This window comes from Dipodomys ordii, unplaced genomic scaffold (genome assembly GCF_000151885.1).
Source record: "Dipodomys ordii isolate 6190 unplaced genomic scaffold, Dord_2.0 Scaffold10, whole genome shotgun sequence".
Lineage (NCBI taxonomy): Eukaryota > Metazoa > Chordata > Mammalia > Rodentia > Heteromyidae > Dipodomys > Dipodomys ordii.
The window spans coordinates 2,516,544-2,582,902 of NW_012267226.1; the positions used below are offsets into that span (position 1 = coordinate 2,516,544).

The following is a 66,359-nucleotide window of genomic DNA, read 5'->3' on the forward strand; positions in this document are numbered from 1 at the left end:
AAAAAGCCAGAAGTGGCGCTGTGGCTCAAGTGGTAGAGCACTAGCCTTGAGCTGAAGAGCTGAGGGACAGCGCCCAGGCCCAGAGTTCAGGCCCACGACTGGACCAAAATAAAACAAATAAAAAAAATATAGCAAACTTAAATAACCACCTAAGTAATATTGGGCAATGAGTTCAAAGGTTAGGCACAAATTAACACCATTGAGATTGTTTTATATACTAACGTACGATAAAAGACTGCTTTGCTATGGAATCATAGTGAAATATAACTTAGTGAGAAAGCTCCCTTCCTTGTAATAAGCTAAAATTAGGTATTTAATGTCGCACAAAAGTTAAAAACTATGGTAGAGCACTGAAATAACTTCCACAAGGTTGTTCTATAACTAGTGAGTTGATAGGATGTCCATCAGGAAAACGGATTTAGAGCAATAATGTATACAGTGCTTTTTTGATCACAGAAGTGTCTCAGTTACCAACTGCAAATTCATCTTGACCTCACTTCTGGGCCAGCTGGAAGGTGGACCAGAGAGCCAGTATGCCTGCAAACTGGCGATTTTCTTCTAAATGGTAGGACTACATTTAATTGTTAATGCAAATATGTGATAACTGAATTCCCACCAAATGAAATATGGAGCATTGAAGAGCTGAGGGACAGTGGCCAGGCCCAGAGTTCAGGCCCCACGACCCATTAAAAAAATTAAAAAAAAAAAAAGAAATATGGAACATTAATGCCACCTGCTTTATCTTTGTCCGGATTTAATAGATAAAGAAGGAATGCAGTCTTTTTTAAAGTCTTTTCATGCTATACTGAATTTGGAAAGATGGCCGATCTTCCCTGAGTGCTCCTAATTTAAGCACAGTTCTGTGTAATTGCAGTCAGAGAGAATTAAATCTTTAGGAGCAAGGCATTGCACTTAGTGCTTCTGTGCATTATTTTAATTTAATCCCCACAACAGGCCCGAGAGGAGGAGGTATATTAGTAGCTCTTTTCACATGGGTGTAAATTTAAAACACCAGCATTGAGGTAGGAGCTCCTTCTATGTGACAAGCAGTGTCTGAAACTCTGTCATTTTAATAGAGGAATGAAATCATGCTTTAAAGCCATGTTCTTAGCCACCACCATCTCTTGACATTCATCTGGAACAAAGGATGCAATGAGAAGACTGAAGGGTGGTCAACACAAATCCCTATCCCTTACCCCTGGAAATCAGTTTCTTAGACTCCCTATTTTATAATGGCATTTAGGAAGAAACCTAGGAACCAGGAAAGAACTATTTGTGAGAATTTTAGTAAGCACTTCCTTTATAAAGGATTCAGTTCTCATCTCACACATAGTGAATGATAGATCTCTATTAAAATCATAGTGCTTGGATTATCACCTGTGTCATCCAGATGGATAAGTTATCATGTTCCTATAAAAGTCTCAGACAAGCTAAACCATTTTCAATTTGCGAAATGATATCTCATTTATACTTTAATATTTAATGCTCTAATGAAAGCAGTTGTTTGTATACATTATAGCCTCTGAACATAATGCCTAACAGCTGGTGTACATCAGTGTAAGAATAATGGCCTTTAACACTTGGGAGTTATTCCCTACAACTAATTTACAAGTTTCTAATTAGAGTTAAGTTCAACTATAAAGGACAAGAATTTTCGTTTGGTATAATAAAAACTCATTTTTAAAGAGCAAATATTCTTCATATTGTCACTCAAACTAGAACACCTTTAACAAGAATCCTGCTATGTTTTCAAGTAATAGGTTGAATCATGTGAAGCATGGTGTTTTTTAAAGTGTTCAAAGCTTTGCTTCACTGATGCTGAACAAGGTTCCAAACTGTAGCCTTTGACAGCAACCAAAGTGGAATTTCAGTATGTTAGCTCTGGGATAGAACTGTAATGGCCCTCTCATTGCAGGAAGATAAAATTTAATATGTGTGCACCTAGTATCTTACTACATCCTAATTTATGCCTGTGTATTCAGAATAAATAATACGCTTTTTCAAATATTGAGCCTTTTCTGATTATTCTTTTTTTTAAAAATTGTTATTGTAAGGGTGATATACAGAGAGGTTACAATTGTATAAGTCAGATAAAGAGTACTTTTTTTTTTTTTGGTTGGTTGGTTGTGGGAGCTTGAACTCGGTTGCTTGGACTCTGTCCTTGAGTTTTTTTGTTCAAGGTTAGCGCTGTACCTACCACTTGGAGTCACAGCTTCACTTGCAGTTTTCTTTGAGCCACTGATTCACCTCAGATTTTCTGGTGGTTTAGCCACCAGAAATAAGAATCTTTGGATCCTTGGATCCCAGCCTCCTGAGTAGCTAGGATTTCAAGCATGAACCAACCTTCAGTGCCCAGCAAGAGTACATTTCTTTTTGAATAATGTCATCCCTTCCCTTGCTCTGTTATTTCCCTCCAGTCCCCGCAAAGTTTGTTTGTTTTGTTGGTTGTGGGGCTTGAATTCTGAGCCTGGGTGCTGTCCGTGAGCTCTTCAGCTCAAGGCAAGTGCTCTACCACTTGAGCCACAGCATCACTTCCGGTTCTCTGGTGGATGATTGGAGATAAGAGTCTCACCAACTTTCCTGTCTGGGCTTAGTAGCTAGGATTACTAGCGTGAGCCACGGTGTCCAGTTTTTTTTTTTTTTTTTGCCAGTCTGGGGGCTTGAACTCAGGGCCTGGGCACTGTTCCTGAGCTGCTTTTGCTCAAGGGTAGCACTCTTATCATTTGAGCCACAGTGCCATTTCTGGCATTTTCTGTTTATGTGGTGCTGAGGAATGGAACCCTTTATCACTAAGCCACATTCCCAGCCTTGTGATTATTCTTTTTTTTTGTTGTCGGTTCATGGGGCTTGAACTCTAGGCCTGGGCGCTGTCCCTGAGCTCTTCAGCTCAAGGCAAGCGCTCTACCGCTTGCGCCACAGCTCCACTTCCGGTTTTCTAGTGGTTTATTGGAGATAAGAGTCTCACGGACTTTCCTGCTGGGCTGGCTTTGAACTGCGGTTCTCAGATCTCAGCCTCCTAGTAGCTAGGATTACAGGCGTGAGCCACCAGTGCCAGGTTCCTCTGATTATTCTTAACAAATTGCAACATAAAAATGAACTCTTTCCTCTCACATTCTCTCCCATTCCCTCCCTCCCTCCCTCTTTCTTTCTCTTTCTCTGGCTCTCTCTTTCTCTTCCCTCCTCCCCTCTTCCTTCCTCCCTCACCTCCCTCGCTCCCCCTCCCCCTCTACCTGTGGCCTTAAACTCTTGGGTTCAAGTAAATCTTCTTGCTTCATCCTCAGTAGCTGCTGGGACTACAAGTGTGTACCACCAGGCCCAGCTTGTCATCCTTTTTTTTGAGTCCTTGAGATTGGAACATGGCCTCCAGAGTGAAATTCAGGCTAGTAATGAACACAATTGAAAACAAAGACATTTCCTCTCCCCCCCACTCCTGCTTTGTCCACTTCCTGGTGGTTTTTTTTGTTTTGTTTTGTTTTGTTGTTGTGTTTTAAGAGGTTTTGGGGTGCTTAATTGGGGACAAATGAGTCTCACAGCTTTGAGCCATGAAGCTCAGATCTCAGCTGCTTGAGTAGCTAGGCTTTTACAGGTGTGAGCATGGCCCTGAAAAACACTTCCTTTTTTATGGTGCTGAAGCTTGAACCCAGGGTTTCCTTCACACCAGGCAAGCTGTATACCACTGAGCTACGTCAGCCACCAAAACCAAGTTTATTTTGAATTAATTTTAGGCTTTTAATAAAGTTGCAAAAATATTGAGATCCACTATACCTTCCAGAACTGTTAATCCTTAAAAGCAGTCATCAAAACCTGAAGATTCACATTGGCACTGTTTATACAAATAATTGCTTCAGTTTTTGCTTCCTTGCTCCAGGATCTGGTCTAGCCTCCCCTACTACTTTCTACTACTTTGTTGTCATTCCTATTTAACCATTTCCAATCAGTAACCATCTCTCTTTTTCCTGATCAGTATTAAGTCTTATTTGGCTGGGGTCTTAGATGTCTCTTAAAATAATCCTCTCTCTTTTTTGTTAGATAATAAATACCTTGAGTAGCCTAAGAACAAGATTTATTTCAGTTAAGTAAATCTTTCGTGAAGGTTTGTGAGCACTGATGTAAGCCATTTTATAAGTTAAAAATCATGAAGTGTCATTCAGCATTTGAACAAACAAGAAAATGACATGGAGCTCCTTCAAAAATTTTAATTGTCATTTTACTGGCTTTATCCTTTGGGGTGGGGGGGAGGAGATGTTGAAGTAAATCATGCCTTTTGCTGTAATAGCCACCAGGTGGTAACTAGATGCTGCAGATGCCTGATACAAATTCAGTGTAGCTACATTCTGTGTCTGTTAAAAGTAGAACTGTGTTGACTGTGCCTTCCCACTCTGGGATATGGTTACAACATAGGACCTTTCAGTCTGAGGAAATGTGATTTCCAGAAGTAGGACAAATCCCGGCCTTGGGGAAAATGCTACTTCTAGCAGGCACTGATACAACCCTAGGAGCCAGGCTTGATTGTGCTTTAGCAAGGAAAGAACTAACTGAACTTATGTACTAGCTTTGGGGTAGGAGGGTTGGGTTGGTCCTGAGCAGCTTTGTGAAGATGTATAGGGTATTGGTTGTCCAGGAGCTGTGAATCTTGAACTTAGTGATTAAAGGACTTGATTTAACATATGTTCAGATTTATTATATTTATGAATTTATTGCTTTATGCTATTTCAGAGTTTGAACCATTATTAGAAACACTTTTTTTTTTAACCAAGTTGAATTTCTTTCCTTGGATAGCTAAACTCTTCCTTGAGCCAAATTAATAAAATGGAATTTCTTATTAAGGATGAATTATTAAGTGAAGTGGAAGCTAGAAAAGCAATTGATGCAGTTTGTTTTTAAAGCCTTAAAAGTGCTGCAATGTGCATAGATCACAAGGCCTGGCTTAAGTGCCAGAACATGGGGCATTAATTTTCTTTCATAGAGGATTCCAGGTTCACAGGATATCGGAAGTGCTGACTTGGCAGTGAAATCCCATTTGTAACAAGTTAGATTAGGAAACAGGATTGATTTATATGTTGATGTAATGGATCAAGGCACGGTCCATGTATAAGAAAATGGAGAGCACGTTGAATAAGAACATTTTCAAAGTGAAGTAAGAACATTTTAGAAGACGTGACCCTATCATGCACTAGGTGAGCTTTGGGGCTATGTTTGATTAGTTGATTCCAAGACATGGTCCACAGAGGCTTTTTATATTTCAGATGATACCTTCTTGAGAGTCTCTCATGACCACAAGGATTAATCTTTCTGAACTCAGAAGTGAATCACTATAGCCTATTAGCTGTCTGGATTGATTCCAGTTACTCTCCTTTTTCTTGGTGGTAACTGCTATGAGGATCTGTTGCTGCTTCACTCCTCTTCCTGTTGCTTTAACCTCTGGTGTTTTAGATTCTCTTTAGGGAAGGTAAGGTTGACCATTTCAGCACAGAAATCAAATGCACTTACACTGATGTGGTGACCTCTGTGGTTGACTCATAAACTGAGCGTTTATACAGTTGGAACTCTTGTGGTCTTTTAGCCAACAGTAGTGATAATGAGTAACACACGAAACATTGGTGCTGATGAATGGCTGCTTGCCCTAGAATTGACCTAGAATTGACCACTCCAATGTTGGAGCTGTCCTGGATTACTGGCTTTTCTTTATTTCTATGTAGGCTTTTGAGATAAGAAGCAAAGATTTGGGAAGAATGCTAATTTCTGTACATATACGTACACACACCACTGCCTCTGGGTTTTCTCTACCTATAGAAGTATAACTTGAAAGTGTAGCAGCTGACACTAAGCAAAAGGAAAGAAATGTACATATCACCCGATGTGGAAGAAATAACTGTATTGTCAATTCTCAACTCAAACTTTATAGACCATGATAAAGACTGTTTGCTCCATGAAGGTTAAGAATGTGTTTGTGACTTTTAAGTATCATTATGTCACAATACTGTGATATTTATGTAATCGCTTAATCACAATTTAAAAAATAACTATAAAAAAACAAAAAACCTAATTAATTGTACACAGAAATTATGGATATAATTCTGTATTTTTGTGATTCATACTTGTAAAATTCAGATTTTTAATTTGTTAAAAAAAAAGAAAGTATAACTTAGGCTGGGAATGTGACTTAGTAGTAGGGTGCTTGCCTAGCATGTATGAAGGCCAAGGTTTGATTTCTCAGTACCACATAAACATAAAAGGCCGGAAGTGGTGCTCTGGCTCTAGTGGTAGAGTGCTAGCCTTGAGCAGAAGCTCAGGGACAATGACCAGGCCCTGAGTTCAAGCCCCAGGACTAGCAAAAAAAAAGAAAAAATTAAAAAATAATAAAGTATAATTTGTTTTCCTCTGTATTATAATCCAAATTTCTAGCCACAGTCCTTAGATACCAGTCACAAAAGAGTTTTTTTGGTATGCATTTTGAGCTTTAGTATGAAAATTAAGCACATTTGTCTTGTGCATACAATATGAATTAGTTATCATTAGATTATTACTTATAAGTATGTGATCCTTTCACCAAATATCTTGGAGGAGTTGGGAATTTACGTCGGTCTGTGGCTTCATAGTCCGTTTACCTGAAGGCATGACCTTTCTCTTTTAAAATGATTATTTCTCACAGCAGGACTACATTCAGTTTTAGTTGATAAAAGTGCTGATTGTTTGTTGGATCTAATTGAGGTGTTTTCCAGCAGTGATAGGTATTGACAACATTTTAATTTCAAATTAACTTCCAGCCATATAACAAATGTTTATGTGTCTCTTGTACTAGTAGAAAATTATTTCACTAAGCACGATCCTAATTATTAAGTTATTGGTGTTTATTTCTTATTTTGTCTAATGTATAAATTAAATTTTATCATATGTCTGGGAATGTGGCTTAGTGGTAGAGTGTTTGCCTCACTTGCTTGAAGCCCTGGGTTCAATTCCTTAGTACCACATACATTGAAAAATCCAGAAGTGGCGCTGTGGTTCAAGTGGTAGAGTGCTGGCCTTGAGCAAAAGAAGCTCAAGGACAGTGCCCAGGCCCTGAGTTCAAGCCCCAGTACTGGCAAAAAATAAAAAAAGATAAAAATATATCTCGTCTTATGAATGTGTAGGAAAAATATGTATTGGGTTCACATATATCTGTGGCCTCACAGATGAAGGACAATTAGATGCACACATATTTGTGTGCTTCCAAAACAGTGCTTCATAGAAGTCTTACTACTGTAATTCCTTTTTTTTTGTTGTTACGGGGCTTGAACTCTGGGCTTGGGCGCTGTCCCTCAGCTCTTCAGCTCAAGGTGAGCGCTCTACCACTTGAGCCACAGTGCCACTTCCAGTTTTCAAGTGGTTTATTGGACATAGGAGTCTCACAGTCTTTCCTGCCAAGCTGGCTTTGAACCGCGATCCTCAGATCTCAGCCTCCTGAGTAGCTAGGATTACAGGTGTGAGCCACCGGTGCCCAGCTTACTACTGTAATTCTTGCCTGCTTTATATCACCACCTGAATTTCTTTTTTAAAAATTCTTATTAAAAAGGTGATGTATAGAGTCAGATAATGAGTACATTTCTTTTTGGATGTCATTCCTTCCCTTGCGCTCACCTAAAATTCTCAAACAATAAGATACTGACCAAACAATGACTTCATAGAATAGTTAATATTTTTGTTTTGTTTTTTGGTTGGTCTTGGGCTTGAACTCTGGGCCTGGGTGCTATACCTCAGCTCTTCAGCTCAAGGCCAACACTCTTTTTTTTTTTATTTTATTTGTGAACATACTGTACAGAGGGGTTACAATTACATGGGCAAGATAATGCATACATTTCTTACCAAGCATTGCAGCCTCCTCCTTTGTTTACCCTTCACCTCCCTTCCCAGCCTCCCCCCCCCCCCCCCCCCCCCCAATCCTTCCCAAGGCCAACACTCTTACCACTTGAGCCACAGCACCACTTCTGGTTATCTGGTGGTTAATTGGAGATAAGAGTCTCACAGGCTTTCCTGCCAGGGTTGGCTTTAAACCACAATCCTCAGATCTCAGCCTCCTGAGTAGCTAGGATTACAAGTATGAGCCACTGGTGCCTGGCTATAGTTGATTATTTTTATCCAGCACAAGCCTAAAACATTGTGTCCCCACCATCCTTCCTTCCTCTCTGTTCCAGCGTTAGGGGTTCCATCTTTCTGAGCCATTTTATTTTCCTGGGCACACCCTTGTGTCCTTTCAGTACATTCTTAGAGACCAGAAAAAATATCAGAATTGCATCTTGAAAATGGTATTGTGGCCGGGTGCTGGTGGCTCATGCCTGTAATCCTAGCTACTCAGAAGAGGCTGAGATCAGAGGATCATGGTTCAAAGCCAGCCCGGGCAGGAAAGTCTGTGAGACTCATATCTCCAAAGTAACCACCAGAAAACAGGAAGTGGTACTGTGGCTCAAGTGGTAGAGCACTTACCTTGAGCTGAAGAGCTCAGGGATAGACCCAGGCTCAGACTTCAAGCCCCATGACTGATCCGAAAAACAAAAACAAAAAGGTATTGTGCATAAATATCTGAAAACATCCAGTGGTAAACTAAAATTCTTTCTTTTGGTCTACAATCTGGGTGTCTCTCCATCTTTTCTCTATCTCATTTTCTGCATTCTGTATCCACAGTAAGCCCAAGGCTCAACTCAAGGATCATTCTCTTGAAGAAACTTCCTTATCTTTCTACACAAGCTCTGTTAGATTCCTTTTTATGTATTTTCTCAGTACTGTATTCTTTTTATCCTTAGAACTGTGAATGTGATCAGATACTTGGATTTTGATTTGGCATTGGACTGGAATCCTGGGATTATAGGGCCATGGTATTTTCCTTGTGTTTTAGGCACTTAGCTCATTGCTTGGCAAAACAGCTACTTGATAAAATTTTGTTGTTGGTGGTGTGTGAGTGAATTAAGAATGAGTATCGGTATGTGAAAGAAAGAGTAGAATGAAGATTGTCAAGTTAAAAGTTCTGTCACAAACTATTGAATGACTATTACCCTGCCAGCTTTGTTGGAATAAACCTAGAATGTTTTTCCTTTGGTAGGCTCTTGCAGCCAATGCTGGAACAGGATTTGCTGTTGCTGAGCCTCAGATTGCAATGTTTTGTGGGAAGTTAAATATGCATGTGAACATTCAGACTGGGAAATGGGAACCAGACCCAACAGGCACCAAGAGCTGCTTTGGAACAAAAGAAGAAGTTCTTCAGTACTGTCAAGAGGTAAGATTGTTGCCAGGAAACTAAAACCTTTTTTTTTTTTTTCTGGACCAGAGTTGCATCTGCATACTTTGGAAATAGATATTCTATCATTCTGTTCCCTTGACCCAAGACCAGGGTGCTAATAATGGTGCCTGGGCCTTTTGTTTCTCACTATGTCAGATGATTAAGATCCCTCATTCAGTTCCAGAAGGAATACTCCAGCAATGTGGAAAAAGTGGCTATAGATTCCAAGTCTGATTCTTTTGTTTTCTCACTTGACTTGAAAAAGAGAAAAGCAAAATCTGTCCTGTATATTTATTCTTTTTTTTTTTTTTTTTGCTAGTCCTGGGCCTTGAGTTCGGGGCCTGCGTGATGTCCTTGAGCTGCTTTTGCTCAAGGCTGGCACTCTACATACAACTTGAGTCACAGCTCCACTTCCAACTTTTTAAAAAAATAGTTTATTGGAGATAAAGAGTCTCACAGATTTGCTGCCTAGCCTGCAACTGCGATCCTCAGATCTCAGCCTCCTGAGTAATCAGTATTACAGATGTGAGCCACCAGCACCTGGCTGGCCTTTATATATTCTTGTGTTTTCTAAAAGCCATCAGGATTTTAAGTGATCACCTTCTATCTGATTCAACTTATCTAGTTCAAAACAAAAGAATAGACGATGTTTTAACTTCTTACCAGGATTAACATATAGGGCCAATAGGGAACATTGAAGTATTTTATTCTGTTATTTCACTAACTGAAACTCTCATAGGCTTTTCTCCTAGATATTTCACTTTATGAATTTAGCAGTTTACACAAAACCTTAAGCAAACTGGATACCGAATCAGATTTGCTTGGGTTTGAAAGCCTGCTACTTTAGTTTGCTGTTAGGTACAGATTTCTTTTTAAAATAGAATGCACAGAAGCAAGCCTGGTGTCGGTGGCTCACACCTGTAATCCTAGCTACTCAGAAGGCTGAGATCTGAGGATCATAGTTCAAAGCCAGCCTGGAGAAGGAAAGTCCGTGAAACTCTTATCTCCAGCAAACCTCTAGAAAACCGGAAGTGGCTCTGTGGCTCAAGCGGTAGAGCACTCGCCTTGAGCTGCAGCGCAGGGACAGCGCCTAAGCCCAGCGTTCAAGCCCCACAACTGACCCCCCTCCCCACCTAAAAAAAAAGAATGCACAGAAGCAGTCAGAAGTCTAACCTGTCAAAAGAAAACCCATAGTTTAATGTTTTTCTTATTTGATGAGTACAGTTGGAACCAGGGGTAGCAGAGTAGGAGTTAAGATTTATATGGGATAAGAAGGGAGGTTGAGTAAATGTAGATAATTATTCTTTGGTGAAAGTTCATGTCCATGGGTTGATTTAGTGTGTATGGCTGTTTTCTCTCACAGATGTATCCAGACCTACAGATCACAAATGTGATGGAAGCAAACCAGCGAGTCAATATTGACAGTTGGTGTCGCAGGGATAAAAAACAATGCAAGAGTCACTTCGTTATACCTTTCAAGTGTCTAGGTGAGTGGACTGGGTTGCTTTTCAGGAAGTGCTTCTCCCCCTCCCTGTTAAAGTACATCTGTTAAGCTGAATTAATTGAGGGAATATCTTCTGTGACTATTTAATGCTTTCTTGCGTCAATGGTGAATACTTACTTAGTATTACTAATTCTGTTACGAATGTCCTGTAGGATGAGTGTCCCGAGGACAAGTTTTTTCTGCCCACAGAGCCATCTAGTTTTGTCCTCACATGAGCAGTTTGAAGTTAATGTTGACCGGAATCGTAGAGAAGAAACACTAAAGAAAGCAGCCTAAAGGAAAGGGTTTTCTGTTCCTGTCATTCATTCCACACATATTTGTATTGTTAATCAAGCTGCTCGAAGTGTTCAGAAGTGACTCACAGAAGTGTGTGGACAGGTGCCAGGACCAGATGCCGTGGGACCTGCCATTATGAGTGTCTTGGAGCTTACCCAGGTGTTAGGACTCTATTGTTGGTGTTAACATTTAGAGGCCAACTTGAAGAAAACTGACAGTGTATTACTCAGAAATAGGCCTGTTGCTTAGTGAATAAAATCATCCCAACTATTCTTTAGCTGACACATTTTAATAATACATGTCTGGAGTCTGGGTGATTCAGGAACAGATTTGGTCACAGATGCTTAAAGGGACAAAACAATCAATTTTAGATAACCTAAAGCACCATTAACATAAACATCCTGAGTAGTTCTGTAGCTCTGTGTGATACTTGTTGTCATCTAAACTTATTCCCCTCGCTCTCTTCACTAAAACCTTTTCTTAATCTTACTTGGAGCAGGGAAAGATGGCTAAAGAACAATACGGAAAACATGCAGCAATTAACTTTGCCTTAAAAACATTTGGCAGTTGTGAAGGTTAAAACGTGTTAATGACTTTAAGTATCAATATTCCACAATACTGTGAAATAGGTGAAATTTATGTAATCACCTAATCTCAATTTAAAAAAAAAAATAAGGGATGGGTTAGGAGCGATGGGTGACAATGTTATCAGACACCTTGTACTCATATACTGTTTTGTTGAATGGGAACTTCTTTGTACAACTACTTAAAGATAATAATAATAATAATAAACATTTTTCAGGGGAAAGGAGGGACATTGTATGTACTCAACACTGTTCACTTTTAAAAGTTCTGTCTGTGACATTCGCTATAAAATTCTTAAACTGTGAGTGAAATGGGATCTGTCCCCTTGACATTGCTAAGTATTGAATCCAGGACCTCCCACCTGCCTACTGGGCATGCTCTTTATCACTGAGCTACATTCTCAGCCCAGAAGATTGTTTTTGAACTTTTTTTGACAATAAATCAGAAGTACTTAAAGTTGTTCCCTTTTCATCCATCCACCTAAATGCTTCACAGTCTGATCTTTCTTCTCCTGTTTATTCTGGTCACTTTCAATCTCATCTACGCATATACACATTTCAGTGGCATGTGGGAAGTCCCTGTGGTTCTTCTATTATTTTGTATCTCTCCACATTTAGTTTCATGTCAGCCTAATTTTTACTTTTTAGACAAGGTTTGTATCTATGATTCACACATTGCGCACTTAAGCAACCCAGGGTGTTGCAAACTTGACAGGCATCATGGGATATATATTATTTGCAAAAGGAACATAGTAACAATCTGTCAAATGTTCTACTAACTTGTATCTGGAGGTGGTCTGTAGTGTTAGCATTCTGTACCTTTCAGTGTCCTCCTGTGAAGATCTTTTCAGTGATTCTATGATTAAAAGCAAATACCCCATGAAAGTCCTGTAGAAGAAATAATGAAGGTCATGTTCAGTCTGATTGTGGTGTGGAGATACTTGTGTGTGCACAAAGGTGATAGGGCACATATATCAAGTTGTTGCACTCAGCTTCTTAGGTTATGTTCACCCCCTAGAGGGTGCTAAAAAAAATTGAGTCACTCCAAGTGTTGTGAGTTAAGAAAAATTGCATATATCCTTCTCTATTAGATTCCCACCACTATCAGTCAGCCCCTTATTATCTCGACTGTACAGCAGTATCCATGCATATTTCTCAAGTCTGTTGTCTAATCTATAGCCCTTTGGTAATCTAAAGTAAAAATGAAATTATATATCTTATGCATAAAATTCTTTAGAATCTCTTAATTCTCCTAAAAAAAAAGGAATATATGTGTATGTATTTAGTGCATGTTGAATATGTGTCAGAACTGGGGCTTTAAGTTAGGGCATGGTGCATTCCCTTAGCTTTTTTTGCTCAAGGCTAGCACTTTACCACTTGAGCCATAGTTCTGCTTTCCAGTGTTCTGCTGAATAATTGGAGATAAAGAGTCTCATAGATTTTCCTCCCCAGTCTGGCTTTAAACCATGATCCTCAGATCTCAGCCTCCTGATTACAGGTATGAACCACTGTGTCTGGCTTATAAAGTAAAATCCTTAGCCTGGCTTAAAAATTCCATAATCAGACCCTTAGTTCACCCTGCCCTGTAACCTGCTATCATCCTTGGCTCCATGCTTCAGACTTACCAGTGTTAAACACCTTGAATTTGTTTCTTCTTTTTTTGTTCATGCAATTTTGGGAGTGTTACCTCAGAAATTTACATTGCATTAGGAGTTGTATCAAGTCAGCTTCTGTTAACTTCACCAACTGGCTAAGATGTTATCTACATTCATTTCATTATGTATTTATTGTCTAGAGTTCACCATTGGGAACTTTTTAGTGTTGATTCTGGTGTCCTTTCAACATGTCCCTTTCATTCTTCTAAGGATTTGCTTTTTAGAAGAATAGGTACTTCAGATCCACCCTATATTTTTCCTATACCAGCCCTGAAATCAGTCATTTCTCCAAGTGGCTTTATTTTCTTTTAGAAACCAATATCTGGATGTTATATGTGCTTATTCCTAATGAGGGCATTATTGCTTGTAGATGTACTCAGTAATCAGAGCTAAGAAATCTGTATTATAGGTATACATAGATCTGCATTTCATTATTTATCTGTGTGTAAATTAAGAAGTGCTATCTCCAGTTCTAGTATTTCCAATATATTTATTTACTTGATACTGATTATAAATAATCAGTCTCTGCATAAAAAATTTGAAGAGATATAATTGGCTTACTATACAATTTGCCCCCCCCCCCACTTTTTTTTTTGCCCCTTGAGTCTTCTTTATGTAACATTTGACAAATGTTAGCAAACAAATGCTAAAAATCTAGAGTTGTAGCAAAGCTATCACATGATTTGAAAAAGCCATGAAACATTTTGTTTTCTTTCAGAATACTTGCAATGTGGTTGTGACTCCTAAAACCATAACCCCACTGCACTAATCTCCATGGAGACAAAGCACTAGAATAGACAGATACATACTCTAGATACTATCAAAAAACCCAAGCTCTTCAAAAACCTGCCTGATTCAGAAAGAAAAATAAAGCTAATTTGCTTTACTGTTAATCATTCACTTTTCCATACCTAGATAAAAATCACTAATAAGACTGTCGGTTGTGGGGCCTGAGCTCTGGGCCTGGGCGCTGTCCCTCAGCTCTTCAGCTCAAGGCTAGCACTCGCTCCACCATTTGAGCCACAGCACCACCTCCAGCTTATTTTGCTTATGTGGTGCTGAGGAATTGAACCTAGGGCCTCATGCATGCAAGGCAAGCACTCTATCACTGAGCCACCTTCCCAGCTCCAATTTGCCCATTTTAAAATGTGTAATTAAAAATTTATAATAATTCACTTTGTTAATGGACCCACAGGTAATTCTTTTTAACATATATATGGCACTAAAAAGTAACCACAGAAACCTTTTATCTATATTAAGATGAATAATTACATTATTAGGGTAAAGAGATAGTAGTAGTGTGTATGTAGCTGTGAAACCTCCTTCAAGATATTACTGCAGGGGCTGGGAATGTGGCCTAGTGGTAGAGTGCTTGCCTAGAATGCATGAAGCCCTGGCTTCAATTCCTCAGTACCACATAAACATAAAAAACTAGAAGCAGCACTGTGGCTCAGGTGGTAGAGTGCTAGCCTTGAGCAAATGAAGCTCAGGGACAGTTCCCACCACTGAGTTCAAGCCCCAGGACTAGCAAAAAAAAGGGAAATGGCTCTATGGCTCAAGTGCTAGTAGAGCACTCACCTTGAGCTGAAGAGCTAAGGGACAGTGCCCAGGCCCAAAGTTCAAGCCACACTACCATCCAAAAAAAAAAAGAGTACTGCATACTGAACCCAAATTATAGGCCAGCCAGAGGAAGGGAAAAGAGATGAGAAAAATAGGTTATGTATATGTTGATAGGTGCCTTATAATTTGGTTTGGATGTCCCAGAGTTTTTACCATTATTGTTGTTCTTTTTTTTTTCCCCCAGGGGACTGTGTGTGGGGGGGGAGGGTAAGAGTTTAATGTGCCTTGGAATTCACATCATTCAAGCGGCCAGAGGTGGGACACATGGGCTCCTGGGTCATCATCCAGCTGAATAAGGAGGTGTCACTGGCTGCATGCTCCTGGTGTAACTATGTTTTTTGTTACTGGTGCTGCTAGGTTGAGGACAAGGGTAATATCTTGATCACAAATCGAGTGTTAGTTGTTAGTGGTAGTTCATCAAGTCTAGTATTGCACTGTCCATAGATGTCTGTGTTCATCCTGCCCATCTATGTGTCTCTTTTAAATGGCATTTGTATATTTGTTGAAAAGGTATAGTCCAGTCTACTCCTTCTTCTAAATGAACCCTTGTATCTTAGATTACCACTGCTTCCTGTAAAATGTGTGTGTGTATGTGTGTGTGTGTGTGTATACACAAATAGTAAATGGTGACCAAGTAGGGCAGAAATGGTGATAATGTGAAGACAACACAAAACAGGTATTTAAGGACAAGCATTTAGTAATCTCTGACATTTATAATATAGACTGCCTTCATACTAAAGAAGCAGCATTATGGGTTTTTGACTGATTTTTGTTTTTAGTCATCTTGAGATGGAGATTCTGTTTTGGACAGGAAGTATTATTGTAATGAGAAAACTACCAGAAGGTGGCTCAGTGGTAGAGCACTTGCCTTGCGTGCCTGAGGCCCTGGGTTCGATTCCTCAGCACCACATAAGCAAAAAGAAAAAAACCCGGAAGTGGTGCTGTGGCTCAAGTGGTAGAGTGCTAGCCTTGAGCTGAAGAGCTGAGGGACAGCGCCCAGGAAAAAAAGTCTAAATCACATCTAGTCTCAGGCTTTAAGATACAGTCATCAGCAGTTGTGGATTGGTATATTATTGAAACAGCTTGCTTACATTACAGGCATTCTAGCCTCGGAATTCACAGTCACCCTTCTGACAGTATAGACTCATTCAGCGTGAATGTTCTGCTCACTCGTTTTGCTAAATCGTTGACTTCTCAGGACCTTGTTTACCTCAGTTAGGGATGGCTACTAGATTGCACTGCTTTAGGCTGTTTTATACCCTCAAAAGCCCCATAAATGACTTGGTGTTCTTGTTTGCAGCTGTGGCAGCACTTTTGTCAGTAGTTTTATTTATATGTATGGGTATATGACATTGGGGCCTTCCCAAATTGATAAATGGCTTTTGTTAACTCTGAAAGGAATTTAAACAACTCTAAAAAGACTTTAAAACCTATAAGGCTGGCGATATGAAAGGTATGGAATCTCAGGGAATTTATACAGGTGGGCGATAAACTGAAGCTGATCTGGAATCATGTAGGTTAGGTTTGCCGTATTCTGTAGCAAAACAATGCAGCTTTATGTTTGTTCAATAATGTAGGAAATTATGGCAGTTATACTGTAGTTTGGTTAAAAATTGAGGATTGTCCTTACAAACTTGGACATAAACTTTAAAAGGGAGGTCAAACCATTTTCAGTGTTCTGAAAGCTGAAAGAACTTTGCAGTGGAGCCAGGGAGTAAAATGAGTCCATTTCTAGTTTCTACATTTAGTTAACTCTGGTTAGGTAACATTTTGTATATATGAGAATATTTTTCTTTGATGACATGTGGGAATGTGTATACTTTTTTTCTTTTCTAAATGGGATCATTCTGATTGTGTGTGTGTGTGTGTGTGTGTGTGCGCGCGCACACACACACACACACACGCGCCTGTCTGTCTGTCATGGGGCTTGAACTACAGGCCTGGGCACTGTCCCTCAGCTCTTCAGCACAAGGCTGGTGCTCTACCAACTTGAGCCACAGCCCCACTTCCAGTTTTCTGGGTGATTAATTGGAGATAAGAGTCTCACAGGCTTTCCTGCCCAGGCTGGCTTTAAACCATGATCCTCAGATCTCAAACTCCTGTGTAGCTACAATTACAGGCATGAGCCACCAGCGCCTGGCTGATACTCTTTTATTAAAAACAAGATAAAAGGTTGAGCTAAGTGTCATTGGCTCATGCCTATAATCCAATCCTAGCTACTCAAGAAACTGAGGGTTGTGTTAGAAGTTAGCCCAAGCAGGAAAAAACTGAGACTTTTGTCTCCAGTTGACCACCAAAAAAATCTGGAGGTGGAGCTGTGACTCAAGTGGTAAAGTGCTAGCCTTGAGGGGTAGTGGGGGAATACCTTAGGGACAGTGCTCAGACCGTCCAGGCCTGAGAAACAAACTGAACTTTTTAGCCGAGCTGAGGGCTAGTGTAGTAGTCCTAGCTACTCAGGATTCTGAGATCTGAGTATCTTTGGAGCTACCCTGGGCAGGAAAGTCCATTAGACTCTTATCCATTTAGCCACCAAAAGGAAGTAGAGGTGTGACTCAAGTGGTAGAGCACCAGTCTTGAGTGAAAAAGGTGAAGAACAGTGCCTAGGCTCTGAGGTCAAGCCCAGTACAGGTACAAAAGACAACACAACAAGAAACAGCCCAAAAGAGAAGGACTTAGGAATATAAAGAGTATGTCTATTACTTTTGTTTAATTATTTTTTGAAATTATCAAACTATCATTGAAAATTCATGTTGTAGAAAATTAAACGTGATAGATAATTTAACAATTAAACTCGATGTCCTTGTTGCCCAACTGTTTAACACTCATCAATTCAGGAGTCACTTTACCACAGCACCTGCACCCCATCCCCATCCTCATGCATCCATGATGGCCCGGATACCTCTTCTTTCTTGGAAAATTTTAGGCTTAAAGAAAAACGATATTGCCAGGCGCTGATAGTTCACGCCTGTAATTCTAACTGCTCAGGAGGCTGAAATGTAAGGACTGTGGTTTGAAGCGAGCTTGGGCAGAAAGGTCCATGAAACTTTTTTTAGGGGGTTGGGGAAGAGCTTCTCAAAATATAATTTAAAACTATTGTGTACAATATAATATATTAATTTTACAAATGTAAAATTTTATAAGCTGTTAAAAGCATTTGTACAACAACATATTCTACTTCAGCTTTATTGCACAATATCTATAAAAATATTAAATATTAAATTAGAAAACATAAAAATGATTTCAATGAAGCCGGGTACAAGTTACTCATGCCTGTAATTCTTGCTACTCAGGAGGCTGAGATCTGAGGATCACGGTTCAAAGCCAGCCCAGACAGAAAAGTCCGTGAGACTCCTATCTCCAATTAACCATGATAAAACTGCAAGTGGTACTGTTGCTTAAGTGGTAGAGCACTCACCTTGAGCTGAAGAGCTGAGAGACAGTGCCCAGGCGCAGAGTTCAAGCCCTATGGCTGACCCCTCTCCCCTCCAAAAAAATGCTTTCAATATAGAAGGGATGATCTGATTTTAAAAACAATATAAGAATGTCTACCCAGAAAATAAACTACAGGATACCAAGAGCTGGACAGATGCTCCAGCAAATCTGGTACAAAGCTCTGTTTAAAACCAGTCCAAGGGCTGGGAAGGTGGCTCAGTGGTAGAGCGCTTGCCTTGCATGCCTGAGGCCCTGGGTTCGATTCCTCAGCACCACATAAGCAAAAAGAAAAAAGCCGGAAGTGGCACTGTGGCTCAAGTGGTAGAGTGCTAGCCTTGAGCTGAGGAGCTGAGGGACAGCGCCCAGGCCCAGAGTTCAAGCCCCACGACCGGACCCAAACAAGCAAAAAATCAAAACAAAACAACAAAAAACCAGTCCAAGATACTTATGGGTCATAAATGGTCATTAAAAAACAGGTGCCAGAGATAGCAAGGATGAAGGAAATAACTGTAAGATGGCTATGAAGTTGTGTTGTTTTTTTAGGTAGGAGATACTCAGAATGCCCACACTGAAACATGCTTCAACTTTTTCCAAGTGTGAGAAACTACAGTGAGTGGTGTCTAGATTTCTAATGAAGACTGTTAACCCTAAAAAACTACTCAGAAAAAGCTGCAAGTGATAGAGCACTGGCCTTGAACATAGTGTCTCAGGAGCAGCACCCAGGTCCAGAGTTCAAGCCCCAGGACAGGCAAAAGAAAAGAAAAGAAAAAAACATATAGAGAGAGAACTGGATGCTGGTGGCTCACACCTAGCTACTTAGGAGACTTGAGATCTGAGAACCACAGTTCAAAGCCAGGCTAGGTAGGAAGATCCGTGAAACTAGTATCTTCAGTTAACCACCAGAAAACCACAAGTGGCTCAAAGTGGTAGAGTGCTAGCTTTGAGCACAAAATCTCAAGGACAGTACCCAGGCCCTGAGTTTAAGCATCACAACTGACCCCCCCTCCAAAAAAAAAAATTTGAAAGAAAAGAAAAAAATAAAGTAGTGCATCTATATTCTTTCCTTCTCTCTCCCTGCCCCTTAACCCTACCCCTTATATGGGGGTAAGGAGGAACTTGTTAAACCGTCCATCTAGGAGTAGTAACAATCTCCTATGTAATAATTATGACACTTAAATATCCCTAGAGCCAGACGCCGGTGGCTTATGCCTGTAATCCTAGCTACTTAGGTGGCTGAGATCTGATGATCACGGTTTAAAGCCAGCCTGGGCAGGAAAGCCCATGAGACTCTTATCTCTAATTAATTACCCAGAAAACTGGAAGTGATGCTGTGGCTTAAGTGGTAGAGCACCAGCCTTGAGCTGAAGAGTTGAGGGACAGTGCCCACGCCCAGAGTTCAAGCCCCACAACCAATATGTATGTGTGTATGTATGTATCCCTAAATGTTCAAATAATGATGTTTATAGCTCCCTTCTAAAATGGATTATATATTGGTCTAGAATAGCACCATTTTTTTTAATCTTTAAGTAGTTGTATGAAGGGGTTTCAGTTCAACAAATCAGTTTATAAGTACAATGCTTCTCGATCCTTGTTAACCTTTCCATTGTTCACCCCAATCTTTCCCAACCCCACCTATACCTTCAAGTTTAGGGGCTCCATTTTCACATGTGTACATTGAATATAATGACTATTTACCCACCCTTCCTCTCTCCATTTGCCTTAATCCCTCTCCAAAAACATGCTTCGGCGTCCTGGTATTCATTTTATTAAACTGTTCCCAAGTTTTTTAATGATAGGTTTTAAGGGTTCAGGCCATTTGTTTAACAGATTATTCCTTACTTTGGATTTTTCTTACTACTTTATCATGATTAGACTCAAATGATTCATTTGGCAAACACTGTAAAATGATATTGACATGAGCTTTTTAGCACATTGCATGTGTCAGCTTCCCCATTATCATGATATTAATTTGGTTACCTAATAGGATAGTTTTTCTAGAGTTTCCCATTGAAAACACACCTTTGCCCTCTTTGCAATTAATCACTGATTGATGATTCTTACTGGAATCCATTGCAATAATATTAGTTTCCTGGGCATTTGGTTATTGGAACATGTGTGGGCCAAAATAGGGAAGAGGCTAGGACTCTTACTCATGTGAGTTCAGTGGCTGTTTATTTGAGGTGGTCATGAAGAGGGGTATCCTATTCATGATCCCCAAGAAAGTAAGAAAGTTAGTTTCTGACTTATGTCCTTGACAGAATGAGTTTATGTAACAATCATTTTACCTATTGGCATTAGAGACTGTTTTATACACTTGGATATATAACTGCCATTATTCTGCAAGTTTTTGTTGTTGTTGGGTCGTGGGGCTTAAACTCTGGATCTGGGCGCTGTCCCTGAGCTCTTCAGCTCAAGTATAGCGTTCTACCACTTGAGCCACAGCTCCACTTCTGGCTTTTTCTGTTTATGTGGTGCTGAGGAATCAAAACCAGGGCCTCATGCAGATGAGGCAAGCGCTCTACCACTGAGCCACCTTCCCAGCCCTATTCTGCAGTTTAAAAAGTTGTTTTCACCTTTAATCCTAATCAGATTTGCTTTTGACAAAGATTCTTTTTATTTTCCCCCAGTGGGTGAATTTGTAAGTGATGTTCTGCTAGTTCCAGAAAAATGCCAGTTTTTCCACAAAGAACGGATGGATGTGTGTGAGAATCACCAGCACTGGCATACTGTAGTCAAAGAGGTAAGAATATGGACCAGGAAAAGCTGAACAATGTTGAATCTTATAGAAGAGAAAATAGCACTGGTCTCCAGTCTTACCACACTTTCCATTAGCTTCACTTACTTATATCTTTGGAATAGATGTTTTTGTAGGGAAAGTACAGCATAGGCAACCCGCCCCCTCAAGTTAAAGCTGTTAGAGGTAGCCAGGGATCTTGCTCAGTGGAAGTGGTCTTGTGTAATCCTCATCTCTTGACTCTCACTCAAACAACATCCTCCCCACCAAGAAGAAAGAAAACTTCAGTGGCATTTTCTTCTTATTTGAGTTGGCTTAAGTAATAGATTGTTTGCCTAGTGTATATGAGTTTGATCAGAATTTTTTAAAAAAGATAATATACCAATACTGCAGCCCCCCTGTACCGCAAATAAAGGAGAAACTAAAACAAAGGAAAGTAAAACATCTGTATACTGTCAATAGGACTCTCTAGACTCTCTAGAACAAACTCAAGTGGGAATAGCCAACTTGAGAAAACTTGGGCCTGGACTTGTACACAGGCAGACTTGGTGGAGAAGAACACCTTTTCTTACACTTGTTGTCCATGATTAGATTGGTTTTCTGGTCAGTATTTTTTTTGGCCAAATTTTGAAGTAATGACTGTATGCGTGATAACAGAAATTAGCATTAACCATCTTTAATTGATGTTGATACTTCTTGGAAGAAACTCCCTCTTTCTTGTCTCTTTTTCCACGTTGGGCTGGTAATGTTTTTGACCTCATACAGTGTTGTAAGTTAAATAAAATGTACAAATCTTAATAGTATCCTAACTTTTTAAACAGAAAAATGGTTATGTCCGTAAGAAAAAGGCATTATGTAGTAATTTCATAGTTTGTTATTTTTGTTGTTGTTTTTGGTTTGTTTTTTAAAATAAAGCCAAGACTCGGAGGGTGTTAATGGATTGTGTTGTGATGTGAGCTGTGGATCTCTTACAGGCATGTCTAACTCAGGGGATGACCTTATATAGCTACGGCATGCTGCTGCCCTGTGGTGTAGACCAGTTTCATGGCACAGAATATGTATGCTGCCCTCAGACAAAGATAAGTGACTCTGTTGATTCTACTGTGTCCAAAGAAGAGGAAGAAGAGGCAGAGGAGGACGAGGAGGAAGATGAGGAGGAAGACTATGATGTTTATAAAAGGTAAACTCTTCCCAGAACTCTGAAACCACTGACCCTGTTTTCTTAGCCTTTCTGTAAAGTGGCTGTTGGTAATTGGCCCCTCACTGCTGGGTAAGATAGGCTTCCCCTGATTATGCTGCTCTGTAGCCTTCATTTCATTCTGGCCATACCTGATCATATGAGAACGTGGGACTTTGGGCTTTCCATTGTTCTTGGCTACATTGTTTTTGCCAGTCCTAGGGACTGAACTCAGGGCCTGAGCTTTCTTTTGCTAAAGGCTGGCACTCTTACCACTTAAGCCACAGCACTACTTCCAGCCTTTTCTGTTTGTGTGGTGCAGAGGAATTGAACCCAGGGCTTTGTGCATGCTAGGCAAGCACTACCGCTAAGCCACATTCCCAGTCCCAGCTACATTGTTTTCTGTAGGTTAACACAGTCTATGCTCAATAACTTCCCTTTTGCTGATACAGCTGGACTAAGGGCTTTAGTGGCACTATTTAGTGTAACTATTTCCTGTCTTTGTGTTTCAAAGTAGTGAAGGGAGCAATTGTTGGGCTTTGTGCAAAGGAATTAGTATTAACCTTTCTTATTTTTTTTTTGTATGATCTTTAGTGAATTTCCTACTGAAACAGTTTTGGAAGACTTCACAGAAGCAGCTGTGGATGAAGATGATGATGACGACGACGATGATGATGACGATGACGACGATGAGGAGGAGGAGGAAGAAGGAGAGGAAGTGGTAGAAGACCGAGATTACTACTATGACACCTTTAAAGGAGATGACTATGATGAGGAGAACCCAACTGAACCTAGCAGCGAGGGCTCTATTTCAGACAAGGAAATTGTTCACGATGTTAAAGGTAACCAGTGATAAAACATGGCTTTAAAAGTCCACATGTTAATTATTTACTTAGAATTTGTACTGCTTTCATCGTTCATCACAGGTAAGTGTTAGAAGGAAAGGTGGTGTCTGCACTGAAAGAGAGAATCCAACTCTCCCGGGTGGTGGTGGAGCCATATTAGCAGTGCTCAGGCAGGCACCAGGAGACATGCATAGCTAAGCCAGAGAAATAATTTGCATTAGAGAATAAAAGCCAAATAAATAGTCTGCTCTTAAAACAGGATTCTTCCATATCTTTAGGTGCTGGTTTTTTTTTAGAATGGAGTAAGTTTTTCTTTCCCTGAGTATGTTCCAGTTTATAGGCTACCTTATCTTTCCTGGTGTTTGTAGCTGGCAAGGTGAAGTTGGATGATCTTGCCCGTTTAAGATCATTAAATTGTGATGATTGCATAGCCATCTGCTGAAACCAACTAAGATTAAAAAGTCTGAAGAATTGGGGCTGGGAAGGTGGCTCAGTGGTAGAGCGCTTGCCTTGCATGCATGAGGCTCTGGGTTCGATTCCTCAGCTCCACATAAGCAAAAGAAAAAAGCCAGAAGTGGCGCTGTGGCTCAAGTGGTAGAGCGCTAGCCTTGAGCTGAAGAGCTGAGGGACAGCGCCCAGGCCCAGAGTTCAGGCCCCACGACCGGACCCAAAAAACAAAACAAAACAAAAAATCTAAAGAATTACTTAGCACCCAACTGGGGTGAAATTATTTGCTGTGGGGAACATGAAAATAAGAACACTTCTCCTTTCCAGGTGCAAAGTCTTTGCTACAGTTATCACCATTTTAAATGCCCTTCCTACCAACATTGATGCCTTTGGTCCTTGAAACCATGAAAATAGGCAAATGAGGCCACTATCTTCACTATACAGATCAGAAATGTGGGGAGCTATAACACAAGACATTCCTGTCACCCTACAATCAATTTAGACTTGAAAAAAAATTAAGAATTCCATTTGCTGTGTATTGGTAGCTCACTGCCTGTAATCCTAGCTACTTGGGAGTCTGAGATTTGCGGGTCACAGTTCAAAGCCAGGAAAGTCCATGACACTCTTATCTCCAGTTAAGTACCAAAAAGCTAGAAATAGAGATGTGGGTCAAGTGGTAGAACACTAACATTGAGTATAAAAGGTTAGGGGTAGTACCCAGACCCTTGGTTCAAGCTCCAGGACTGGCACAAAAAAAAAAAAAGAAAAAAAAATTCCCTAAATACCTTTGTCATGTAGAATGTGACTGTTCGTACCACACACCTGACCTGTGTTAGTGAGTTAGATTAGTGAAGCCTTTGGGTCCAGTCATGGTCCCTGCCCCACCCCCGCTGGCCTGTTGTAGCACTGTGAAGAAGCATTTGAAGCTCTGCCTCTGCCCTGCTGACACTCTGACCATTTTCACACAGCTGTCTGCTCCCAGGAGGCGATGACGGGGCCCTGCCGGGCTGTGATGCCTCGTTGGTACTTCGACCTCTCCAAGGGAAAGTGCGTGCGCTTTATATATGGCGGCTGCGGCGGCAACAGGAACAATTTTGAGTCTGAGGATTATTGTATGGCTGTGTGTAAAGCGATGAGTAAGTCCCGCCTTGTGCTGGCCCCTCGAAGCAGCGCTGTCCTGTCCAGCGTTCTGTCTCTCCCAGCTGTCCTTGTGACCGCATCTGTGTCATGTTTCCGCTGGCTCAGGTGTTTGCTGTCAGTCGTTTTCCCCTCATCTTTGTGCTTTCTAGAGTGAGGCTTTGCTTTCCTTCTGGCAGTCTGAGTTCAGTTTTCCATGTCCCCTGCTTCCCATGTGTCTGCTGGTTGATTGTTGGTAGTGGTATGTATCTTCCCTGTTTGCAGTGGGTGGCACATCCAAGGGCTTCTTCTTTCTCATTGGCCTTCAGGCCCTTCAGCTTCCCAGGATGCTGCAATCAGTGTTGGTTGGGAAGGGATGTGAACCCTTGGCTATCTAGTTGGAAAGCACCAGTAGGTAACTGAATAGCCCTGTGTTCTATACACGCTTGTACCTTAGGCTTCACTTCTGCTCCTTTTTTGGATGGGAGGGGTAGGGAGGGTGTTAATCATGGAGCTTGAACTTTTGGTCTGGGCTCTATCCTTTTGTGAAAGGCTAGTGCTCTACCACTTTGAGCCACAGTGCCACTTCCGGTTTTCTGGTGGTTGATTAGAGAGAAGAGTATCACGGACTTTCCTGCCCAGGCTGGTTTTGAACCATAATCCTCAGATCTCAGCCTCCTGAGTAGCTGTGATTACAGGCATGAGCCACCTGTGCCTAGCTTATCCTGCTCTTCTTTCCACTTAACCCTGTTACTCACTACTGTGCTGTATGCCACCTTTTGAGATGCTTGCTCTTGAAAGGACTGACAATAGAAATACTTGTGAGATTCCAGAATATTGGAATAACTTGCATTATATACTCCAAGGAGAGAGCTCTGCAATCCTAAGAGGTCATGGCTGTTCTCTGGTGTTTGGGCAAAGCTCCAAGGACTAATGAGAATTCAGTCTGTGTATTGTTTTGGTATCAGACAAGGTACAGTGCCTTATTTGAGTTGGTTTTATGTTAACATAGGTAGGAAAAAGTTTTCTCCATTCCTTTTTTATGACCCTGTCTATTCTTGGTGAACTGTATTTAGAAAATCCTCAGGCTCGGCATATTTCCTTGCTCCTGGTTCTGGAATTCATCAGAGTAATGAGCATTATTGCCTCTTTGTAATTGCTGTATTGGTATTGGGCTATTGCTTCTGATGGTTTTTTCACTGAATGAAATACTTTGAAAATCCCTCTTCTTCCTCTTCCCAAAGAGGCTTAAAATCTTAATCTAATGCAGCAAGCTATCAATGCTTCTTCCCCAGCTGCTGCTCTAGGGACAGGCTATGTGAGTGGGGGTGGGAGGGGTTGTTGTTTTGTTTTTGTGCTGGTACTGGACTTAAACTCAGGGCTTGGGTCCTGTCCCTTGATGTTTTCTCTCAAGGCTGGTGCTTTCCCACTTGAGCCACAGCTGTGTTTCTTGCTTTTTGGTGGTTACTTGGAGATAAAAGTCTCATATTCTTACCTTCCCAGACTGGCTTTGAACCATGATCCTCAGATTTCCTCTAGCATTATAGTTATGAACCACTGGCACCTAGCAGGAAAAGCTGTTTTTGACAGACTTGGTAAAATGTAAGACACAATAATCCCTAGGGATCTTTGGTGTATAAACTTTTGTTTATTCAGGAAAGATTTAGAGATAACAGTTATTGTGATACTTATTACTTTGTCAAAGGATCAGCAAAAACTGTTTTGGATTAAAGCTGGAGAAATTAAGGTCTCACTGAAAACAGGTGGCAGTCTCTACCGAAAATCTCAGATACATAGTGCTCTGAGACATGATGTACAGGTGGAATTACAGGATTGTTTCCTATAGCTTTGAGATTGGCTGAAGAGAAACAAGTAGTTCAATACTTGAAGGGCCTTCAAATTCTGGAAGTGACATTTCCAATGGTCACACACGCTTGTGTCCCTCCTCAAAAGGGAGAGAGGCAACTTCATGAGCCTGTCATGGATTCTGCTCTGAGCTCATCACAGCTTTAGACATGCTATTTTTTTCCTCTTTTGTCCCCATGTGAAGGCATGTTTTGCATAATCTGTTTGGCCCATGGATAGGCACCTTTCATGGCACCTAAGTTTTTATATTGCAGACACGTATTGTTGATCCTGTGAATATTGGCGCTGATGAAGTTGAAATTTTCCCTTATTGAACTTTGAGTTTCTTAGAGAATGTGATTTTGCTAAATGATACCATCTAAATCAATTAATCTGAAAGAAAGTTGGATATCAAGATCCTTATAAACTGACATAGGACTCAAACACTCTTAACAAGATTTTAGTTGTAGCCTTTAAGTCAATCAAATGAAAGGGAACAAAGCAAAAGTCTTCTGATAGAGAAACTGGAGTGGCTGGTTAATTTCTACCTATATTTATCAGTTATATAATTATTAAATGGATTAAAAATGTACTGGAAATTAGATGAATTTGTTTCTGGGTTTAAATATAGTTGAATCTTGGTGTTTGCTTTCTGCTTAGCTCCAAAATTGTCTCTATACACTGAGTAAGTTTCACATCATTTCTCCCCTGTTTGGGAAATCTCCAGTGACTCAAATTACTGATAAGCGTCTCTATGGGTATTTCTTGAGGGATGACTGAGTTAACTTGCTCTGTCTTGGTCCTTTCCTTTTGGAGGTAGATTCCAATGTGTTGATACTTAATTGCCAGGGGCAATGAGGTGAGGGCTGTCTGTTCTAATGGACTATTCTCTATGGAGAATAATATCTGGAGAGGCCCCTCCAACAGTGTTACAAATCAGCTAAGCCCAAGGTGTCTTTACATAAGTGGAAAGATAAAAACTCAATTTTACCTTCATTAGCTCTGTTATTGCAGGGGGGAGTATGTGAATCTTTGAATGATGTTGAAGCCTCAAAATTATAGAGTGAATTTTGTTTCTATCTGGCCCACATGCAAAGAATATTTAATGAACTAGTTTTCCAGAGTAAATTTAAGACCTAAAGATTGTAGAAGAAGAAAGGGACCCAAGTGTCAAGTTGCTTATAAAGTGGACACTTGGTAGAAGTGCCTTCTCAGGGTCTAAATTCAGCCTCGTTTAGATGCTATTAGTGACAGAACAGTAGAGTAGTTATATTTAGGCTTTTAGATTTTTAAGCACTGAAGGGAAGGAAGGTATAGAAGCAGGTATTTCTTTTATCTGGTTAAGTGGAGATGCCTCTTGGGTGTTGAAGATACTGGAGGTTGAGCTACCAATAAATTGCTGTATTAGCATGGACTGACATGGTTGATGAATATTATGTAAAGAAGATTGCCCACTGTAATCCAACAGAGTGAAGTCTTGGCAGACAGCAACATCCTGCCCTTTTAGCAAGCTACAAGACAAATTGAGTCCATCCTGCAGGTCCTGAGCTGAGTTTTCTTCCTAGAACACTTTTAATATTATGCCTGAACCAAAAAGACAAATTAATTCTCTGTAATTTTGTTTCAGTTCCCCCAACACCTCTGCCAACCAATGATGTTGATGTGTATTTTGAGACGTCAGCAGATGATAATGAGCATGCTCGCTTCCAGAAGGCTAAGGAACAATTGGAAATTCGGCACCGCAACCGAATGGACAGGGTAAACTTGCCTACTTCCTATCTTCATGGTGTTCAGCATCTAGTAGTCTGGTAGTTTTTAATGTATGGTGGTAGAGATCCAACCCTGGGCCTTTTACATCACTGTTATTTACAAATAGATGAAAATTATTAGCCATGAGAAAAGGTAACCGTGAAAACATCTTAGATGGGGCTGGTAATGTGTGGCTTAGTGGTAGAATGCTTGCCTAGCATGCATGAGGCCCTGGGTTTCATTCCTTGGTACCATATAAACAGAAAGCCGGAAGTGGCGCTGTGCTGAAGTGGTACAGTGCTAGCCTTGAACAAAAGAAGCTCAGGGACAGTGCCGGGGCCCTGAGTTCAAGTCTCAGGACTGGCCAAAAATCCCCACCGAAAGTGTTAGATGAAGCTAACATATTAAAACATTCTACTATATACCATTGGGAGTAGAAGGTGATTCTATGACTTGAGAAGAACAGTCTTTTTTTTTTTTTTTGGTTGATCCTGGGACTTGAACTCTGGGCCTGAGCACTGTCCCTCAGCTCTTCAGCTCAAGACGAGCGCTCTACCACTTGAGCTACAGCGAGCGCCACTTCCGTTTTTCTGGTGGTTTATTGGAGATAAAAGTCTCACAAACTTTCCTGCCCAGGCTGGCTTTGAACTGGGATCCTCAGATCTCAGCCTCCTGAGAGCCACCACCACCTGGCGGAAGAATAGTTTTAAGTGTTGGAGCACTGGCTATCCAGAGTGCAGCTTCCCTCGTGACTCACTCTGGATTGAAAGGAAGTTGACAAAGGCATCCTTCCCTAGGTCTGAGCTCTACCAGACAACGTGTGCTGGACTTACCCATATCAGTTCTGAGAACTAGGCATGACCATCATTTTTATTTTATTTTATAAGAGGACAAAGGCACAGAGACTTTTAAATAACTTGCCCAAGGTTATGTAACAAGGAGGTCAGAGAATTGAGGCTTTCATCTAGGGATAGCCAAGGTCTAGAATCCTCTGGGTTAACAGCTCTGAGCCTCACAAGGGATCATATGATCGGTTTCCATTTGCACAGTTTCCGCCGACATTGGATTCAGCGCCTGGCTGTATTTTTAGAAAATAAGGAAGTTGTTTCAGAGAATCATTCTGTGGTGGGTGTTTTTGACCTTTGTAGGTAAAGAAGGAATGGGAAGAGGCAGAGCTTCAAGCCAAGAATCTCCCCAAAGCAGAGAGACAGACCCTTATTCAGGTAAGATGTGTTCTCCAGGGACAAGAGACAAAGCATCCAGTCTGGCCAGTTGAAATTATGGTTAGAGTCAAACTCCCAGCAAATTTGAATTTGACACCTCCTTTGAGTCAAGAGCTTAAGTTACAAGGAAGTTGTAGCTGACCTATTTTTTTCTTTTTCACCTCTAGTATTGCTCACCTATGGCAGAAGGAAACCAAACCCTCTCCCAGAGCACACCCAATTCATGCCAGGAAGTAACCTTAGCTCAGCTGCCGTTTGTTAATTCTGGTCCTGGCAAAAGTTCTCTGTCATCTTTGTTCTTGGGCTGTGACTTGTTTTTCATCAGTACTGGTTTTTTTTTTCCCCAGACTAAATCAAAAGTACAAAAAGCATTTCTAATTCCAGTTCATCTATGACTTCATAAGAATACAACATTAAAATCAGCAACAGAGTATGTTTCTCTTCTGTAGGAGAGATTGCTAGATACATGGATAGCAAATCACACAATTGATTTTGGAAAATGGTTAACTATCCCTCCATCCCTCCTTCCTGTAATTATTGCACTTAGTTTTTCATGGAAATACTATTTCTTGCCGGTGCTGGTGCCTCATGCCTGTAATCTTAACTACTTAGGAGACTGAGATCTGAGGATGACAGTTCAAAGCAGAAAAGTCCCTGTGAGACTGTTACATCCAATTAACCACTCAAAGACTGGAAATAGAGCTGTGGCTCAAAGTAGTAGAGCACTAAGCTTTGATCAAAAGAGCTTAGGGACAACACTCAAAGCCCTGAGTTCAAGCCCTACAACTGACCAAAAAAAAAAAAGACAAGCAAGAATACTAATTCTGGAGAAGACCTTCTCTTTATTGGTCACCTAAAAAAAAAATCTGAATTTTAATTTATGCACAAGCCAATGGACCTTGTGCAAGGAAATTTACTTCTTTTTTTTTTTGTTGTTGTTGTTGTTTTTTGGTCCGGGCATGGGGCCTGAACTCTGGGCCTGGGCGCTGTCCCTCAGCTCTTCAGTTCAAGGCTAGCGATCTACCACTTGAGCCACAGCACCACTTCCAGCTTTTTTCTTTTTGCTTATGTGGTGCTGAGGAATCGAACCCAGGGCCTCATGCATGCAAGGCAAGAGCTCTACCACTGAGACACCTTCCCAGCCCAAGGAAATTTACTTCACTATCACTAGTCCTTAAGCTCTACCTCACAAATTACTTGCCCTTTAATTTTTTAGTACTAAAAATTGAACTCAGGGCCCGAGTTTACTTGGTCAGCACCAGCACTTTTACCATTTTGTACTATGCCCTGTCCTGTGGCTTTTTAATTTGTCAGGGTCTTTCATTAACTCTGGGGTTGTATCAAACTGGATTTTTCTACCTCTAGCTTTGAATAGCTGGGACCATAGACCTTTTTTGAGATAGGATTTCAATAACCTTAGCTTTGACTGGCCTCAAACCACAATCCTGTCTGTGCCTCCTCAGTAACTCAGACTGTCACAACTTTTTTTTTTCCCCCTCTGAACTTTTTTTTTTGGGGGGGGGGTCCGGTTGTGAGGCCTGAACTCTGGGTCTGGGTGCTGTCCCTCAGCACTTCAGCTCAAGGCTAGCACTATACCACTTGAGCCACAGCGCCATTCCCGGCTTTTTTCTTATGTGGTACTGAGGAATCGAACCCAGGGCCTCAGGCATGCAAGGCAAGCGCTCTACCACTGAGCCACCTTCCCAGCCCCCCCCTCCGAACTTTTTATTTTTATTTTATTTATTAATGGTTTTTACAAACTATATTTGCAATGGAGTTTAGTTAATGTCATGAGTAAGATAGTTAACATTATGAATTCATCCCTTAAAGAAATAATACTGAATTTGGCTACTGAGTCATTTGTGAAAATTACTTTTTTGTCTGTCATGGGGCTTGAACTCTGGGCCTAGGTGCTGTTCCTCAGCTCTTTAACTCAAGGCTAGTGCTGTACCACTTGAGCCACAGTGCCACTTCTTTTTTTTTTTTTTCTGAGTGGTTTATTAGAGATAAGAGTCTCACGGACTTTCCTGCTCTGGACTTTCCTGCCCTGCCCCAGCTGGCTTTGAACAGTGATCCTTTGATCTCAGCCTCCTGAGTAGCTAGGATTACAGGTGTGAGCCACCAGCGCCCTGCTGAAAATTACTTTTATATACACAACAGAAAATATTTTTCTTGAACAATGCAATTGGCTGATGTGATTGACATGGAGTTACTGGAAAATTCTTTTTTCTTTGGTGATACTAGACATTGAACTGCTCTGTGACTTGAACCAACAACTCTAATCCTTTGCTTTTAGTCTGTTTTTCAGATAATGTCTCTCAATTTTGCCCTAGGCTTGCCATAGACTTCCATGTAACTACCTCTGCTTCTTTAGTAACTGGCACTAGCTTGCTTCCCCCCACCCTATTTTCCTCTGATTCTGTATCCTCCTAGCTTCCCTCCTATGTACAAATGTATATACCATATGTGGGGTCAAGAATATAGTCATCTAAAAATGATGCAACAAATTAAGAAGTCCTGTTTACTTTGTCATATCTTGTTGCCTTTTGAATTTAACATCCGCGTATCAGGGAGACCATATACCATTTGTTTCTCTGATCTTGGCTTATTTCACTCAACATGATTTCTAATAGTTCCATCCATTTCCCTGCAATGCCATTATTTTGTCCTTTTTAATGGCTGTGTAATATTCCGTTGTATATAGGTACCTCATACATGTGTAGTGGGGCATCTGGGTTGTTTCCATTTTTGGCTGCTGTGCATGCAGGTGCATGTCTCTTTGGATCCTGGTTCCTGTTGTTCAGGGTAGATGCCTAGGAGTAGTATGGCTGGGTTGTAGGGAAGGTCTATCTTTAGTTTTCTGAGGAACCTCCAGCCTTCTTTCCAAAGTGGTTGAATCAGTTTATATTCCCACCAGCAGTGCAGTAGGATTCCTCTTTCTCTGCATCTCCGCCAACATTTGTCATCTGAATGTAGGCCATTCTAACGGGTAAGGTGGTATCTCAGGGTTGTTTTTATTTGCATTTCCTTTATAGCCAGAGCTAATGAAAACTTCCTCATGTTTTTCTTTGCCATTTTTATCTAGACCATCACAACTTTTAACACGATTCAGTGTAACCTACCACATTTGACCTGATTGTGTTTCAATATACCTCATCTATTGGCCACTTAGTTCAGGGCTGGCACCTTGTTATAACATAGAAAGGACAGTATTTCTTTTACTATAGTGCTATAGTGTACATTGAAAACCTAGACAATTGAGCTTGACACACTAGTAATTTTCAGTTGGGGAAATGCTAAACAGTTCTTTTCACACTGAAATGTGACTGGTTTTTCTAATGTAAGAAAGTACTGATCCTGGTAGAAATTATGTAAAGTACACCTTCATCCTACCCTGTTTGATTCTCTGACCTTATTCCTGCCTTGGATAGGCACTGGACAAAGAAGGGTGCTTACTTAGATTACCCCCTCCAGCTACTACAAATTAGCATTGTTCTTCCTTTCTGGATGCAGCATTTCCAAGCTATGGTTAAAGCTTTAGAGAAGGAGGCTGCCAGTGAGAAGCAGCAGCTGGTGGAAACCCACCTGGCTCGAGTGGAAGCCATGCTGAATGACCGCCGACGGATGGCTCTGGAGAATTACCTGGCTGCCCTGCAGTCTGACCCACCTCGGGTGAGTTGCAATCTGAGCTGTACCTTGGTTAGTCTTCTTCAGGGTTGCCTCCCCTAAGGTAGCATATTTAATGGAATCTCAATGAATGGCACACACAGGTTGGTAAAAACTTTTTTTTTTTTTTTTTTTGCCAGTCCTGGGGCACTGTCCTTGAGCTGCTTCTTTTGTTCAAGGCTAGCACTTTACCACTTGAGCCACAGTGCCACTTCTGGCTTTTTCTGTTTATGTAGTACAGAAGAATTGAACCCAGTGCTTCATGCATGCTAGGCAAGCATTCTACCACTAAGCCACATTCCCAGCCCCTTAAAAACTTTATTTTTATGACAAGTTTTGACAAAGATTGAAGGTAATGATATTTTATTGAGAAAGATAGTTTCTTGTTATTTGGTAGCCTAAAAAAGCTTCCAGGGATACAGTTTTCATAGCTAAACTTTGCTTTTTCTTCAATTTTGGTGCTGGTCCTAGGTGCTTGGTCCAAAGGCCTTGGATACTTTCCCTGAGCTTGTTTGCTCAAGGCTGGTACTCCACCACTTGAGCCATAGCTCTACTTCTGGCTTGTTTGGTAATTAATTGGAGATAAGAGAATCCAAGGCTTTCTGCCCTGGCTGGCTTTGAACCATGATCCTCAGGTCCCAGCCTCCTGCGTAACTAGTATTATAGGCATGACTCACTAGTGCCTGGCTAAGCTTTGCATTCTTTTTTTTTTTTTTAATGATTTTATTGTTATTAAGGTGTTATTACAGCAGGGTTATGAGGTAATGAGGATTATCAGGTAATGAATACATATTTTTCTGAACAACTTAAAAATATTTTTATTGTTAGTATTATGGTGATATACAAAGGTGTTACAGTTACATAAGTCAGGTAAAGAGTACATTCTTTTTTTCACCCCTTCCTTTGCTTTGCCCTGGTTTCCCTCTCTTGAATGAACTGTTCAGCTTTTGTTTTCCTTACCTATTGGAATTCTCTGGGTGTCAAACAACGGTTGTTTTCTCTTGCAGCCTCATCGCATTCTCCAAGCCTTGCGGCGTTATGTCCGTGCTGAGAACAAAGATCGCTTGCATACCATTCGTCATTATCAGCACGTGTTGGCTGTTGACCCAGAAAAGGCAGCACAGATGAAATCCCAGGTACGCTGGACACAGAACTTGCCACCTCCAGCGTGTTTCCACAGGGAACATGTGCCTGTGCTCATGCAGGAGCACTGTCACTTGTGTTTGTTATTATCCCTGAACATGGTTTTTGGTTTCCAAAGATATTTGGTACATGATTTTTGAATTAAAAAATTTTTTTTAATTTATTGTACTTTACATTAAGTAGTTGGTATTTAAATAGGTGCTGAAAAATGATTGTATTGAAAAGGAAGAGTCCTGAAGTATCTTTAGGAAGACAGCTAGAAAAATGGGTCTTGTCAGGAACTAGTTAGGCTTTTCAGGTCTTCTTGATTAAAAATGACTAAACAAAACTTGTATATCCCCTTAATAATAACAATAAAAAACACCGGTGGCTCATGCCTATAATCCTAGCTACTCAGGAGGCTGAGATTTGAGGATAATGGTTCGAACCCCAGCTGGGCAGAAAAATCTGTGAGACTCTTAGCTCCAATAAACAACTCCAAAAACTTGAAAGTAGTGTTGTAGCTCAACTGGTGAAGTGCTAGCTTTGAGCACAGAGGCTTAGGGACAGAGCCCAGTCCCTGAGTTCAAACCCAGGACTGGCAAAAATAAAGAAAAAGTAAACAAAAAAAAAATCACATTTTCTCTTTTTGTTAGTAAATCAGACTATTGTGTTATATTTAAGGAAACATAGCCAATGAGAAAAGACTAGGAGACCAGTGTGTGTGTGTTGATTTTTGCTTGTTTGTGGGATTGTTGTATTGGGGATCAAACCCAAGATTTCATTCAGGCTAAGGAAGTGCTCTGTAATTGAACTTTTCCTCTACATCCCTGGCCCTGATCAATACATTAAACAAATGATTAGGGAATATCTGAGATCAAACTACCATACCAAGTGAAGTGGGAGTAAAAAGGTCTACCACTATAGAAATCTCAGGAGAGACCTAACTCTCCTGTGAGCTATCTTCTATCAACCTCTAATTCTAGCAGAGCAGGGCCACTGAATTATTTTTTTTATTTTTTATTTTTTGGCTATTTCCTGTTCTGTGACTTGAACACTAGGAAGAACTAAGATGCTCTATTATAACTTGAATATCCCTTATCCAAAATGTTTGAGACTGTAGTCTTGTAAGTATCTGAATTAGGATCTTCTTTCAATATACTATATACATAGCAAGATATCCTGAGGTCAGACCCAAGTCTAGACGTCATTTTATGTTATACACATAGCCTAAAAGTAATTTTTTGCAGCATTTTTGGTGTGCTTGTACTTTGACTCTGACCTTCACAAGTAATCAGATGTGTAATTTTCCACTGCATCATGTCCAGGACTGAATGAATGTTACAGATTTGGGGACATTTCTGATTTTGGATTATAGGTTATCAGCCTGTATACCTTTGGCCATATTTGCTTGGCTGAATATGAGTGAAACATTGCTTTTATTCGTCATGCTCTGTAGTTACTGTAAAAGCAGCATTTTCCAATATTCCACCTTTCCTCAGTGGGTGTATGAAGCACCTGCTCTCAAGCTTTTTAATTCATCTGAGGAAGTGTAACACATACTGAGACTGTGGGTAGTTCCATTTGCATTTTTCTTTCCCCTAAGGCATTCACTCCTGTGCTTTTCCATCAATTTACTTGATTGACAGAATGGCAAATATAAAATTAAATTGCTTTCATCCTTGCTTTTAAAGGTCAGAGGCATATCAATCTACAGTAAAAGCCTCTTTACATTCAGCTTTTTTTTTCTTTCATTTTGACCCTTCACTGTAATGGCTTTCAGCCCATATAATTAGTCCATTGGCTTTAAGCACCCTCTTTAGGAGAGGCTCAGTAATTGCAAGTCACCAGGCAGAGAACTTAACTTAGAGTGAACTGAAGAGCTTTAGCTTGTGTGGACTACAACATGCCTTGCTGTGTCCTTGGGGCAAGTCAGTTTCAGTTCCACCCTAACTGATCTTGTGGGAAGAATAGTCTGGACCTTTTTCTTTCAGAAAAGACAAAAAGTGGTCTCTAGTAGATAATTCTTTTAACATTCCCTTCACATCAGTTTCTTGTTGGCTTACTCATACAATCCTGCTACTTGGATGGCAAAGACTGTGAGGATTACACACAGTACAAGGCCAACCCTGGTACAAATTTTTGTCCTGGGGTGGGAGAGTGGGGGGGGGGATCTCAACCAAATGCTGGGCATGGTAACATGGCTTGCAATTTTGGCTGTATAGGAGATTGAGATTGGGAAGATTATGATTCTAGGCTAGCCTAGGCAAAAAAAAAAAAAAAAAAAAAACCTTGAAACTTTATCTCAACAGAAGCTGGACACAGTGGTGATGAATCATCCCAGCTATGATAGAATCCACCTATTTTAGGTGGATCATGGTCCAGGAACCATGCCCAGGCAAGAAAGCCAGGCCCTACTTATCTATCAACTTCAAAAATAAACAGTGCAAAAAAAAGACTGAAAACATGGCTTATTGGTAGAGCACCTCCCTAGGAAGCTCAGGTCTCTTGAGTTTAAAAACCCAGTACCACCAAAAGAAACATATCAGATTGATACCTCAGCATGAGGTATTTTTTTGTGTGTGAGTAGTCATTTGGCTAAAAAGAAATAAACTAGTTCTGCTCTCACTGTCATCATTTTAAGCAGTTGCTTTACTAAGCAAAATGCATAAATGGTTTTGTCTTCCCACATAATTTTCAGCTAGTGATTTGGGTCTGTTTTTAACCCCATATAATCTAATAGGTGGCAAAAACTGACATTTTCAGTCAGCAGAACCTTATAGAATGTGCTGCATTGTACAAATGAGGACTTTCAGTTTAGTGTATTAATTGGTGGCAAGTGCTTTGTGTGAAAAGCCAATAGCTGGTGAGGAAATATTTTTTAAAATTTTCTTTTTTTTCCTCAGTTGATATTTTTCAGATATTGTTATTAGGGGTGATGTACAGAGGGGTTACTGTTTCATAAGTGATAAAATGAGTATTTTACTTAGGGGTATTATATGCTGCATGACCATATTCTTAAAGTTCAGTGATCAGTACCTTTAGCATTATGGATATATTTCTAGCAACTCTGCTTGTCTCTGTAAAGTGTACAACCCTGATGTAATCTTTGTGGAAATGTGTGAGGCTGTCCCTCCAGGGAGTTTCTGTCTAGCTTGGTTGTTCCCAGTGACATGGCTTTCCACCATATTGTACTTTCAGGTGATGACACATCTCCATGTGATTGAAGAAAGAAGGAATCAAAGCCTCTCTCTACTCTATAAAGTTCCCTTTGTAGCCCAAGAAATTCAGGAGGAAATTGGTGGGTACTAACTATATCAAGGCCTGGTAGGACTCCTTGCTGAAGCTCAGGTGTGATGGCTGGGGCAAGACGAGAGAAATAGGAGCCAACCAGGCCAATGAGGTGTGGGGCTTGCCGTGGTTTCTGAGATCTACAGACTACTGGAGCTTACACGAATGACAGGGTTACGGAGTCACTAAGGACAAATGTATTGGCCAGAAACCACAGAAACCGTTGGTTTATTGACCTTCACTCTTGTTAACAGAAGAATCTAGGGTATGATATTGTAGGAGCCTGGAAAGTTCACTGTTAGCATTCCACCCTGTAATTGCTGGTATTTCTACAAATTCCCACCTCATCTCCCTCTCCCACTCTTCTTAGTTTATTCAGCAAGATTTATTATGTCTATCACTAGGTGTCCCAGAGTAAAATGCAACAGAATGGGCAGTATGTGCTAGAGTTCTCACAGAAGAGAGCCAGATAGGAAAGCAGATGGTTATAAGTGCTTGGAGCTCTGCAGTCAGGGCACGATGCTGGGGAGTTAAAGTCAAGCAGTGTTTCTGAGTGTCTCAGTATAGCTAGAACACAGCAAGGAGAAAGGAGATCATAGGAGAAAGGCAGAGTCCAAATCAAGAAAATGGTACTTGGTTAAGTAAAATCAAGGAGTCAGATAATGGAATTCTCAGATAATGGGGAATAATGGCATAATTCTCAGATAATGGGAAATTGGTAGAAGGCTTTAAGCTTGGGATTTTACTTTAAAAACAAACAGAACTTGAAAGAAGTTCTGCTACATGGAGAGCTGATTAAAGTTATAAACTAGCTTGGGAGTGATTATAAAATCCAGGAGAAAGGATCAGAGATGTCTTTGGGATGTGATCAAGAGGACTAGGGCAAGGGAATGGGTGATTGAGGGAAAAACACCAAGGAATAACATGGATGGCTTTGCCACAGTGTTTACTAAAGTAGGAAGTTCTGCTGAACATCAAGCAAGAGATCTAAGGAAGGCTGTCAGATGAAGCAATGTTTGGATAGTTACCATAGGATACCTAGTTGAGAGTCATGGTAAACGGGTATTTTTTTTTTGGCGGGGGGGGGGGGGGGGGGGATGGGTCTGGTCGTGAGGCCTGAACCATATTAACAAAAGTAAGCTACAGTTAATATTGTAAGCTAAAATATGCTGGGGAATGTAGATTTTAAGTATTCACATGAATAAAAAGAAATGACTTTGAAAGGTGTTGGGCACCTTTAATCATTTTATAATGCAAATCAAAACATCATAAAAAGAATGGTCTTTCAGCCAGGTGCTGGTAGCTTATGCTTATCATTGAAGCTACTCAGAAGGCTGAGATCTGAGAATCATAGGGAAGTCCATGAGACTGTTACCTTCAATTAACCACCAAAAAGCTGGGAATGGAGCTAAGGCTCAGGAACAGCACCCAAGCCCTGAGTTCAAGCCCCAGGACTAGCACCAGAAAACAAATGGAGTTAAGAATGGTCTAATGAGCCGGGCGCTGGTGGCTCACGCCTGTAATCCTAGCTACTCAGGAGGCTGAGATCTGAGGATCGCGGGTTCAAAGCCAGCCCGGGCAGGAAAGACTGTGAGACTCCTATCTCCAATAAACCACCAGAAACCGGAAGTGGTGCTGTAGCTCAAGTGGTAGAGCGCTCGCCTTGAGCTGAAGAGCTGAGGGACAGCACTCAGGCCCAGAGTTCAAGCCCCACAACCGACAAAAAAAAAAAAAGAATGGTCTAATGGACACTCAGCAGATCTCTGGAATGACAGGCTGCTACTCTTGTGCAGAGATACCACATCCTCCTGAAACCTATTTTCTGTTCCTTGCCCTGTCTTTTGTCAGACGAGCTTCTTCAGGAACAGCGAGCAGACATGGACCAGTTCACTGCCTCCATCTCAGAGAGCCCTGTGGATGTTCGGGTGAGCTCTGAGGAGAGTGACGAGATCCCGCCGTTCCACCCCTTCCATCCCTTCCTGCCCTTACCTGAGAACGAAGGTGTGTATGGTCTTTAGTAGAACTTCTTGGCAGTGGGGTAAGGTAGAATGGAATAAGTCAGGTTGAGTTGGGGAGGTTGGGTTCCTGCGAGAGGCAGGGGAGACTACATTTTCTTAAGCGAAGTCTGCTCTATCCTGAGTCTTAGCCGGTAGGAGACTTCACTATCACGGGAAGTTCCTCCCATTTTTTTAAATGGATTGCTTCAAGGCCATTGCTCTTCCTGCTTGTGTGATGGCCCTTACACATGGGAGTTACATTGCAGGTTAAATAGGACCTTTGTGTTGTGCTATGCTTTTATCTTTAAATAATAGTCTTAGGAGGTAGATAGATAATGAAGGGACTGAAGAGGTGCCTGGTCTGGCTCAGGCTCACATCTCTGATGTAGTGAGGCACTGTGTCCTTTGGTTCCCAATCAGGCATGCTTTCCTCTGTTCTCTTGCTGGTTCAGTGTCTAAAAGTATCTCTAAAAACCATGAGATCACACTAGAAATAAACAAGCTGGTTCCCTGAAAACAGCATGTGTAATCAGATTCTATTTACTGCTGCTGTTGCTATTGCTGGTGATGATAAAAATTGCCCACATGCCAGGCGCTGGCAGCTCACACCTGTAATCCTACCTACTCAGGAGGCTGAGATCTGAGGATCATGGTTCAAAGCCAACTTGGTCAGAAAAGTCCCTGTGAGACTTTTATATCCAATTAAGTACTCAAAAACGAAGTGGTGCTATAGCTCAAGTGGTATAGTGCTAGACTTGAGCAGAAAGGCCCAGGGACAGGGCCCTGAGTTCAAGCCCCAGAACTGACCAAAAAAAGAAACAAAGGCCCACAGCTATGGAGGAAGCCCTGACTATGTGCCAGCTTTAGTGAAGCATTCAGTTAGTCTTCAGAATAACTCTCAGGTAGATACCTAGTTAAACCAGTTACCTACTTGCATAGGGCATATATAGGTTAGTTTGTAGGTGGAGAGCCAGTGTTTGAACTCAAGCTGACAGTGTCCTGAAGTCTTTGGGATGCTCTCTCATACCTGTGACCAGAGATAGCCTAGGGCCGTGTGCATTAGCCTTTGGAGTTTATAGAAATGTCTTATAGCTGGGCACTGGTAGCTCATGCCTGTTACCCTAGCTACTCAGGAGGCTGAGATCTGAGATTTGAGATTAGAAGCTAGCCCGGGCAGGAAAGTCTTTGAGACTCTTATCTCCAATTAATCACAGTAAAAAAAAAAAAAAAAAACAAACAGAAGTGGCACTGTTGCTCAAGTGGTAAAGCACTACTCTTGAGCAGAAAGGAGCCTGAGGACTGGCAAGAAAAGAAAAAAAAAATGTTTTCCAAACTGGCACAAGACTCAGTGCAGTGAGTGACCTTGCAGTAATAAACAGGAACGGAGAGAGCAGTGGGTAAAGAGCTGCACCCATTCCTAATCCTGATCTTATAAATCTCAGCCTCTGGGGGCTGGAAGGTGGCCATGCATTGAACAACTCTATGCTTGTTTGGATCAGAACATTTCAAGCATAGCTCAACTAGGTCCTTGTTGGTCTATTAGCAAACCACAATCAATACTAACTTCCTTTTGTACTATTTTCTAAGAAAAATAATTTTGTGAGCTGAGCTGAATAATTTCTCTTCAAAGGCCCAAATGAGATCTACTACTTTTCTCCACCAATGATACTTTCTATAATATGCTCTGCCTCTTAGGCTAGTTTGTTTATGGGACAGTTTAGGCATGGTTTTTAAGGGGGGTAAATGCCACATTCACACTGTAGATGAATTCTAAGTCAAGAATTTTCAAAGAAGCTATCTTCTTTCTTAATCTACTTTTGTGCTGTTTTTTTTTTTAATTGTTTTCCTTTCTGCTTAGACACCCAGCCGGAATTGTACCACCCAATGAAAAAAGGTTGGTTTGTCAAAGATGTTCCCTTTAAGTCCTCCATTCCTTTTCACTTCCCCAGTGCGTTAGAAGTTTCCATTTTCTGTTTCATACCATCATCTGACCTTTCCACTTCATGTCTTCAGCCATGGCTTCCAGTAGTCAGAGTAGTACTGCCTCTGTGTTGCTAATGAGCTCACCTGGCTGCTCCACCCTCAGTAGTATTGGTTACTGTGTGGCCATCCTAAGTATCCTCTTGGAATGTCCAAATCTAAACAGATGAGTTCTTAAACCTTTGTAAAATACATACAATATATATTCCATTTAACTGATTGATTGTAGAATTGCTAGTTGGTAAAAGAACATGCCTAATTTATAGCTACGTGGTAAGTCTTTTCCTATTCATTTTTCTCTGCTGTTCCCACTTACCTCTTTTCCCTTTAGCTGTCCTTGCCCTCTGTGCCTTTGGTCTCAAGACCCCTGAGTTGTAGCATTCTTGAAATATGTGAGGCTGATGGATGGATTATGGGTGAACTCTTGGTGTAGTAGTCTCCAGTTTTCAAAGACAGTGCCTTGTGTGCTATCAAAAGTTCTGTGCGCTGAGTATGTTCTGTGCAATTCTGTGTAGCCCACTGAACATCCTGTAAGGCAGGGCTTTTACACTATTTCATAGATTAGGGAGTTGAAAAAGCCTCAAATTATATGACTTCTTTCAAGTTTGTGAGCTTAAGAAGTGTAGTACCAGGGTTCTGAATTCAGGTTTCTGCCTAAGGATCTATGTGATTTTATCCCATGGAATGCCCTAAGTAGATAGGCAGTCCCTTCTCTTGGGTCATTTTTCTCTCTCTTTTTTGGTGTGCGCACACATGCTGTTCTTGGGACTTAAACTCAGGACCTGGATACTGTCTCTGAGCTTTTTTTGCTCAAGGCTAGCACTCTACCACTTAAGCCACAATATTGATTCCACTTCTGGCTTTTTGGTGGTTAATTGAAGAAAGAGTCTCATGAACTTTGCTACCTTGGCTGGCTTCAAACTTTGATCCTCAGGTCTCAGCATCCTGAGTAGCAAGGATTACAGGTATGAGCCACTGGCACCTGGCTAGTACATCTTGTCAGTGTACTTTAGGACCCACCCTTTTGGTTTTGACACATTGAATATGGATAGATCAAGTTGTGTTCCCTGGCTCAGAATTTGGTTTATGCCACAGTTCCTTCTCAAAATACAAAAGTGATTTAAACCTTACTTCCTTGTAATTGCTTTGTTTTGTTCTCCTTGGGTGTGCCTCTGCTTGTAGATCACTGTGTTCACTTTCCTCTCTCCCAGCACATCTTAGATTTACACTTAATGCTGAAATTTATAGCTCAGGTTATAGCTCAGTGGTAGAACATTTGCCTCACACGTGCATACCTCACCACCACCACCAAAAAAAGTTTCTACAAGTTTAACTGACTTTTGCTTTCATAGTTAGTTGTTATATATCAGGACAATTTAGTAGTTAGAATTTTTAGTCTGTCAGTCATCTTTTTATGTGCTTAAAGCACTAAAGTGGATTTGATCACTGTTTTTGACACATGTAGGTTATACAACCAAAAATGTATTAGAACAGCCTGGGTAATGATGATGAAGGGAGAAAGGTAGAAGTAGCTCAGGATTGGAACTTCTTGGTCTTGGTCATAAGCATCCTTTCAGAGGTAATGCCCTTCCAGATTCTTCTTTCTCAAATAGTATTCAAGATTGCTGTTTCATTGGAACGGTAAGACTGCAAAAGCCTGCCTTCACTTAACTAGAATCAAACCATGCAGTTCTTTTTTTTTAAATAAGTTTTTTATTGTGAAAATACCATACAGAGGGGTTACAATTACATAAGCAAGGTAATGAGTACATTTCTTATCCAGCATTGTTGCCTCCTCCTTTGTTTTTCCCCTACCATCCCTGCCCTCCCATCTCCACAACTAAACACCCCCCACTCTCCCCCCCTCCCCACCTCCTCCTGCCTCCCCGCCAAAGTTGTAAAGTTTGTTTTTCGACTTCGCATCTTGCACATCTCATTGTTGCAATGGGTCCACCTGTAATTCTTTTTTTTTTTTTTTTAATTTTTTTTTTTTGGGTCCGGTCATGGGGCCTGAACTCTGGGCCTGGGCGCTGTCCCTCAGCTCTTCAGCTCAAGGCGAGCGCTCTACCACTTGAGCCACAGCGCCACTTCCGGCTTTTTGCTTATGTGGTGCTGAGGAATCGAACCCAGGGCCTCAGGCATGCAAGGCAAGCGCTCTACCACTGAGCCAACTTCCCAGCCCCCACCTGTAATTCTTTTTAAAGTGAAAGCGTTTGAGAAAATTGCATCATTTTTGGCTGCAGTGTCATGAGTTAATGAATTGGTTGGCCTGCAAGCTCAGCAACTGTGAAGCTGTTATTAATTGCTTTGTTGCTCTTTGTTGAGAACGAGCATAGTTATGAGCTGGAAAGCTTTTTCTGTGGTGAAGTCTAGTGTCAGTACCTTCCACGACAATCCAGGGACAGTCGTGCTTTGGGACCTCCCTTGCAGGTTAACTTACATGAGATTCTAAGGCTTAGGATGCAGAGTAGCTTATCAAATTGAGCTATTTTATCTATAAAAAGGTCAAGTCGTAGATGTGCAGGAAACTGTGTTTTATTATTAATAAGGAACTTAGGATAGCAAGATAGATGTCAGGAGACAACCATGGAGTTCAGGCAGAAGAGAGTTTATTGGGAGAACCAAACCACTGGCCTGCACCAGATGTAGGTGTGCAGCAAGTAGTGTGTAGCATGTCATGTGTAGTGTGTAGCATGTAGCAGCCTGACAGGTGACAGAGAGAGATCATGTAGGGAAAAGCGAGGAGATATGGGGTCAGTGGACACAGAAGTGACTTCAGATTCTAGGTTCCTTTTGCTGACTCAGGTGATTACTGGTTTTGGGAAGGTGATTTCTGTTAAGGCAGTGCTGTCCTTGGGGGCAGAGGGCTGTTCTCCCAGGTAGACCTAACAAATATCACATGCTTTGAAACTAAAAATAAAGAGCCTTGCCCCTCCTTTCTCTTTGCTGGGTCCATTCACAGTGCATATTTGGACACTTATCATTCCAAGTGTCACACACTAGTGATGCTGACTTAGTCCATATCTGACTCTAGAAAAGGAAGTTGGCCAGGCCTTGGTGGCTCATGCTACTCAAGAGGCTGAGATCTGAAGATAAAGGTTCAAAGCCATCCTGGGCAGCCAAGTCAGTGAGACTCTTACCTCCAGTTAATCACCAGAAAACCAGAAGTGGAGCTGTGGCTCAAAGTGGTAGAGCACTAGCCTTGATCAGAAAAGCTCAGGGACAGTGCTCAAGCCCCGAGTCCTAGCCTCAGTACTGACAAAAAAAGAAGAAAAGGAGAAGTGCTATTCTTGCTCCATGTAGGGAAAAGAACCTTCTACCCTGGTATTAGAATTCTCCTGTTGATGAACTAATTTCCTGCTGTGCATTCTAGCCTAGTCTTTTAGGATGTGAGTATCAGGGATCCGAGTTCTAAGAGGGGTATGGACCAATGGGAGACAAGAGAAAGACTATTACAAACTGACTAAGTGCTGCATCCTGGGAGTGTCTGAGAGGAGCCCAGGTTTAAGAGATAATTTATCTCTTAAAGGAGGACTTAAGGTTGGAGGAATAATTTGAGCCAGAAAGAATTGCTTATGGTAAACTATAATATATAAAATACAATATTCACATCTACAGCATTGCTGAGATGTACATCCATGTGGGAGGACCTGGGTACTGAAGAATTGGGCTGTGGAATAGCAAGTGCTCAGTAGGACTTTTAAACAGACATACACACATACATACATACATACTTACATACATACATACATCTATGGGTGCTTTGTGGTTTTCATACCACAGCGCCCATAGACTCAGCTTCTGTATGTCTTACAATAAACAGTTCTCCCCAAGGCTTACCTTGCATTTTTTTCCCAGAGGGTGACAAGTCAGCAATCTCTCCTCCATTATGCTCATCAGCCCTTGACAATGTCTGTGTCATTGATCTTGTAGAGTAGCACATAAGTACATCTGCCAACATGGGAACACAATGGCAATAGTGAGTTGTGGGGAAGGATTCAGTGAGGGGCTTTCTAGCCCCTCTTCAAGCAGGAGTTTACTGTTTCTGTGAACTTGGCCTAAGGTGGGCTGTCAGGAAACCTAGCTGTGATCTCTATCCATACAGGGTCTGGAGTGGGTGAACAAGACGGGGGACTGATTGGTGCGGAGGAGAAAGTGATTAACAGTAAGAATAAAGTGGACGAAAATATGGTGAGCCCATTCTTTCTTCTGCACAGTACAGTTTGTTTTGAGACTCACCAGACTGAATGCCTGGTGCTTCTGGGAGCACATCTGCATGCCCGTTTCCTGTTCTGGGTGCATATCTTGTGTGCCCATTTCCTGTATGGTAGAGACAGAACTCCCCTTGTTCCCACACACTGGCTGTATGGCTTAGCATCTGCAGATGACAGGGACAAATGAAGTCTTTTTCTATAGAAGTATTGATCTCCAGCCATATAGTAGGAAAATACATTTGGAAATGAAATGAATCACATAAAGCCATTTTCAGGTGAAACAAAATTGAATCAAAGTTCAGTTTTGTTTTTTGTTTTTTAAATCCTCTTGAAATCTAAACTTGGTTTTCTATCACTTACATTTGTGGCCTCTTGCTATTCTGTTGAGCCACATCTCCAATGCAGGTGGAAACGCAGCTTAGACCACCTGCAGTTCTTTGGTTGTTTTTTTTTTGTTTGTTTGTTTTGTTTTTTGTTTTCTTCACTTGGCATTTGCCTTTCTTTCCATTCAGAGGTTTGGTGAGTGTATTTGGATGCATGTGATAGAACTGACTGGTTAGTGGGTGTCCATCAGGTATCAGTTCCCAACCACCAGTGTAGTAGAGAAGAAATGATGGTATTTATACTGAATTTCCCCTCCCACACAGTTGCCGACATTTTTGTGACTGTTTCAGGTCATTGATGAGACTCTCGATGTTAAGGAAATGATTTTCAATGCTGAAAGAGTTGGAAGCCTTGAGGAAGAGCCGGTAGGTGTTTAGTTCCAGAACCTAATGCTTGTTTTCATGTCAGTTTCACTGTTTCTAACCTTCAAGTAGAAAGTGAGAGCTATCTGCTGTTCTCTATTAACAAAGGCTCCCTCATTTCTACTTTCCCATACTGCTGGGTGAGAAAGCTGAAATGAAAATCTCCATGGAGACCGGAAAAAGTGGCTTCTTCCTTATATAGATAGTTATCTACAAAGGAAGGTAGAGTGCTACCTTGGATTGTAGAGACCCGACTTTGAAGGTGCATGCCCATCCTTGGTCGCCTGTCTCACAGTTGCAAGGTGGTCACTGAAACTTTGTTCCCTGTCTGCTTTGTGATTTTAGGAATCTGTAGGACCTCTGCGGGAGGACTTCAGTCTGAGCAGCAGTGCCCTTATTGGCCTGCTGGTTATTGCAGTGGCCATTGCCACGGTCATTGTCATCAGCCTGGTGATGCTGAGGAAGAGGCAGTATGGCACCATCAGTCACGGGATTGTGGAGGTGAGGAGGAACTTTATTCTGCCTTGGCCCACACTAGTGAAGGCTGAGGGTTTTCTCTGCACTGTCAGCCCCTGGGGTAGTGGGGAATGATAATGGAATCCAAAGATCTTAATTTCTCTAATACTGGACATGTGGCCATCATTGATAACATGACTTACTGTATTATCACATCACATTTTTGGTAGTCACCAAAAACTAAATATACTGAATCTGTGTCAAGCAAGGAGCTGCCTCCATTTTTCAGTTAGATATTTAATAATGAAGGACTGCCATGCTGCGTGCGCGCGCACGCGCATATGTGTGTCTATGTGTCTGTGTGTGTTGATATTGTGCTCTACCACTGAACTATCCCAGCCGCTCCCCTCTTTGGTGGGGGTAAAAAGCAACCAGAAATTTAGAAAGAGTCAAAGCAGGGAATTTCTGATCTTTTGCTGATTTGTAATTGGGATATTTTGCCCCACTCATTTTTAGAGGGTAGTGAGAAATGTCCAGTCTCTTGATTCTAGAATATGAATACAATTCCTTACTGCTTTGGTTTTCTCTCCTGCTGGAACCTGGCTTCCCTGTAGAGTCTCAGAGCTGGAAAAGACCAGAAATGATAGCACGACATGGCTCCAACATAACTCACTGCTGCCAGCCCCAAAACTACACACCAGAACTGCGATTTTCTTGTTGCTGAGGCATTAGGAAAATCCAGTAGGCTGTTTTCCCCCCTTGACAAGCTTTCAAAACTCGTGTTTCGGAAAGCAGCATTGCTCCTTGACCCCATCTTCTCTCTCTCTCCTGGAATGTCCTCGATACCACAGCTATTGATTTCCCAGGGAAATGAGGATGCTGGGCTGCATTGGGTCCCCAGGGCATTGTGTGGCACATGGCTTGGTCTTCGCATACACCACTGTGACCCGCGATCTTTGTTTCTCCAGGTTGACCCCATGCTAACCCCAGAAGAGCGTCACCTGAACAAGATGCAGAATCATGGTTATGAAAACCCAACCTACAAGTACCTGGAGCAGATGCAGATTTAAGTCCTGGAAGTGTGTGACACCTGGCTGCAGAGTGCTGCAGGTGGGCCAGAGGAGGTCCAGCATTTTGGATCAACTGCTGACCACTAGCTGCTGCCAGTAGGTCTCATCTTACATCCTGACCTTCTGGATTAAGACTATAAAGTACTACTGTAGGGTTGCAATTTCCATTCTTTTAAATGGGTTAAAAAATTAATATAACAATATATGATATATAAACCTTAAGTGAAATGAAAAAAAGATCTATTGCAGATATCTGACGGATGTAGTTTTCTTTTTTAAATTAATCAGAAACCCCACTTCTATTGTATTGTCTCACACATACATGCTCTATATAAATGGAAAATGTTGATTTTCAATGATAGATTGTATATGCAGGCTGTTTGTTCCAGTTATATTGTATAAGTCAACTCTTTAAGCTCATTCACTGTTCCAATTTTTATTAAAAAAAAAAAAAGTAAAAAAAAGAAGGCAGTATTTCCTTTTACCTTGTAGAAAGTTGCTGAAAAACTTTAGTGGACAGGGAACTGTCATTTCTGCTGTAGCACACCATGCTACACTTGTTAAATGATTTTAGAGGACCAGCTTCTTGGAAGTCTGGGGTTTCCAGTGCTGGGTACCTTGGTGTCTCTGTACCAGCCCTGTCACCAAAGGGGCTAACACCTTTTCCTTCTCACATCTTCCAGAGATATGCATACAGGTGAGCGTGTTTGCTGCTGCGTTCCTTCTAAATCCAGTTCTTCCATAGCAACTAGCCTGTAGTTTGTATATGATGTTTTTCAGCCATTTTTGTGGTTATTTACTGTAGCCTTTTCTTCTCCATGTTCCTTTCTGAAGTATGTCCACATGCGCAGCCTCTTCCTCTGGATGTCTCCTGCACTCCTTACCTTTACTTGGGTCCACTCTCCTTTCCCGGCCTCTTGTTCACTCAGACCACAGGAAGTAGCTGAGAGCCCAGGGGAGAGCAGAGAGAGCCTGTTCATGTGAAAGGCAAATGTTCTGGGTTGCACGTGAAACTGGATCTTAGACCTTGTGGAAAGCTTTGAGGACTTCCTTCACCTGCGTCTTTGTAATGCTTGTATAGTTGATGTTGATGCTCACAGCTTTCTTAATTCTTTTCCTTTAATCTGGAGGTTCCGGTAACCTGTGATGTATTTCATTTTTTTCCCCTGTAACTGTTTAGTTTTCTTTTCTCTTCTTCCTCTCCTTTGGCTCTGTCTTTCACACTATGCACACATAAAACTTCACTTACAGACTCCTTAATATGATCTGTGGAGAATGTACAGAGTTTAAACACATCAATAAATACTTTAACTTCCACCAAAGCATTGCCTTGTTTTATTGACTGCCATTGCTTAGGAAGGTTGGTTTTTACTTCTGTGCCTTGGGTTCTGGACTATCTCCTTTCTGTGAGGGATTCCTGCAACACTAGGGCTCAAATTCCTGGGTTTTCTTTTTTCTTTTTCCCCTAGTGCCAGTGCCAGGGCTTGATGGGGCCTTCACAGTTCTACTTAGCATTTTTGTTCTGGCTGGTACTCCAGTCCTGCCATTTTGCTAGTTAATTGGAGGTAGTCTCTCCAACTTTTCTGACCAGGCTGGCTTCAAACCATAATTCTTGAGGTTTCAGCCTCCTGAGTAGCTAGGATTACAGATGGAGTCACTGGTACTCAGCTAAATTCCCTTTTTCCTTTTTTTTTTTTTAAAGGAGCCAGGCGCTAGTGGCTCACACTTATAATCCTAGCTACTCAGGAGGCTGAGGTCTGAGAAGATCATGGTTCAAAGCCAACCAGGGCAAGAAAGGCTGTAAACCTCTTATCTCCAATTAACCACCAGAAAACCGGAAATGGAACTATGGCCCAAATGGTAGAGCACTAGCCTTGAGCTGAAGAGCTGAGGAACAGTGCTCAGGCCCAGAGTTCAAGCCCCATGATCGACAAAATAAAAGGAAGCTCTGCAATGTGGTTCATGATTGTATGCCTAGCGCTTAGGAGGTTGAGGGAGAAGGATCTCAAGTTTCAGGCCAACCTAAGCTACATTAAAAATTTTTTTTTACAATATAATGATACAATATATGTATTCTATGGTCAGAAATACATAGATAAATGTTCTTGAGCAATTTTGGCTCTCAGAATAATTTTTTTCAATAGACTTCTGATGTTGATTGCCATGAAATGTTTAAGATTTAGGCTTTATTGGAAAGCAGTCTGGAGGGTCCTCAGAAAGCTAAATATTGATCTCCCTTATGACCCAGTCATACCACTTCTAGACATCTTGAACAACAAGAACCAGTACACAAGGACACATGCACCTCCATGTTTATTGCAGCACTGTTCACAATAGCCAGGATATGGAAACAACCCAGATGTCCCACCACAGATGAATGGATCCAAAAAAATTGTGGTGTCTATACACAATGGAATATTATGCACCCATTAGAATGGACAAAATAATGGCATTTGCAGGGAAATGGATGGAGCTAAAAGAAATCATGCTGAGCGAGGTAAGCCAAGTGCAGAGATAAACGGTACATGGTCTCCCTGATAAGTGGATGTTAAATCCAAAATGTTAGGCGATACGACAAAATTAACAGGACTTAAGAAACAAAGGACTTCCACTCATCTGGTCGAATCACTACTAAATAACCCCATGCTACTGATCACATATATGTTATATCTGTGCACACCAGAGAACGACACAGAACTAGAGGGAATCAGGGAAAAACATAGAACAGCGGGACCCATCAGCTGCACTGGACATTGACAAAATGAACTAAGCAACTCAATGGCAGCGATGGGAGGGAGGGAACAAGTGGGAAAGAGGGAACAGCTGATGCAAAACAAAAAAAATGTACATATCACCCAATGTGGAAGAAATAACTATCACAAAGCTCATAGAACTCATAAATGTTATAGATCGTGATAGACAATTTGCTCCATGAAAGTTAGAATGTGTTTGTGACTTTAACTAAGCTTCACTATCCCACAATACTGTGAAATTTGGGAAATTATGTAACCACTTAATCACAATAAAAAATTTGAAAAAATTAAAAAAAAAAGATGATAGTAAGCAAAATGAACCCCAAAATAGGGACACAAGAGATTTTATCTTTGTTGCTCTTGTTTTTAATGTCCTTATAATGTACTATGTGATTTTTTTTGCTTCTTTTGTATGTTCTTCCCCCATGGTACAACCCCTGTTTTCACTGTATTTGATTCCAGTACCCTGTATCTTATATATACATTTTTCTAATTTGGGGTAGGGAAGGGAAATAACAAAATGCTGAAACAAGGATACAAGCTGACCCATTTTAACAATGAGATGTACAACATATGATGTTAGGCTGGGAAGGTGGTACAGTGGTAGAGTGCTTTCCTTGCATGCATGAGGCCCTGGGTTTGATTCCTTAATACCACACACACAGAAAAAGCTGGAAATGGTGTTGTGGCTAAAGTGGTAGAGTGCTAGCCTTGAGCAATGGAAGCTCAGGGACAGTGTGCAGGCCCTGAGTTCAAGGACAGGATCCACCAAAAAAAAAAAAAGACAAGATGTTGGAAACAAAGTTGGGGGAGGAGTTGGGGTGGTGGGGAGGGAAGAGATGGTAGGAGAAAAACAAAGGAGGGGATAACAGTGCTGGATAGGAAATGTACTCATTACCCTATTCATGTAACGATAACTCCTCTGTATAGTATCTTTTTTTTTATTGTAAAGATACTATACAGAGGGTTACAGTTACATGAGTGAGGTAGTGCATACACTTCCTCTTGAACATTGTTACCCCCTCCATTGTTTTCCCCCTACCATCCCCTCCCTCCCTCCCTTCCCCAGGTTCTTTTTTTTTTTTTTATTGTGATTAAGTGGTTACATAATTTCCGGAAATTCACAGTATTTTTTTTGAAAAAGGAAATCTGCCTAGGATGTTAATCTGGCAGCAAATCTAAGTTAGGCTACTAGTATTTATTAACAAGTATGAGACTTCTTAATAATGATATTAGAAATTGAGTAAGAAATGTTCAGCATTCATTTCTGAGTTTAAAATAACCTGCCACAAGGAGGCGCTGTCTTCTCATTTAAAGAGATTTTAGTGTTCTTGACTCTGTGCTAGGATGAAGTTTTTACTCAGACCTTTTTTGGGGGCCAGTCCTGAGGCTTGAACTCAAGCTGGGCACTGTCCCTGAGCTTCTTTTGCTCAAAGCTAGCACTCTCCCACTTGAGCCACAGCACCACTTCTGGCTTTTTTGTTTGTATGTCAATGAGGAATCAAACCCAGGGCTTCTTGCATGCTAGGCAAGCACTCGAGCTAAGCCACATTCACAGTCCCTACTCAGACCTATTTTAATTATACTTTTATTATCTTTAGTTGTACAAAGGCGTAATTCAACAAATCAGTTTATGTATAAGTACAATGCATCTTACTCCATGTCTCCCCTTTCACCCAGCCCAAACCCTGCCTCCCCCAATTTTTTACTCATCAGCTATTACTGTAATACAATGTAATGTACTGTAATGCAATTTAAATATATAAAGTAGTTTTCCAGGTCATTTGCATCTTCCTGTGTAAGTGAACACTTAAAGGAAGTGGGCATTTAGGAACTGTAGCCAGAAAACACTTTGGTTGAACCAGAGCACTTTTGAGTGTGTGTGTATATGTGTGTGCACGTGCACACGCACACATGCCTCTAAACCAGGGCTTGAACTCAGCCTGGGCACATTACCCCTTAGCTTTTTCTTTTTTCTTTTTCCCAGGCCTGGGGCTTGAACTCAAAAGATTGGGCCCTGTCCCTGAGCTGCTTTTGCTCAAGGCTAACACTCTACCATTTGAGCCACAGCACTACTTCCAACTTTTTCTGTTTATATGGTACTGAGGAATTGAACCCAGGGCTTCATGCATGCAAGGCAAGCACTCTACCACAAAGCTACATTCCCAGCTCCACTTTCGTTAGCTTTTGGTGGTTCATTGGAGGTGTCTCATGGACATTCCTACCTGGGCTGGTTTCAAACCTTGATCCACAGATCTCAAGTTTCCTGAGTTTGTTCCAGAGTGCTCTAGTAGTGTAGTGTGTCACTGAACCCGTTCATATAGGCTGCAAAGAAAGACCAGCTTCATTTATTTTCGTGCTTGCCATGTACTATACATGTAAGTTCGTAAGTTCTTGATGATGGTGGTCCTGTCCCTGGCTGGATTTTCTTTCTACTCAAACAGGGCATGAATTCGTCCAGTCAGGTTCTTGTACTGTAGAAAGGGTGTGTGTGTGTGTGTGTGTGTGTGTGTGTGTGTGTGTGTGTGATATAGTGATTTAATTTTGAATTCATCCAGTGTGTGTGTGTGTGTGTGTGTGTGTGTGTGTGCCATATAGTGATTTAATTTTGAATTCGTCCAGTCAGGTTCTTGTACTGTAGAAAGGGTGTGTGTGTGTGTACGTGTGTGTGTGTGGTGCCATATAGTGTGTGTGTGTGTGTGTGTGCCATATAGTGATTTAATTTTGTAAGGAAACACCCACGGAAATAGAACTCAGCCACTGCCTGTTGGCCTCACCCTAGGCTGGCTCCACTTTGCTTCTGGGCAGCACAGCCCTCTTGCAGGTACTGAGAGAAACTTACTCATCTCCTGGTTTCTGCCTTGGGTGACTAAGCTTAATGTCTGGGGAATGTGACCCTACCCACCTTGCTTGGGAGCCTTAGCTACCTGCCTATTGAGAAGGACTTTCTACCTGTCTGTCTGCTCTTGGTTTCAATTCTGAGGTCTGAACCAGCCAAGATGATCTGCTCTGCTTCCAGTTGCTGTGACAACTGGTTCTCATTTTCTGCTGTAAGGAGTCCATAGGATTTGGGGAGGCCCAGGGAGCTACTCTCACAGGAATGTAGTGTCAGCATTTCTCCCTGGATGTTATATGCCTGGACAGAATGGACAGGAGGAAGGTAGATGGGACTACCTGGCCTCCTCCTCACTTTAGTCACCTGCTTAGGGACAGGGCCAAAGTGTGTTTTAAGCAGTGGGCTCTTTTTTTGTTGTTTTGTTTTCTGTGACAAAGAGGGGGAAAAGTGGTTCTTATAAAACAAGGAGACCAGTCTTGTTACCTATAACATAGGAAATTATAACCAGGTGCCAGTGGCTAATGCCTGTAATCCTAGGTGCTTAGGAAGCTGAGGTCTGAGGACTGAGGTTTGAAGCCAGCCTTCCCTTTCATACAATACAGATCTGCTAGACTTTCTTCTTCAATTAATCAGTAAAACACCGGAACTGAAAGCATATGGCTCAATGGTAGATTGCCAGCCATGAACCAAAAAGCCCAGCAGGCACAAGGCCATGGGTTTAAACCCCAGTAATGGTTCCTAGTTTTAGCAGGCCTTAATCACAAACTTTAGTAGCACAATCCTATGGGAGTAGCTCAGATACCCAACGAATGGATCTAAGTAATTTTTTTTTTGGTCCGGTCGTGGGGCCTGAACTCTGGGCCTGGGCGCTGTCCCTCAGCTCTTCGGCTCAAGGCTAGCGCTCTACCACTTGAGCCATAGCGCCACTTCCGGCTTTTTTCTTTTTGCTTATGTGGTGTTGGGGAATCGAACCCAGGGCCTCAGGCATGCAAGGCAAGCGCTCTACCACTGAGCCACCTTCCCAGCCCTCTAAGTAATTTTTTTTTCTCCTTGAATCCCTGAAGTAGGTGAGGTAGGCCTTCAGGAATCTTGTGGAATGCTGTGGAACTTCAAATTGGGTTGAAGTTAAACTGATGAGAACAGAGACCTCCATCAAAGAAATATTATCAAGATGTGTCACGTCTGTTTTTATATATTTGTTTTGTTCTGTTTATTTGGTTGGTCGTGGGGCCTGAATTCTGGGCCTGGGCACTCAGCTCTCTGTCCCTCAGCTCTCCAGCTCCAGCCACTTCTGGCTTTTTCTGCTTATGTGGTGCTGAGGAATCAAGCCCAGGGCCTCGTGCATGCAAGGTAAGCACTCTACCACTGAGCCAACTTCCTAGCCCCTATATTAATGGGTTTTTTTGTGTGGGCACTGGGGCTTGAACTCAGAGCCAAGGTGTTGTCCATTAGCTCTTTTGCTCAAGGCTGGCACTCTACCACTTGAGCTACCACTTCTACCTGCTGCATTTTACTGGCTAATTAGAATGTCTCAGATTTATCTGCTCAGGATGGCTTTGAACTGTGATCCTCTAATCTCAGCCTCCTGAGTAGGATTACAGGCATGAGCTTCACATTCTGTTTAGTTGCATGTCCAAGTTACTCTTTTTTTTTTTTTGTCGGTTGTGGGGCTTGAACTCTGGGCCTGAGTGCTGTCCCTCAGCTCTTCAGCTCAAGGCAAGCGCTCTACCACTTGAGCTACAGCGCCACTTCCGGTTTTCTGGTGGTTTATTGGAGATAGGAGTCTCGTTGTCTTTCCTGCCTGGGCTGGCTTTGAACCACGATCTCAGCCTCCTGAGTAGCTAGGATTACAGGCGTGAGCCACCAGCACCCGGCTTCCAAGTTACCCTTGACTGCTCATTTCTCAGACTTTCCTTGGTTTGATGGGCTTGACAGGTTTGAGAAGCACTGGCCAGGCATTCTGTAGGATGTCCCACTGTATTAATGTTTCTAATATTTTTCTTTTAGGACCCTAGGATTGTATTTTATTATTTTTGGTTTGCATTGCTGGTGATTGAGCCATGCATGTTATGCAGATACTGTACTACTGGGCAATATCCTAAGCCTTACAGAATTGTTTTATAGGGAGACTAAATATAAAGCACTCTCAGCATTTCTTGAAAGTGACATACCATTTGGTCATGCACAGTGGCTCAGGAGGAGAGTGGGAAGATCATGGTTCAAGGCTAGCCTAAGTAACAAGATCTCTCCCCCCTTTCCCCCCCCCATCTCAGTTAGTATGCTGGGTATGGGTAGTACATGTCTGTGGGTCCCAGCTTGGTGGGAGGCTCTAAGTAGAAGGATTTTGGTTCAAAGTCAGCTCTCTTAGCAAAAATTTGATACCCTACCTCCAAAATAATGAAAGCATCTAGGCATCAGTGGCTTACATCTATAATCCTTTACAGTTTGAAGCCAGCCAGGACAAAAATTCTCACGACTACTTCAGTTAACCAGCAAAAATCCATCCTGGAGATGTGCTCAAGTGGTAGAGTACTAGGTATGAATAAATAAGCCAAATGAAAACACAAAGCCCCAAGTTAAGCCCTGGTACTAGCACAAGAAAAAAATATAGAAAATAAAAAACCTGGGGGCTGGGGGCTTGGGGCTGACACCTGTAATCCTAGCTACTGTGAATTGCAGTTTAAAGCCAGCCCTAGCAGGAAAGTCCATGACACTCTTCTCTCCGATTAACCACCACAAGACCTATAGTGGCACTGTGGCTCAAAGTGGTAGGGTACCTTGAGCAAAAAAGCTCAGGTACAGCACCCAAGTCCTGAGGTCAAGCCCGGTGACCTACAAAAAAACTGGGGGCATGGCCTAAGTGGTAGTCTGCCTAGCAAGTGCCAAGCCAAGCTCTGAGTTCACATCCCAGTACTGCCTAGATGATAGACCCCCAACACTACCTCTCACTGTTCATGTTGACCTTGCTCACCTGACCAGCATGGTGGTGTCTGATTTATCTACTTGAATCTCATTCTTTCTCTGGGTCTTCGTCTTTGGACTTCACTAGGTCCACCCTACAGGTTAAGCTCTCCCTGGTTCAGTTTGGGTCTTGAGCATCCTGCAGAGGCCCACATGTGGCCTGCTTGGCCTCTATTGTTGGGAGGTTATGGAACTTTTAATGAGATTAGGTCTCCTGGAGGGAACATGGGCAACTCCTCCACCTCTTCCTCCTCTTCCTTCCTCTCTTCCTCCCTTCCTTCCTGTCTGTCATGAGATAAACCAATCTCCCCACACACACACTTTCTACCATCATGGAGGTCCTATCTCCTCCAGGACCAAGTTACATGGACTGAAATTGAGCAGAAAGAAATCTTCCTTTCACATTGTTCATCTCAGTTATTGTGTAACAATGATGAGACACTGACTAACACATAGACTTACCTTTTTTAAAAAAATTGTGTTTGGACACCTTGAAATAAAGCAATTACAAAGTCTAGTTCTAAGGTCAGATTGTTGTAATGTACTTAATGATTATCAATGCTGATAGAGAATTCCAGATTGTGGCGATGGGTCCACAGGTATAGGTGTACATTAACATTTAGACATGTTATTAGACATATTGCATATAAATTATACCATAATAAACTATTTTTGTTGTTTAGTTTTTGGTACCAGTAATGGGCTTGAACTTATATAGCCTGGGTACTTCCTCTGAACTTTTTCTTTTTTTTTTCCTCCTCAGGACTAGTGCTCTATCACTTGAACCACATGGCTCTCTACCCCTAGATTTTTTTGGTGATTAATTGTAGCTAAGAGTCTCATAGACTTTCCTGCCCAGACTGGCTTTGAACCAAGATCCTCAGATCTCAAGCCTCCTGAATAGCTAGGATTACAGGCATGAGCCACCAACACCTAGTAAAGCTGTTTTTTGTTGTTGTTGTTGTTTGTTTGTTTTAGTAAAAGAGACATTTCACAAAAATAGATCAGAAGATGACAAGAACATCATTCATTGGCTGTGCTTACTACCTCATCATAGTAAATTTTTAGTCCTATCAATTCTATTTTGATTGGATAGGTCTTTTTAATACTTTTTTTTTTTTTTTGTCGGTCATGGGGCTCGAACTCTGGGCCTGGGAGCTGTCCCTCAGCTCTTCAGCTCAAGGCAAGCATTCTACCACTTGAGCCATAGCGCCACTTCCTCTTTTTTACACTGTTGACACCAAGATTATACAACTTTCCAGACATCTATCTTTAAATTCCTTGATTACATGAACAACCACTTCTCCTTCTCCCTCTCCCTCTCCTTCCTCCTCCTCCTTTTCCTCCTCTTCCTCTTCCTCTTCTTTTTCAGTCATGCTAGCCTGGCTAGCATGGATTTCTTTAGAAAAAGTAAATTGGAACAACATCTTTCCATTTAAAAACCAACAACAAAAACAACAACTGGGTACCAGTGGCTCACACCTGTAATCCTACTTACTCAGGATCCTGGCTGAGATCTAAGGATCATGGTTCCAAGCCAGCCCAGGTCAGAAAGTCCATGCAACTTGTATCTCCAGTTAACCCAGAAAGCCAGGAGTAGAGCTGTAGTTCAAGTGGTAGGACACTAGCCTTGAGCAAAAGCCCAACCCCTGAGATAAAGCCCTAAGAGTAGTATCAAAATGAAACAAGCCAGGCACTGGTGGCTCGCACCTGTAATCCTAGCTACTCAGGAGGCAGATCTGAGGATCACAGTTCAAAACTAGCCCAGGCAGGAAAGTCTATGAGACTCTTATCTCTAATAAATCACCAGAAAACCGGAAGTGGTGCTGTAGTTCAAGTGGTAGAGCTCTAGCCTTAAGCTGTAGAGCTGAGGGACAGCACCCAGGCCCAGAGTTCAAGCCCCATGACCAACAAAAACAAAAAAACACACGAAACAAAAAAATGTGCTTTTCAAGTTCAACAACTCTTAAGTACTTTGTTACAAAATGAATCTATATAATAGAAATATTTTCTTGGTCTCTTTCAATCTATGGAAAAATATAGTAGAACTAATTATTTACAACTATAGTAAAAGCTGGGCACTGGTGGCTCACACATGTAATCCTAGCTACTCTGTGGATCACTGTTCACAACCATCCCAGGCAGTGAAGTTCATGAGACACTTACCTCCAATTAACCACCAGAAAACCAGAAGTGGAGCTATGGCTCAAAATGATAGTGTTAGCCTTGAGCAAAAGAGCTCAGGGGCAGCACCCAGGCCCTGAATTCAAGCCCCACAACCGCCAAAATAAAAATAAAAGCATATATACATACGGTAAAACAGTGCACGTAGTACACACCTATAGTCCCCGGTGGCCAGAGCTGGAGGATTACCTGAGGCTAGGAGTTGGAGGCTATCCTAGGCAACATAACAATGTCAAAAATAGTGATAATAGGGCTGGGAAGGTGGCTCAGTGGTAGAGTGCTGGCCTTGCATGCATGAGGCCCTGGGTTCAATTCCTCAGCACCACATAAACAGAAAAAGCCGCAAGTGGCGCTGTGGCTCAAGTGGTAGAATGCTAGCCTTGAGCTGAAGAGCTGAGGGACAGTGCCTAGGCCCAGAGTTCAGGCCCCATGACTGGCAAAATAAAAGAAAATAAAAAGAAATAAATAAAATAAAATAGTGATTATGATGTTACAAAGACCCTACCATATTTTACAGGGTTTTTATGAAAATGGCTACACAGTATTAGATACATTTCATATTCATGGTGCACTTATAATTTCACTTATGTCCACTTGTGGACAAGTGCTGGGACCTTATCTGAAATGCCTGTAACCCTAGCTACTCAGGAGGCTGAGATCTAAGGATTGCAGTTCCAAGCCAGTCCCAGCAGGAAAGTCTGTGGGACTCATCTCCAATTAACCAACAGAAAACCAGATGTAGCACTGTGGACCAAAGTGGTAGAGTGATAGTCTTGCGCAAAAAGAGCTCAGAGACAGCACTCAGGTCCCACAACCAGGCCCCCAAAAAGATTTATTTTCCATGAAGTACAAATAAAATTTTGAGAGACAAGTGATGATACTAAGGGCTGGAATTGAAAGGCCAAACTACATGTTGTTTTCCCTGTGGCCCCTGACAAGTCATCTACTGCTCTGAGCCTTAGTTTTACCATCTGAGAAGTGGGGTAATGATAGTACTTACCTTATTAGGTAAAACTCCTAAGCCTAGCAAAGTACATGTTCAGTGAATTTGGGGTATTTTTATTATTATTTAAGACAAAGTTTCACTATGTTGCTTGGACTCATGGGCTCATGCTATTCACCTGCCTCTGAGTAGCTGGAACTGCAGATGTGCACCACTGCACTAGGGTGGGTATTATTTTTAATGATTGAGAACATATCTTCTCCAATAAATAGAAGTCCAATTTTTTTTTAAGTAGTGTAAGCCAGGCACAAATGGCTCACACCAGTAATCCCAACTACTTAGGAGGCTGAGGTCTAAGAACTGCAATTTGAAGCCAGTCTGGCCAGGAAAGGCTCTGAGACTCTCAGGTAGAGCACTAGCCTTGAGCACAAAAGTTCAGGGACAGTGACCAGTTTGTGAGTTCAAGCCCCAGGTTGGCCAGAAAAAAAATAATGTTTATGTATTTAAAGAACATAAAAGTTTTACTTCTTCTTTTTTTTTTTTTTTGGTACTGGTATTAGGGCTTGAAATTAGGACGTCATCTCTTTTGTTTTACCAGTTGAGCCATGTCTCCACTTTTGGCTATTTGCTGGTTAATTGGAGACAAGAACATTGTGGTCAGAATCCTGAGTGGCCAGGATTATAGGCATGAGCCAACAGTTGCCAGCAGCAACTCTCTTGAGTTATGATTAAAATATCTGTGCTTTTTTATCTATATTTGCCCAAGTGCTGAGATTAGAGACATACATCATGTCTAGCTAAACCTGTATATACACTCTCTTCCTTCCTTCTTCATGGTACTAGGGTTTGAACTCATGGCCTGGGCCCTGTTCCTGAGCTCTTTTGCTTAAGGCTAGTGCTCTACAACTTTGAACCCCAGTGACATTTCCAGTTTCTGGTGGTTAATTGGAGATAAAAATCTCATAGACTTTCCTGCCTGGGCTAGCTTTGAACCATGATCCTCAGATCTCAGCCTCCTGAATACCTAGGCTGAGTACCTGGCTATGAGCCTTGCACTTTCTAGGCAAGCACTGAACTATACCTCTAGTCCTTTTTTGCTGATTTTTCAGCAACAGCAGCATCAGTATTGCATTCGCTGCAAAAAGAAAAAAGGCTTTATTTTCATTTGGTCCAAACCTCCAGGAGGGCTGCTGGGTGGTTGGCTAGGAAACCACCTGTGGCTGGAGGGGGAGGCTCAGGTGGAAGCCCCAAAGGCAGGGGGTGCATGATGCTCCTCAAAGGTAGCTAGGCTCTGAGGCTAGGCTTAACGGTGAGACATTTGAAGAAATCCTCACCCAGCCCTACCTGAGGGCCTGCCCAGCTGCAGAGGTTGGCCTGGTGGCTGCCCATCTTCTTGAGAAGCTTCAGCTCTTCATCCAGGATGTCACAGAGATGGCGGTTTGTGCAAGCAAGACCCAAGGCATGAAGATCCAACACAGTTGAGTTCAGGTTCTCCAGGGCCATGGTGGCTTTACCCCACTTTGAGAGGCTGCCGTGCATCTTGGCACTGCACACAGCTGCCACGCAGGTTCTGCATCTTCAGGAGATGGTGGGCGCCGTCGGCATCTCATCCTCCAGCCTGCATGCCATCCAGAGCCGCAGCGTCGCGATGGAAATCACCCGAGAGAGGGAGGCGTAGGAGCCCGCAGGTGCAAATGGCCAGGCAGCTGACGGCAGTCTCCACCTCAGAAGAATAATTCTGATGAATCTGGAAGATCATAGCTAGTCTTTGATACACAAAAATGGCCTTGGCTGGTGCTGGAAGCAGGAGATGGTGAGGAGTTAGGATCACAGGTGGTGACCCGTGAGGAGAATCAAACGCAGTTGATGACTAAAAGAGCAGTGCCTGGGTCCGTTCCATCTCAATACTGTTGAAGCAAGACACAGAGCCACGGGACTTCAGCCGTGTGCTGCTTGATAAATTATTTTCTTACATAGAGTCTTGCTTTTTTGCCCACAACTGGCCTCAGACCATAATCCTCCTGTATATACCTCCCACACAGGGTTGATGCTGGCTGTATACCACACTCTCAACTTACTGGTTGAGGTGAAGTCTTGCTAACTTTTTGTCTGGCTTTAGACCTCGAACTTCCCAATCTCCACTTTCTGATTAGCTGGAGTTTACAGGTTGGAGCCACCAAGCCCTGTCCTAATTCTGTATTCTTCCTATTCCCCTCCCTCCCCCCCCCCATCTTCAAATCTGCACATCTTCCAACAATGTCAACTGGAAGGAGGATGTATTACGGTGCTGCCATATTGTTCTCAGAATATTATTTCAATTGTTTTTTACTGTAGAAAGAAAACATGGTTCTAGGGGCTGGGAAATTGGCTCGGTGGTAGAGCGCTTGCCTTGCATGCCTGAGGCCCTGGGTTTGATTCCTCAGCACCACATAAGCAAAAAGAAAAAAGCTGGAAGTGGCGCTGTGGCTCAAGTGGTAGAGCGCTAGCCTTGAGCTGAAGAGCTGAGGGACAGCGCCCAGGCCCAGAGTTCAGGCCCCACGATCGGAACCCCCCCCCAAAAAAAGGAAAACATGGTTCTACCACTGTTTGTCTTTTCATCAATCTCCAACTTTATATTTCTTCTTCCTAAAGAAAATTTGTGAATTACTAAATTGAACATTGCATTGCCATAAACACTGAAAAGAAAGGAATGATCTTCATGTACTAGATGTTTAATTTTTCTTTTGTCAGTCATGGGACTTGAACTCAGGGCCCTGGCACTGTCCTTGAGCTTTTTTGGTGCTGAAGGCTAGTGCTCTACCACTTTGAGCCACAGCTCCACTTCTGGTTTTCTGGTAGTTAATAAGAGATGAGTCTCATGGACTTTCTTGTCCAGGCTAGCTTTGAATCATTATTCTCAGATCTCAGCCCCCTGAGTAGCTAGATTACGGTATGTACCACACCCAGATGGATGTTTAATTTTTAAATGTTGTTAATCACATTGGCCTCTTAATATAAGTTAAGGCAACAAGAGCTAACAAGAGTGAGGTACATCATCAACAGAACAGTAGTATGCTTTTATCTGCAGGGACACACTGTAGTAATGAGCCCTATATTACTATTTTGTTCCATACATATATACCTATTGCCATCATTTGTATTTTCATGTTCCCCAAAGAGCCCTGTGTTGAAGTTTAGTCTCCAGCAATGTTGGGGGATGATCGAACCTTTCAGAGGTAGAGCCTAGTGGGAGGAAGTTAGGTCTTGGGGTGTGTCCTAAGGGGATCTTGGGATCCTGGCTCTTCCTCTTAGCTTTGCCTTTCTCATTCCTTGACTGGCCATTAGGTGAGAAGTCTGCTCTGCCATGCACTCTTAGGCCCCAAAAGCATCAGAGCCAATACATTATGAACTGGAACTCACAGAACTGTGAACTCTCTCTCTCTTTTGTGTGTATGTACCTGTGCTGGGGCTTGAACAAGGGGCTTCCAGCTCTTCCTTTAGATTAAGCCTTTTCTCTTTATATGCTTATCCTCTCGGGTATTGTAATGCTGCACAGCTGAGTAATACATCCATGATAAAGTTTAATTTGTAGGCTGGGCATTGGTGACTCATGCCTGCAATCCTAGATCCTCAGGAGGCTAAGATATGAGGTTCAAAGCCAGATTGTGAAGAAAAGTCCAGGAGACTCTTATCTTCAATTAGCCACCAAAAAGCCAGAATTGGAGCCATAGTTCAAGTACTAGAGCCCTAGCCTTGAGCACAAAAGCTTGGGAACTGTACCAAGTCCCCAAGTTCAAGCTCTAGGACACACACAGACACACACACACACACACACACACACACACACACACACACACACAATTTAATTTATAAACCATGTACAGTAAGATTATCAAGTGATACAATAGAATGACTACAATAATTTACTGTAATAAAAGTTATATAGCTGGGAGCTGGTGGCTCATGTCTGTAATCCCAGCTACTCAGGAGGCTGAGATCTGAGGATCATGGTTTGAAGCCAGTCTGGCAGGAAAGTCCGTAAGACTTATCTCTAATCAACCATCAGAAGACTGGGAGTGGCACTGTGACACAAGTGATAGAGCACTAGCCTTGAGTGGAAGAGCTCAGGGAAGCATACAGGCCTTGAATTCATGCCCAATGGCCAACAGCAACAAAAATTATATACAAAGGTAGTCTCTCAAAATCTTATTGTTCAGAGCTCACCCTTCCCTTCCAGGTGAAGGGAAAAGGAATGGATGGCATAGGTACTTGGACATTGTGACAGTTACTCTGATGACTGAGACAGCTGTGAAGTACTGGACAGGCAGCATACACAGTGTGGCTTCTAGGAACAAAAGGATGATGGGATGACTGATGTCCTGTGTGGGATGGAAGAGAATGGCTTAGAATTTCATCATGCACCTCAGAATGGCTTTAAGTGTAAGACATGGATTATTTTCCATTTAGTATCTTCAGAGTGCTTGACTAAGAGCCACTGAAATGTTAGAAAATGAAATTGGATAATGGGAAACTATTGTATAAAAAAAAAAAAGCATGGTTTTGATCAACTTTATTTTTGCCAACTTTTCTTTTTTGCTGGTCCTGGGGCTTGAACTTAAGGCCTGGGTGCTGTCTCTGAAGCCTCTCTGTGCTCAAGGCTAGCACTCTACCACTTTGAGCCATAGCTTTACTTTGAGTTTTCTGGTGGCTAATTGGAGATAAGAGTCTCACTGACTTTCCTGCCCTTGGCTGGCTTTGAACCATGATCCTCAGATCTCAGCCATCTAAGTAGCTAGGATTACAGGCATGAGCCACCGGTACCCAGGCTATTTTCACCAAATTTTTATCAGATGAGCACTGAGATCAGCATGTGAGCAAATGAGTCAGTTGACTCTGATTTTAATAAAATCCTTTGTGATTCCCTGGTATACAGAGTAGGCTAGACCAAACGTTGTTATGTACATTAGAAAGCAGGAGAGATAAGCTTGGATTTGCTGATGATACGGACAGGGCAGGGACATCAGACAATGACATCATCGAATAAGTAATGGGGTGAAATGCATTTGAAGAAAGGCTCTGACAACATACTCTCAGACTAATATTTCAGTGGTGTTGGTCAGCTTTCTCTTGATGTGACAAATATCTAAGATGAACAAATCAAAAGGAAGAGAGAGCTTGGGAGCGGGTGGCTCACGCCTGTAATCCTAGCTTCTCTGAAGTCTGAGATCTGAGGATCTCAGTTCAAAGCCAGCCTGGGCAGGAAAGTTGATGAGACACTTTATCTCCAGTTAACCACCAGAGAACTGGAAGTGGAGCTGTGGCTCAAAGTTGTAGAATGCTAGCCTTTAGCTAAAAGAACTCAGGGACAGCACCTGAGCCCAGAGTTCAAGCCCCATGACTGCCAAAATAAAAAAGAGAAGCTTTTATGGTGGTTTATGGTTTCAGAGGTTTCCATGTTCCTTGGGTACAGTGCTCATCATGACGGGAGCTTCAAACTTCTGATCTTCCTATCTCCTCCCGAGCAGCTATAATTACAGGTGCTGTTTAGTCTTATGATAATTGAACAAAAGTCATTGAAGGTTTGCTGGAGCCACTCACAGTTACTGATCCTTGGCTTGGAGAACTTACTATTTTGAAAGGGGAGAGACAAAATGCATTTGGCTTATCATTGAAATCTCAATGGGTTGGGATTGGACTGGAAATGTATGTAGCTCAGGGGTAAGCACTTGTCTGTCATTCAAGAAGCTCTGAGTTTGATCCCCAATACAAAAGACAAACCAAAATCAAATGAACTGAAATGGAGCAAAGGGGATGAAGAAGAGCTTACAGGATCTGCGTAGTTCAGAGAAGAGAGATAGTGGTGGCTTGGAGCAGGGGGATGGAAGAAGGGAGAGAATAAACAGTTTTCAAATGTATTTTGGAAGCAAAATTGATAGATTTTAATTTTTGGTCCAAGAGCAGAACTCAAACTTGGTACCTGACACTTTTGCTCATTAGGTACTAGTCTACCAACTCAACCAATGGCTCTAACCCTTAGAACTGACAGACGAACAATGATTTCTTTGTACATTTGTTGTTTGTGCTTGGGTGGTGTATTGAAGAAAGAAGCCAATGAATCCTTTTAGAATTGATTGACAGAATTAATGATGAAGCTAGTGACTAAGATGGCCAGACCCAAAGAAACTTGTAGCTCTCAAACCTGCACTGTTGCTGTAAAAGGCATAATTCACATTTTATCCCAGAGCTTTATCGTTTATCTTATAGAATAAGAGTCTTGTCTGTGGAAGGCACTTACGTGATCATTTGAAAGCAATGCACATGTAATGCATTTACTGAAAATCCAGGTGGAAAGGAGGTGCCTGCCAACACCTTCCTTTAGGATTACTATGTTATGTCAGCATATTGAATATGTTCCATGCATGACAGAGAAAGAAGTATAATTACATGGTATTATGTTAAACCCATTTGCTTTAATCCTCATAAAACTAGGATGAGAGAGAGAGAGAGTCTACATGCATATGTGCACCAGTACTGAGGCTTGAACTTAGGGTCACAAGCTCTTTTTCTTTTTTTGGGGGGAGGTGCTGGTCCTGGGGCTTGAACTCAGGGCCTGAGTGTTGTCTCTGAGCTGCTGCTGCTGCTGCTTCTGCTTCTTCTTCTGCTGCTGCTGCTTCTTCTCCTCCTCCTCCTCCTCCTCTTCCTCC

At 41.8% G+C, this 66,359-nt stretch overlaps 1 protein-coding gene across 4 annotated transcripts; it reads left to right on the forward strand.

Annotated features, from left to right (window-relative positions):
- Positions 1-9,073: 9,073 nt before the first annotated feature.
- On the forward strand, positions 9,074-49,321 carry Aplp2 (amyloid beta (A4) precursor-like protein 2). Of its 4 annotated transcripts, XM_013009701.1 has the most exons (17): positions 9,078-9,247; positions 10,614-10,737; positions 20,949-21,061; positions 22,030-22,235; positions 22,827-23,074; positions 24,493-24,660; positions 28,113-28,243; positions 29,383-29,457; positions 32,971-33,129; positions 34,131-34,259; positions 37,447-37,546; positions 39,385-39,537; positions 41,392-41,427; positions 45,619-45,704; positions 46,402-46,476; positions 46,819-46,974; positions 47,898-49,321. In XM_013009701.1, the coding sequence occupies exons 1-17, from the start codon at positions 9,128-9,130 to the stop codon at positions 47,997-47,999; spliced, it is 2,181 nt and encodes a 726-aa protein (XP_012865155.1). In that variant the 5' UTR covers positions 9,078-9,127; the 3' UTR covers positions 48,000-49,321. The 4 variants fall into 4 exon arrangements, with proteins under 4 accessions (XP_012865157.1, XP_012865155.1, XP_012865156.1 ...); XM_013009703.1 differs by lacking the exon at positions 41,392-41,427 and having other exon boundaries at positions 9,074-9,247; XM_013009702.1 differs by lacking the exon at positions 24,493-24,660.
- Positions 49,322-66,359: the final 17,038 nt, after the last annotated feature.

Bases quoted from the DNA above. Each gene is read 5' to 3' on its own strand.
- Aplp2 (XM_013009701.1), top strand. From the start codon at position 9,128: ATGTTTTGTGGGAAGTTAAATATGCATGTGAACATTCAGACTGGGAAA. The intron at 28,244-29,382 runs GTAAACTTGCCT...TGACCTTTGTAG, and splicing joins ACCGCAACCGAATGGACAGG to GTAAAGAAGGAATGGGAAGA. The intron at 33,130-34,130 runs GTGAGTTGCAAT...TTTCTCTTGCAG, and splicing joins TGCAGTCTGACCCACCTCGG to CCTCATCGCATTCTCCAAGC.